The 72,089-nt window shown below is 43.9% G+C and overlaps 1 protein-coding gene and 1 pseudogene across 1 annotated transcript; one reads left to right on the top strand and one right to left on the bottom strand.

Annotated features, from left to right (window-relative positions):
- Positions 1 to 23,380: 23,380 nt before the first annotated feature.
- Positions 23,381 to 24,711, bottom strand: LOC141051264 (polymerase delta-interacting protein 3 pseudogene; annotated as a pseudogene).
- An 8,995-nt stretch (positions 24,712 to 33,706) lies between these two features.
- Positions 33,707 to 62,568, top strand: LOC141100801 (alcohol dehydrogenase 1-like). Its single transcript, XM_073589483.1, has 9 exons — positions 33,707 to 33,863; positions 42,232 to 42,333; positions 46,340 to 46,481; positions 48,019 to 48,106; positions 55,702 to 55,921; positions 56,205 to 56,465; positions 58,563 to 58,698; positions 58,824 to 58,962; positions 62,280 to 62,568. Exons 1-9 carry the CDS (start codon positions 33,846 to 33,848, stop codon positions 62,302 to 62,304), a joined length of 1,131 nt encoding a protein of 376 aa, XP_073445584.1. The 5' UTR covers positions 33,707 to 33,845; the 3' UTR covers positions 62,305 to 62,568.
- Positions 62,569 to 72,089: the final 9,521 nt, after the last annotated feature.

Below are 72,089 nucleotides of genomic sequence, written 5' to 3'. Positions count from 1 at the left end.
ATGCAAAATGCATCTCTTCATATAAAGTAGCTAGCAACTTTCTAAGTCATAGAAGATAAATGTACATAGTACTTTTGAAACTGCAAAGTTTGTATTTGAGATGTCGGCCACATATCTGAGAATATAAAATTCATAGCATACACTGAAATACTGGTTGAAATTGTATAACAATGAATAACAATTCTGTCTCTAAACTATTGAAATGCAAAAATGTCTATTCTCACAATAGTAGAGTTTAATCTTTGTTTACAATGCATTGACTCTGCCAGTGGAAGAAAAGCAAGATTCACAATGACTCTACTGAAATTACAAACCCATGATACAATATTTGTGTGCATAGGTGGGTGTAGCGCTAAAAGTGGACAATTAATCTACATGCATATATTTGTTTTATTCAGCAAGATTAAGAGTCAGACAAGCTGCCAATTGTTAAGCAGACGCTGCCAAAAGTTATACGTGATAAACATAGTCTAGTGGGAAAGTTAGATTAAGGTTTCTAAAGCTGTGCACAAAGTTTTTTGAGTAGGTCTGTTCCAAAAAACACCCTATGAATAGCTCAAAAAACACTTGAAAGACTTTACCTATTCATTTCTATTGTAAAACGCTTTACTGTTCATATCTTTTGTCTTTTGAGCATTCTTTTCCTGTTTAAGACCACGTTCACACGTTTAATATTTGGACAATTTTTTCATCAGTATTTGTAAGCCAAAACCGGAAGTGGAACAATCAGAGGAAAAGTATAATAGAAACCCGTCACCACTTCTGTGTTTTTCATCTACTTCTGATTTTAGCTTATTAATACTGATGTAAGAAAACCTCACCAAATGCTTAACGTGTGCACGTGGCTTTAGGCTTTGAAACGTGCTGGGAAGAAATAAGTGTTTTTCACTTCTTTTAGCTGCATCTGGACTGCTAATAGACTTTACATTTCAAGGCGGTCCCGCTCCTACTCTGCAGTGTCGTTGTAAAATGTCAGTGCATAGGAGCACAGCTGCAGTATATCACAAAAGTGAGTGCACCCCTCACATTTTTGTAAATATTTTATTATATCTTTTCATGGGGCAACACTTAAGATATTACAGTCAGTTTACAGATTGAATAACAGTGTAAATTTGGTGTGCCCTCTAAATAACCAAAAACACAGTCATTAATGTCTAAACCGCTGGCAATAAAAGTGAGTGCACTCCTAAATAAAAATGGCAAATTGTGCCCAACTAGCCATTTTCCCTCCCCAGTGTCATGTGACTCATTAGTTTTACAAGGTGTGAATGGGGAGCAGGAGTGTAAAATTTCATGTTATCGCTATCACACAGTCTACTACTGGTCACTGGAAGTTCAACATGGCTCCTCATGGCAAAGAATTCTCTGAGGATCTAAAAAAAAAATTGTAGTGCTACCTAAAGATGGCCTAGGCTATAAGAAGATTGAAAACACCCTGAAAATGAGCTTCTTCACAGTGGTCAAGACCATACAGCAGTTTAACAAGACAAATTCCACTCAGAACAGGCCTCGCTATTGTTGACTCAGCATCATATCCAGAAACTGTGTTTTCAAGTGCTACCAGCATTGCTGCAGTTTAAAGGGGTTGGGGGGTCAGCCTGACAGTGCTCAGACCATGCGCCACACACTGCATCAAATTGGTCTGCATGGCTTTTTTCGTAAACAGCTTGCTGAAGACAAGTAGACTAAGGACATGGATTACTGCAACCATTTTCTGTGGTTTGATGAGACTAAGTCCTCCTTTACCCATATCGATATCGCTAGCAATATCGCTGTAAAGTCACCGATTTTGTGACGTAGCAGCGATATTGCTAGCGATATCGTTACATGTGATGCTTACCTCCGACCGGCTCTCCCGCTGGTTATCGCTGGTCGCGCGAGAAGGTCCTGGATCATTTCTCGTCGGGCGCTTCCTGTGGCGCCGACGAGCGACGCGTGGACTCGGGCGGGAGGACGTCAGGATCGCCGCCTCTGACAGGTAAGTAGCGACCCCTGACCACTGCTATGTCGCTGGTGAGATCTGCCTGTGTGGCAGCACACTAGCGACCACTTAGCAATGTACCAGCGATCCATATCGTTGTCGGGATCGCTGGTGCATCGCTAAGTGTAACGGTACCCTAATGCAACAGCCTTGGTAAGGGGCCATTCCGTTCACTGTTATCCACCCCCACTCAGTGTCCACAGCCAATTGAATAACCAAAGACAACAGGTCTCGGGGATCTGGGATAACAGCTGCTTTACTTCAGCAGAACGGGGAGATATAACATGGAGTTATGGTAACAGTTCACATGGGGAATCCATCGCCAATACAGTTCAGGATTGGATTCTGACACAGAATTGAGGTTCTGCCTTTATTAGTTAGAAGCAGTACTTGCAGGTAATTATAAGAAAGTTCAAAGTCTCTTTGTAGCATAAAGGCACAAGAGGGAATATATGGCAATAGTTACATACCGGAAATCCCGTATTCATTTTCTCAGCTGGTCATGGTACGTGCAGAAATATACTTGAATTAAATAATGGATAATTTGCGTTGAGGCGGAGGACCCTTGATTTCCTCATCACGTGGAGCAATAGGTTCTTCTGTGCACATTTAGTGCGACCTAATGCTAGAGAAACATGCATTAAATCGGACAGCGGGGATCCAGGGTTAAAAAAAAGGTTACAAGTCTACAGCCATTTTGGCTGTAGAAGTCAGAGGAAGATCCAAGGCATTAGGCCTGGATGTAAGTCTTGAGATGAAGAGAAGGAGGAACCTCCAGGCTTGGAGCCTGGAGGGGGGTCAGGAGACCCCTCACATGAGATCTGCTCTGGGTCACATCTTGAACCAGACTCCTCAGGGAACCTTCCAGAACCCTGTCTTGTCTCCACAGAGACTAGAGGTAGCTCCTCCCATTGAACCTTGGTGACAGGGTCACCAACCAATAGGATAACACTCAATTCTTGTGTCAGACTTCACATTGTGAGAATAATATAAATCATGAACATATGAGATTAGTGAGTAATGGATTCATTTAAACCATATAACAGTAAAAGGGATAACTTAGGGGTGAGTTGAAGTGCACAAAAGCTACTCACGGTCCAGGGTTACTTAAAGGGACATATGTAGTTTGGACCGGGTCACTACACTAAGATAAACTCATTTGGTTCAGATGGTGTCAAGCTTGTGTGGCAACAATCAGGTGAGAAGTATAAAGACAAGTGTGTCTTGCTTACAGTCAAACATGGTGGTGGGAGTGTCATGGTCTGGGACTGACTGAGTGCTGCCACCTGTGGGGAACTACAGTTCATTGAGGGAACCATGATTGCCAACATGTATTGTGACATACTGAAGCAGTATGCCATGGGCCACTTGTAAGCCCTGGCCTGGAGTAAACAAACCGCCCCACTACCATTCTGTAGTCTGCTCCAAAAATAAAAGCCCATGCCAGGTTTTCTTAAATCTGCATTGGGCGAATAGCTTGCCAAAGACCAAACTTACGTTTATTTTGCCCTGCAATCACAGCTATGCCTGTGAATGCAATGCACTTCAGCAGCCTCTATATGCTTCTGTGCGCATCCTGGGGGACACATAGCAACCCTCGCAGATAACACCTGTCGCTGCCTCACATACTACTTAGTCATGCGGAGAGACTCGGGAGGAACAGAGCGCTATTTGCTTCCTGGAGATCGGATTTTCCTAGAACAATTTGCGGACTCCATATACAGAGCCCCTAATTGCTGGAAGAGCAGAATCAAGTCACCCCACTTTGTGGAATTTATCAACAAGTGTAGTGAAGATTTAGACTTCATATGTATTTCCGGAAACAAGCAGCAATGAATGTTGCCGAGTGAAAATTGCAAACTTCCGTGACCAGTATACTGTAGTGACCAGTGCGTTGCAGTCACCAGTACATTATGCCCAGACTGTGCTTCTGGAGACAAGCACCCGTAAGTTAGGAGAGCTCTCATCACTTCAGTAATTCCAAACGTGGACGAAATGTGTGGTTTAGGTACACTGTGGGGCTCAGAAGGGAGGGGGGTGTTTGGATTTGGAAGGGCAGAATTTGCTGAATTTTTTGGCAGGTGAGTAGCCATTTCACTTTTCCAGAGCCTTTGTGCTACCAATAATGTGGAAGCCCCCTATATTTCCATTAACAGATGACAGACCTGAGTGAGGGCTTGCTTTTTTTGTGGGTTAAGTTGAAGCATTTATTGGGAACATTTTGCATAACGTTTGGGATCACAGTTATCCAGCTCTCTACGCTGAGCACTTAATTTGTGGCTTCCATTTAAATTTCTGAGTGACGTGATTCAGATGAAACCCCAAGGGATCCATTCACTCCGCCTGGCCTCTGTTCAGCAGTGTTCTTTTCAGAAGTGCACAAAACTGTGACCGACAGCTTTTTTATGCAATCCTAAAAAGACGGACACTGCCAGATCACAGATTAGACAGCATTCACAGTGCCTCCATCTGCCTCATTATATATATAATATTCTGACAGAGGTTTCATCTGAATCACGTATTTCAATGATTTACATGGAAACCCTGGTGTAAGTGCTCAGCGCAGAGCGCAGGATAAATGTGCGCCGATCCTTACTGTGATCTTTGGGAGGAAGAATTATAAAAAATCAACAGCAGGTGAAGAATTGGCTTTATTTATTTTTTACGTTGTTCCTCATGCATTAAAAGACACATGCCTGTGTCTCCATTCAATGTCAGCAAGCAGTTAATCCTGAATGCTATCTCTGTGTTTTCAACTCTGCAAGCTTCTATATGGTAACCAGCTTTTCCAATCTCTGCTCTGAATCCACTCCTGTGTCTCCATTCAATGTCAGCAAGCAGTTAATCCTGAATGCTATCTCTGTGTTTTCAACTCTGCAAGCTTCTATATGGTATATAGTTTTTTTCAACTTACTCTGCTTGTCCCCTTATGTTGTGAGGTCAAGAAACTTTTCAAAGTGCTTTATGATCCATGTAGTGCTGGACATGTGTTTATTTGACCACAACATTTTATTGGGTCCTGGTGTCTCAATTTAGTGTGATTGATTAACGAGAAGAGAGAGCCCAAAAAAAAAAAAAAAAAAAAAATTCTAAGTCTTATCCTCCTATATATTCAGACATAGCTTGGGGATAGCATTTATGCAGGGGGCATTTATGCACACTTTATCCAAGTACAGTTTATCAAAGTACTGGCAGTTATAACATGGCAGTTAGACAGGCAAGACATTTATATACATCTACTCCCTGTACATTTGGAGTACAACAAATATATACCATATGCATTTGTGTAATTTTAATCCTGGCCGCTGCATTCACACACATCCACCGCCCTGGCATTAACTCTCTACACTCCATCCACATTGGCCCCTCGCTTCTTTCCTCTCCTATGTATAGCACTCATGCTCTTTTCACGTTGTTAAACTGCACAGATCCAGTCAGTCCCACCATTCAACATCAGAGACGCTCTCACAAATCACTTAACCATCTGCTCACTCTTTCTATCCTCCTTCTCCTAGTCGCAGGAGACATTGCTCCCAACCCTGGTCCCCCATGTTATAGAAAGTCAAACCTCCCGACTGCTACACTCAGAAACCCCTCTAATCTTATTAATATTCCCTGCATGCCATCTGTTTCTCTTAATTGTGCACTTTGGAATTCTCGCTCAGTGTGTAACAAACTCTCCTTCATTCATGACTTTTTCCTTTCTAATTCTCTTAACCTCCTGGCTCTTACTGAAACCTGGATCCAGCAGTCAGACACTACCGCTGCTGCTGCTCTTTCATACGGGGGGCTTCACTTCTCTCATACCCCAAGATCAGACAATAGAGCTGGTGGAGGCGTTGGTCTGCTCCTATCACCAAAATGTACCTTTCAGGTTATCCCTCAAATACCCTCACTTGTCTTCCCTTCTTTTGAGGTCCATGCCGTCAGACTCTACACCCCCTTCTCCATGCGAGTGGCGGTGGTGTATCGTCCTCCCGGCCCCTCCCATCAGTTCCTGGATCATTTTGCCACTTGGCTTCCACATTTTCTCTCCTGTGACATCCCTACCCTCATCATGGGTGATTTCAACATCCCCATTGCTCTTCCCCTCTCACCATCTGCTACTCACCTTTTATCTCTAACCTCCTCATTTGGCCTTTCGCAGCTTACTAATTCTCCAACGCATGAAGACGGAAACTCCCTCGACTTGGTCTTCTCTCGGCTTTGTGCAGTGGATGATTTTGCAAACTCCCCTCTCCGGCTCTCTGACCACAATCTTCTTTCATTCTCTATCAAGAACTGCCATGCTGCTCAGGTCACCCCCACTGTCCATACTTATAGAAACATACAGGCCATTAACACCCAGAAACTTATGAAGAACTTGCAGTCTTCATTGGCCCCTATCTCCTCCCTCTCCTGTCCTGATTCTGCATTGAAGCATTACAATGAAACACTTCAAAGTGCCCTGGATGAATTTGCACCCCCTATAAATAGAACACCACAACGCAGACGGCGACAACCCTGGCACACGGTGCAAACACGTTTCCTGCAGCGGTGCTCCAGGTGCGCCGAACGTCTGTGGAGAAAATCCAATCTACCCGAAGATTTCATCCATTTTAAGTTTATGCTTAGAACATACAACACTGCCCTTCACCTCTCCAAACAAACCTATTTCAACACCCTCATCACCTCACTGTCCAATAACCCGAAACGTCTCTTTGACACTTTTCATTCTCTACTCAATCCAAGAGTACAGGCCCCAACCACGGAGCTCCGAGCTGACGATCTGGCCAATTACTTCAAAGAAAAAATTGACCAGATCCGACAGGAAATTATCTCCCAATCACCTCATACCATGCACTGTCCTCCCTCCCCCACTGCATCGAACTCACTCTCTGATTTTGAACCAGTCACAGAAGAAGAAGTAAGCAGGCTCCTTGCATCTTCTCGCCCAACTACTTGCACCAGTGACCCATTTCCGTCACAGCTCCTTCAGTCCCTTTCCCCTGCTGTCACCCCTCACCTAACTAAAATATTTAACCTCTCTCTCTCTTCTGGTATTTTTCCCTTCTCATTTAAGCATGCCATCATACATCCACTACTTAAAAAACCATCCCTCGACCAAAACTGTGCCGCTAACTATAGACCTGTCTCTAATCTTCCCTTCATCTCTAAACTCCTGGAACGCCTGGTCCACTCCCGTCTTATCCGCTATCTCTCAGAAAACTCTCTTCTCGACCCTCTCCAATCCGGTTTCCGCTCTTTACACTCCACTGAAACTGCCCTCACTAAAGTCTCTAATGATCTGCTAACAGCTAAATCAAATGGTCACTACTCCATGCTAATTCTCTTGGATCTCTCTGCAGCATTCGACACTGTGGATCATCAGCTCCTCCTCACTATGCTCCGTTCCATGGGCCTCAAGGATACCATTCTCTCCTGGTTCTCCTCCTATCTCTCCGACCGCTCCTTTACTGTATCTTTTGCCAGTTCCTCCTCCTCTCATCTTCCCCTTACTGTTGGGGTCCCCCAAGGATCGGTTCTAGGTCCCCTCCTCTTCTCCTTGTACACTGCCCCTATTGGTCAAACAATCAGTAGATTTGATTTCCAGTACCATCTCTATGCTGATGACACCCAATTATACGCTTCTTCTCCTGACATCACGCCAGCCTTTCTAGAAAACACCGGCGATTGTCTAAACGCTGTGTCTAATATCATGTCCTCACTATATCTGAAACTGAGCCTGTCAAAGACTGAACTCCTGGTGTTTCCTCCCTCTACTAATGTACCTATACCCGACATTGCCATTTCTGTGTGTGGTTCCACTATTACTCCCCAGCAACAGGCCCGCTGTCTTGGGGTCATACTTGATTCCGAGCTTTCCTTTGCCCCCCACATTCGATCACTGGCTCGCTCTTGTCATCTGCACCTCAAAAACATTTCTAGAATTCGACCTTTTCTTACCTTTGACTCTGCAAAAACTCTTACTGTTTCTCTTATTCATTCTCGTCTCGACTATTGTAACTCTCTTCTAATCGGTCTCCCTCTTACCAAACTCTCCCCCGTCCAATCTGTCTTGAATGCTGCAGCCAGGATCATATTCCTCACCAATCGTTACACCGATGCCTCTACCTGGTGCCTGTCACTACACTGGCTACCCATCCACTCCAGAATTCAGTATAAACTTATTACCCTCACTCACAAAGCCCTCCATGGCTCAGCACCACCCTACATCTCCTCCCTTGTTTCAGTATACCACCCTACCCGCGCCCTCCGTTCTGCTGATGACCTGAGATTAGCATCCTCAATAGTCAGAACCTCCCACTCCCGTCTCCAAGACTTTACACGTGCCGCGCCAATTCTTTGGAATGCACTTCCCAGGTCAATACGATTAGTCCCCAATCCCCACAATTTTAAGCGTGTCCTGAAAACGCATTTATTCAGACTGGCCTGCCACCCCAACACATTAACCTAATCTATCCCTGTGTGGCAGAGCCAAAAGTTTTACCATAACCAGGTTCCCCGCATCATGTTCCCACATGCTTTATGCCTCCATTAGCCCTCTGTGTCTGTACTGTTACACACTTAACATTATGACTGGTCCATACAATCAGGGTAACTGTTACCACCCACCTTTCGTGTCTCCCTCTTTCCTCATAGACTGTAAGCTTGCGAGCAGGGCCCTCTTTCCTCTTGGTATTTGTTATAATCTACTGTATGTGATTATTGTTATGCTGTAATGTCTATTGTCTGTACAAATCCCCTCTGAAATGTAAAGTGCTGCGGAATATGTCGGCGCTATAAAAATAAAATTTATTATTATTATTATTATTATTAAAAGCGATTAGGCAACTTTTTTCTTCTGGTAGTGGCGATTACAGTGATACCAGATTTATATCTGGTTTTTATGTTTGGCTGATGTCACATACTAAATGACACTTTTTATTGTAAAAAATTGTTTTTTCATATCCACATTGAGAGCTATAATTTTTCCATATTTTGGCCCACAGAATCATGTGAGGCATTGTTTCTTGCGGGATGAGTTTATGTTTTTATTAGTACCATTTTCGGGCACATGACATTTTTAGATCGATTTCTATTCCGATTTTTGGCAGAAAGAATGAACACATGGTAAAATTGATAAGCCAGTTTTAGGCTGTGTGCCCACGATGCGATTTTTAAGCGTTTTTGCCGCGATTTTCGGCGCAAAAACGTTTAAAAATCTTGTACAGAACGCACCACATGCATTCCTATGGCATTCCGCACATGCTGTGCTAATGCTGCTCTTTTTTCCGCAGCGGAATCGCATCGCAGAAAAAAATCGCAGCATGCTCATTCTTTTTTGCGGAATCGCAAAGAATTGCCATGATTCCGCACCCATAGGAATGCATGGGAACCGCTTACTTCCCGCATGTGGCTATGCCCACCATGCGCGAAGTTAAGCGTCTCATGTGCAGATGGTACCCAAGGTGTGGAAGAGAGGAGACTGTCCTCCAGGCCCTGGGTACCATACCCCTGTAAAAAAAGAATAAAAAATTGGGGTATATTTACCTTCTGGCGTCACGCGCTGCCTTCCCGGGCCTCAGCGTTCCCAGTAATGCCTTGCGGCAAGGTCCTGTGATGACGTAGTCTCGCGTTACTCTAGCGGTCTCGTGAGATCGCTATAGCAACGCGAGACCAACGTCATCACAGGTCCTGCAAGGCATCGCTGGGAACGGGAGCGTCACTGAGACTGCGCGGGACGTCGGAAGGTAAATATACCCCGATTTTTTATTTTTTTATTATTTTTTACATTCTATCTTTTACTATTGATGCCGCATAGGCGGCCTCAATAGTAAAAAGCTGGTCACACTTGTCAAACACTATGTTTGAGGAGTGTGACCAACCTGTCAATCACTTTCCAAGCGATGCTTCAAATCGCTTGGAAAGTGCTTGAATATCGCATGCGAAAATCGCGGCAAAAATCGCGAACATAATCATGGTAAAATCGCGCGAAAAAAACTGTGCGATTTCTGGGAAGAAGTCCGGTTTTCAGTGTCCGGATTAAAACGCTACGTGGGCACATTAGCCTTATTCTATGGGTCAGTATGATTACAGCGATACCTCATTTATGTAGTTTTTTTTATGTTTTGGCGCTTTTACACAATAAAAACTGTTTAATAGAAAAACATAATTATTTTTTCATTGCTTTATTCTGAGAGCTATAACTTTATTTTTCCACTGGTGGAGCTGTATGGCAGCTTGTTTTTTGCGGGACAAGATGACAATTTCAGCGGCACCGTGTTAATTTATAGCCGTCTTTTTAGTTGCGTTTTATTCCACTTTTTTTTTGGCCAGCTCCTGGAATGCTGATTGCTTTCGATCGCAGAAATTAGAGGGTTAAAGTGTAGGGAGCGGTGTGTGCTTAAAGGGAATCTGTCAGTAAGATCAAACCCCTAAAACTGTATATAAGGGCATGTGGGTCTTTGAAATGAAAATCCATAGATACCTTTATATATTGTATCTGTTGCTGCATTCCCAAGAAATTAGTATTTTATCTTGCATGCAAATGAGATGTTAAGTGCATTGGGTGTGACAGAATACTTAATGAAAGGCTACCTCCTGAGGTTATCTCCATGCCCACCTCCAACCTCTTTTGCAGTAAGCAGTCAATCAAACTAAAGAGGCAGGTAACTCAAGAGGTAAAGCTTTCTAAGTGCTCTGTCACATCCAGCCCACTTAAAATCCTCATGCATAGGCATTAAAATGCTAATTACTTGTTGATGCAGCAACAGAAAGAAGATATAAAGGTGTAGGACGATATTTGATTTGGAAGGGGTGAGGTGACCTTGCTAACATATTCCCTTTAATATCTGGGCATGCATCTCTACAGACTCTAAACTATCCATCATAAATACCTTCTTAAGATTATGACATTGTTCATTATATTTTTACATTCTCTTCCTTTATGTAATGTGCGGTAATATTCCTTGTACTTATGCTAAACACTGAGTTTTTGCAATAGCAACTTATTACACAATGACATAGAAGGGTACAGCTTCAGGGATAAGTTTCACTATCTAAACCGCAATAAGAATATCTTTAATAATAAACAAAACATGCATTACATGTAAGTTGTTATAATATGTTTAAAAAAGACAAAATTTAAGGCTGTTACATAAGCTGCAATTCAGTTTAATTCAGTAAAATAAGCACTTCTTTAACCCATTCCCGACGTGCGCCGTACATATACTCCTTTGCGGGAGTTGAGTGCTGCAGCGATCAGGTGCAGGTGTCAGCTCTGTGTGACAGCTGACACCTTGCAACAACGCCCACGATCGGTGCTAGCACTGATCTCGGGCATTTAGGGTGAGTGCACACAGTGCGGATTCAGCTGCGGATTTTTCCGTGCAGATTTGCAGGTAAAACCGCAGGTAAAGTGACCTGCGGTTTACCTACAGATTTGCCTGCGGTTTTCCCCTCCAGTTTGACACCTGGACAATGGAACAGGTGTCAAACCGCTGCGGAATCCGCAGAAAGAATTAACATGCTGCAGATTTAAAACCGCAGCAAATCCGCGCAGAAAAATCCACAGCATGTGCACTGCGGTTTTGAAATCCCATTGCTTTGCATTGTACTGTACAATGTCTGCGGAACTGCTGCAGATCCGCAGCAGAATCCGTAACGTGTGCACATACCCTTAACCTCTCTGATGCCACTGTCAGTAGTGACATCGATATCGAGGAGATTGCACACAGGGAGGGGGCTCCCTGAGTGCTCCCATCAGAACAGAATGATGCGATTGCGTTGTTCTGATGGACTCCATGGAGCGCCCCTGGTTCCAAGATGGCTGGCATTGTAGAGTATCAGATCAGCAATCTGTCAAAGTACAGTGATGTCCCATCCTGGGACATTGTAAAAAGTGAACACAAATTATTAAAAAGTGTAAAAAAAAGTGTTTTTTAAATCCCCAAAGAACAAAAAAAGGAAACAAAGATTTTTCCAATAAATACATTTATGTAAAAAAACAGAAAAAGTACACATATTTAGTATTGACGCGTCCATAAGACCCGCTCTATTACACTGTCCCACTAGTTATCCCCTCTAGTGAACACCAAAAAAAGCTAAAAAAACACAAAAAACAATGCTTTATCGTCATACTACTGAAAAAGTGCAATAAAACGTGATAAAAAAGATGAATGTAAATGAAAGTGCTACCGCTGAAAACGTCATCTTGTCCGGGAAAAACCAAGATGCAATACAGCTCTATTAGCAGAAAAAAAAGTTGCAGCTCTCAGAATAAAGCGATGCAAATATAATTCCTTTTTCTATTAAATAGTTTGTATTGTACAAAAGCAGCAAAACATTAAAAAATTATATAAATGAGGTATCGCTGTAATCATACTGACCTGAAGAATAAAGCTTCCTTATCAATTTTACAACACGCGGAACATTTAAAAAAAAAACTATTTCTGAATTGCTGGTTTTTGTTCATTCTGTATCCTAAAAATAAGAATAAAAAGTGATCAAAAAATGATATTCCTGAAAATGGTACCAATAACAACGTCAACTTGTCCCACAAAAACCAAGCCATGACATGATTCTGCTGGCTGAAATATGGAAAAATTATAGCTCTCAAAATCTGGGTTTGCAAAAACTAGTTTAGTGTGTGATAGCAGCTAAGCATAAATACTCAATATAAATCTGGTATTGCTGTAATGGCACCGACCCGAAGAATAAAGTCGCCTAATCACTTATACCGCACAAGGAATGGCGTAAAAAATAAATAAAACCAATTCTTCACCTGCTGTTGATTTGTTCATTCTGTTTCCAAAGATCGCAGTAAGGCTCGACTCACATTTATCCTGTGCTCTGCGCTGAGCACTTACATCTGGGATTTCTACGTAAATCTCTGAAATATGTGATTCAGATAAAACCCATGGGGGAAGATTCCCTATAATAAGGCAGATGGAGGCACTGTGGACACCATAGGACCTGTGATCTGGTGATGTCTGTCTTGGTAGGATTTTCATAAAAGTGCCGTGGGCCAGTTTTGTGCACTTCTGAAAAGAAGAACTCTGCTGAATAGAGGCCAGATGTAGTCCAGAGTAAGACTACGCTCACACTATCAGTATTTGTTCAGTATTTTTTCTCAGCATTTGTAAGCCAAAACCAGGTGACCAGAGGACAAGGTAAAATAGAAACAAGTGCACCAATTCTGCATGTTTGACCCACTCCGTGTTTTGGTTTACAAATACTGACTGGTGTCCAGTGGTTGGGACCAGGTCCTTTTGTCTGCCTTTATTCACTGACTGAGCACTCCGCACTTCACCAAGCTGTGATTTTAATTACATCCAAGCACATTTGGTTCCTATCTCCCTATAAATATAGGCTTTACCAAGTTATTAGCCAGAGGTAAGTGTTCACACTAAGCAGAGAGATTAGGGACCCATTCGATCATGAGATTACCTTGACGTAGGTGAATGGGCTCACATTTTTGACCAAATTTTGTGCTAAGTATCTCATGTGTTTTTTCTAAATTTCAAAAGCCATTATGCTGTTCACACTTCATATATTTCATATTGACATGTCTTAATACAATTGAGTGCAACCATTTTTCTTATTTTGATATGTAAGCTGTTTTTTGGTATGCACCTATTCAGACTAGTTCTTGATGTGCCGTCAGTTTTACTGTTATTTATAGCCTACTTATTGACACAATTTTGCTGGCCAAATAAAAATACAGGGCAGATATTTGAAAGTGGGATAGCTCCATCAGATGCCTCATCTATCTGTGGCCTACAAATTGTGGCATTTCAGGCCTCCACTCAACTGAATTTTGCTGTGTCTTCCCCTTTTTCTATCAAATATTTTGCGGTAAAAACAAAAAATAATACAGGCCACATATTGAACAGTGTGGTATCTCTGTCAGATGCCACTTCTATCTGTGGGCTACAAATTGTGGCATTTCAGGCCTATATTTACCTTTTTTTCCTGTATCTTACCCTAGTTCTACAGACTATTTTGCAGTAAAAACAAAAAAATACAGACCACATATTGAACAGTGTTGTATCTCCTTCAGATGCCTCTTCTATCTGTGGGCTACAAATTGTGGCAATTGAGGGCTCCATTCAACAGTTTTTGCTATGTCTTACCCTATTTCTATACAATATTTTGTGGTAAAAAAGCAAAAATATAGGCCAGGTATTGAACAGTGTCGTATCTCAGTCACACGCCTCATCTATCTGTGGCCTACAAATTGTGGCATTGAAGGCCTCCAGTTAAATATTTTTTCTGTGTCTTACCTTTTTTCTATACACTATTTTTCTGTAAAAAAAAAATAAAAATACAGGCCACATATTGAACAGTGTGGTTTCTCCGTCAGACACCTCATCTATTTGTGGCCTACAAATTGTGGCCTTTCAGGGCTACATTCACCTTTTTTTGCTGTGTCTTACCCTAGTTCTATAGACTATTTTGTGGTTAAAAACAAAAAAACAAAGCAGGCCACATATTTAACAGCATCTCTGTCAGATGCCTCTTCTCTCTGTGGACTAAAAATTGTGGTAATTGAGAGCTCCATTCAACTGTTTCTGCTATCTTACCCTATTTCTATATACTATTTTTCTTGAAAAAAACAAATATACAGGCCACATATTGAACAGTGTGGTATCTCGGTTACACGCCTCATCTATCTGTGGCCTACAAATTTTTTAATTTCCGGCCTCCAGTTAACTGTTTTTCCTGTGTCTTACCCTTTTTCTATACAATATTTTGCGTTAAAAAAAACAAAATACAGGCCACATATATAAGAGTGTGCTATCTCGGTAAAATACTTCTGTTTCAAATTATTATGGCTGCTTCATGAATGGGTCTCAAATACACCAACCACTACCACCAACATCATCTTCTGCCTTTACTGCACAGAAAGTCTGAGAAGCAGAGGGTGAAGGCTTGGGCGGCGCTGTACTCTGTCAGCGGATTCCGATGGTGAAAGCTCCTAGAGTAAATCATTACTGGAAGAGCAAGAGCACGAGGAAGAGCACGGGGCCAGGACTCGCAACTATCCAAACCTGGTGTTCCTGGGCCGGATTCTGACCATCCATCACCTACTAATACTAAACTTGTTGGACGAGGACGTCAAAAGGGAGCCCTTGCAGTTTCCCAAACAGAAGCTAGAAAATTTTCATATTTCGGCTGGATTTAAAGATGTGTCAAATGGAGAGCGTGGTGGTCATAGATGTGACTTCCATGACATGGGTGTTTCCACTAGGCAATCCATACAACATGTCACTGAATCAAAATGTGTTTTTTCTCGCAACTCTATTCAGCTGTGCACAAACTGTCAAATTGATAATGGGTCTTGTCACAGTACAATGTTGACTACAGTCCACAGATGTAATCTAGATCCCTAATATCACCTCTACTTTACCAGCATGATGAATTAAAAGGAAAAGCACAAGATTTTGATGGAGCTGCTTTTTCTTGCCAAAGAAACTAAATAAGATCAATGAGCTGGTTAGCCGCACACGCAATGGAGAAATAGTAAAGATTACAAATTCTTTCACAAATGACTTACCACCAACTTCATCAACTTGCTTTCACTTTTACAACATTATATTCCTAAGGCTGAAGAAGATGATGAATATGAAGCTAAAAGGTATGAATTATCACACAAATGATGTTACAGAAGTCAGAACACACAACCTATCTGTGTGGCAATGATTTACCACCGAAATTTTGAAGTATGAGACTAATATCATCTTGTGGATTGATGTGAGCCCCAAAGTCCTTCAAAGTGAAACTGTTCTGGATGTAATCTACAATTTACACTCGAAAATTGGATCACATGCCTTCTATGATGCTTGCATTAAAGAACTGATTGGACAGATTTGTAAGCAGGTAGACCGGGCTGCAGGTACCTGTGCTGCGCCAGGTCCGGAACAGTCGAGGCTGCGTCCCCTGTTTCCTGGGGGAAGGAATAAGGGACCAGAAAGGCCCCATGACCAAGGAAGAGGTAGCGTATTTAGACAGGGAACCTGGCCAGAAGCTGAGGGGAAAAAGCGCAGGATGCAGGAGTGAGTTCCCCGCTGTCAGCGTGCAAGCAGCAAGGGGGGCAGTACACTACGCACCCAAAGTGCTGGCGCTGCAACGGACTGCAGTAGACAGACCCTGTGACCTAGAGGTGGGGGGAGGCTAAGAGAAAGTGCATACAACAGCAGCTTTTGCAGGAACAAGCAGTGCATAGGAGGCTGAGCAGCGTGCTCGGTCCTTAGAGAAGTGTTGCCATGAATGACTGTTCCAGTTGGCTCCCAACACTAACAGCGGTACTGCCAGAGAGCAAGGAGCCATGTGCCCAGTGACCGCCTTAGAGCATGGCGCCGTGTGCTCCATGACCGTGAGTACAGCGCATGTGCACAGTAGGGAGAGCCCGTTCATGCCACGTGTCCAGCTTGGATAACAAATAATTATAAGGCAGAGAGGAATCATGGAGGACGTTGGTACGGTCAGCAGGGTATTCCATCAGCATCTTCCAAAACTTTGCACTCTTTGTGAGAGTACCTCACCCCTCAGGGCGTTGGGAAGGTCTGAAAAAACTCTCCCAGAACTCTGCTAGTGCTCCACTGCCTCTGCTGGATTGGAGTTGTCTCTCTCACATGCATTCCTTGGTTGTCCAATGAACTGTGACCTCTGCCGCTAGCGTTTTCAGATGGGAATTTTTGCAAGAAGGGCCCTCTGGCACTCCATCATTTTAGTACACCTGTCTGCTTCTGGAATAAGAGATATAATGTTCTCCTTGTAGCGTGGGTCTAGAAGTGTCACCAATCAATATTGCCTGTCACCCAAAATTTGGAGATCGCGAGGATCATGGGAAAGGCAGCATAACATAAACTCAGCCATGCGTGCCAGACTGCTAACAGGCAAGACTTCTATGTCCTCACCAAGAGGATGACTGACCATGCTCTCCTCCTCCTCCTCCTTCTCCTTCTCCTCCCTGTCCTCAGTCCATCCACACTGAACACACGGTATGACAGTTGTGCTTGCAGTACCGTCTATAGCGCATGAAACTAGCTCCTGTTCTTCCTCATTGTCACCCAAACCACGTTGGGATGAGATGAGGCTGTGCTTTGTGTAATCACCCTATATGGTTCCTTGTCCGTCTCATCATGCTCAGCCAGCAATGCATCCTCTGCTCCTGAGCAGAGAGCTTTTAATGCTCTATTAATTGGCCTCCCCTCCCTCGACTTTCCCCTCTCCAGTCCATCCGTAATGCAGCAGCCAGGATTGTCCATCTGGCTAATTGGTACTCGGATGCGTCCGCTCTTCACCAGTCATTACGCTGGCTGCCCATTCATTATAGATCCAATTCAATGTACTTGTTCTCACCCACAAAGCTTTCCACTGTGCAGCACCCCCTCACATCTCGTACCTCATTTCTGTCTATCGGCTTAGCCAATCGCTTCACTTTGCAAACGACTTTTGACTAACCTCTGCACTAATCCATACCTCACGCTCCCGACTCAAAGACTTCTCCCGCAATGCAACAATCCTATGGAATTCTCTATCCCAAAAAATTAGGACTAGCCACAACTTGCACAGTTTTAGGCACTTCCTCAAAACACATTTGTTCAGAGCAGCCTAGCATGTTCCCTAATCAAAGTCATTTTATGTGTGTGTGTGTAGCCCATTCACGATCTCTATCTACCCCCTACTCTCTCAAGAGCTGGACCATCATTGTAAATACATCATTGTAAATACCCACCTGTACTTTGTATATCCCCCACCTCATTGTAGATTGTAAGCTCTCACGAGCAGGGTCGTTTTATTTTGCTTTAATTATTGTATTATTGTAAACGTGGTTACTTATGACTTTATTGTTTGAAACCGTTAAACTGCGAAGCGCTTTGGAATATGTTGGCACTACATAAATGATGATTATTATTATTATTATTAGAACACAGAGAAGCGGGATGGTAATGCTAGTTATGGCATCATCGCGGTTCACCATATTGGTGGAGTCCTCAAAGTTTTGGAGGATGGTACATATGTCTGACATCCATGTCCACTCCTGAGGTCTTATGTGTAGAGTCTGAACTGCCATCTCCTGCTCACAAATCATTTCCAACATATGCAGTATAGAGTTCCAACGCGTGGGGACATCACACGCTAGTCGGTGAGCCCGAAACTGCAAACACTGCTGAAGCATGGCAAAGGTGGCTGAGCTGTAGCTGATTTTCTAAAATGGGCACACAGGTGGCATACTTTCACAAGGAGATACGGCAGCTCCAGGTAGCTTTTGAGAAACCATTGAACAACGAGATTAAGCACATGGCAAAGGAATGGTACATGTGTGAGCTTGCCTCGCCTCAGAGCCGACAACAGGTTCTGGCCATTGTCACACATGACTATACCTGGCTGTAGGTTCAGCGGTGTCAGGCACAGATCTGCCTGCTTTTTCAGAGCTGTCCACAACTCTTCAGTATTGTGTGGTTTGTAACCTAAGCATATTAGCTTCAGCACAGCCTGTTGCCGCTTGGCTGAGGCAGTGCTGCAGTGCTTCCAGCTTGTGACTGATGTTGTCATTTTGGAGATGAAGGCTAAAGAGGAGGATGAGGAGGTGCAGGATGTTAGGGACGGCGGAACGCACTAAATATTAAATAATAGAAAGTGTGTTCGCCGCCCGCGGTCCACCGTGCAGTAGGTGTTAAAACCGCTGCTAGACAATGGCAGACGCGCTATATGGCGGTATAGTGCGCACGGGTTCAACGTCACCCGATGTGTGCAGAGCGGACTCTGTTAACTCACAGAGGCGCTGTAACATAAACACCGAGCCTGTTAGACTCACAGGTCTCAGCGAAATTGCATGCACGGTATCTGGTCACAGGACACGGGCACAAGACAGGGGACGGTGTCCGTCTAGACCTACCGTGCGTGCGGCGTCGCTACTGCAGGCGCCGGCAAGTGCTGCTGGATGCAGCGCGGTGGCAGACACAGCCGCTCTGCGATAGTGCCGTGAGAGACGTGACACCACCGGACGCTAGTGTAGAGGTGCGGTGTGCACAGTGGCCTAAGGTTTGCCACTGACTGGCGTTGACTCTTTCTATAGTTCCCTATCCACATGCATAATATCAGAGGGAGGGGAATCTTAATAAGTCAGTAACCAGAATCATACATCCATCACCATTCACACATCTAGCAAGAAGAGTCTGTACTAGCGCATGGCCGAGCGGCCATGCGGGCCTTTTATAGCCGTGCACTGTCGGGACCTTCCAGATCTCTGAGATGGACCAATCAGATCAGGAGAAGGACCTGAGCACGTGACTTCCGATCTCCAATGGGAGATCATCTCGTGAGCATGCCCAGTAGTGGGATGAGAAGACAGCCTCTGCAGTGGCTTGCTGCAGGACAGCCTGCGCTGCTATTGCTGACCCAGAGGTGACAGCAACAACCAGTCCTACAGAACTGGTCTGAGCAGAGCGTCTGGGATGCCGAGATTGCTGTGCAGGCTCCTGAGTGGTCGGAGGAGAATGGGAGACCACCAGATGCAAGGCTCTGGATTCCAGCTGTGCAGCTGCAGGAACCCAACGCCTAACACAGGAGCTGTAGACTGTGGGGACAACCCAGATTGATGTGGGCCCCACAATCCTTGGTGTCGTAAGGACATGTTCCATCCAAAGTACTGTTATTCCACAGCCTCTTCTCTCTGCCAGGCCCTTCACTGGCTTCTTATTGCCCAGAGGCTACAGTTCAAAACCCTAACTATGACATACAAAGCAATCCACAACCTGTCTCCTCCATACATCTGTAACATGGTCTGACTGGGTCCTGGCTTCAACTATGTAAACCCAGTGTGCCGCCAGCGAGATGTGCCATCCCTGCCCACAAGCACTTGTCCACGTGTCAGTGGTTAGGTAGACTTTCCCAGTAACAGTGTGCTTGAGGGCCCAGGTAATGTTGTAGGACATATGCTTATGTAATGCCGGGACTGCACAGCGGGAGGAATAGTGGTAGCTGGGAACCAAGTACTTTGGGATGGCTGCTGCAATAATGTTGTGGAAAACTTCCATCTCCAAGAGCCTAAAAGGCAACATTTAGAGCACAAGCAGTCGAGAAATGTGGAAATTTAGTAGTGGGGCATTGGCTGCGTAATTTTGCTTGCATTCTAAGAACTGGGGTAGATACAGATGAACGCTGCGCTGGGACAAGGACATGGACGTGCTTCTTGATGATGTTAGTTGAGTGTGTGCAACGACAGATGCAGGGCAGGAGGTATCTTTGCATGCACTATGGACAGGGGATTGGCTGCACTCACAACAGCTGAAGAAGCAGTGGTATCACCCGCAGACACTGTTCCTGGACCCTGGGGTTCGGCCAAAAAAGTCAGGTGCTTTGCTGCTATGTGCCTGATCATGCTGGTGGTGGTCAGGCTGGTATTTTTGCTAGCCGTGATGATGTGGGTATGGCAGGTGGTGAAAATGGACTGTTCGGGGTTATCGGCAGAGTCTTTAAAAAACAATCAGACTCGGGTACACATAACAGTTGTATTGCCAACTTCTGCTGTGTTGGTGTTATGGGGACTTTCAGTGTCTCCCTCTCCCACACCACCTCCTCACCTCACCCCCTGTCTGTCAGTGATCCCCAAGGCTCAGTTTTAGAACCCCTACTCTTCTCCATCTACACCTTTGGCCTAGGACAGCTCATAGAATCCCACGGTTTGCAATATCAGCTCTATGCCGATGACACGCAGATCTACCAATCTGGATCTGACATCACTTCCTTACTGACAAAAATACCATAATGTATGTCCGCTCTTTCATCCTTCTTATCTGCTCGCTTTCTAAAACTGAACATGGACAAAACAGAATTCATCATCTCACACCCATCTCACTTTACCCTTCCACCAGACCTATCCATCAATGTAAATGGTTGCTCACATTCACCAGTCCCGCCTGTTCGTTGCCTCGGATTGATCCTCGACTCTGCCCTCTCTTTCAAGAAACATATCCAAGCCTTTGCCTCCTCCTGCTGAATACAACTCAAATACATTTCATGGATCTGTACATTTCTTGACCAAGAAAATGCAAAAATGCTTATGCACGTCCTCATCATCTCCCGCCTCGACTATTGTAACCTTCTACTCTATGGCCTCCCCTCTAGCACTCTTGCACCATTCCAATCTATCCTAAACTCTGCTGCCTGACTAATTCACCTGTCTAATCGTTATTCCCCAGCCTCTCCTCTCTAAACCCTAACATTTTGACATACAAATCCATCCACAACCTGTCTCCTCCATACATCTCTTGGTACTTACCTACACGCAAACTTCGTTCCTCTCAAGATCTCCTTCTCTACTCCCTTCTTATCTCTTCTTCCCACAACCGAATACAAGACTTCTCCCATGCTTCATCCATACTCTGTAACTCTGTAACTCTCTACCCCAACACATCAGACTTTGGCCTATCATGGAAACATTCAAAACAAACCTGTAGAACCACCTCATCCGACAAGCCTACAGCCTGCAGTAATCCTCAGTCAACTGAACCGCCGCAGCTCTACCCTCCACTAGTCTTTCCTCACCCATCCCCTGTAGACTGTGAGCACTCACAGGAAGGGTCCTCTCTCCTTCTGTACTTGTGTGTGCCTTGTATTGCTCATGTTTAGTGTACTTGTCTATGCATGCACATTTTTCACATGTAAAGCACCATGGAATAAATGGTGCTATAAAAATGACTAATAATAATATCATCCACCAACTCGTCTTCCACTTATGCACCCTGGTCCTCCTCCTGACTTTCTGGAAATTGTGCCTCATCATCGTCCACCACTTGTGACACGTTCCCACCGTCGCCTTAGTGTGATGGTGGCTGTCAAATATTTGGGCATCGATACAAGTGTGGGATCAATTGTCTCCAGGCACTCGGCGTGGTGGGGGGAATGAGGCTCAGGGTGAGGAATATACGATCCAGACTCACGGATACTCAGACATGACCATGTGGAAGATAGAGTGCTGGTGGTTATGGCAAAGTGACTGGAAGTATTATCCACTATCCAACCAACAACCTTTTGACACTGCTCTGGCTTCAATAGTGGTGTGTTGCTGAGATCCCTGAAAAATTGGGACAGGAAGGTCAAGCGAGAAGATGTGGGTGTTTGTTGCGGCCCAATTTCAGCTTGCCCATGGCCTCGGCCTCTGCATGCACCATCGCCATCACCTCCACTGTCCACTTCCACGTCCTTTGCCACATGCCTTGGCCATTTTAAATGGGCTACAATATTTTCCACGTTCACTACAAATGGCTTAATTTTAAGCCAACTGATATATGGTCAGTGTGCGTGTAAACCCCAGTTGAAAATATCTGTCCGGTCGATAAAAAAAATTTTTTTCAGCAAACTGGTGTTAATAACTCGGGTAAGAGACAGGAAAAACAGTTCAATGGAGTACTCAAATGCCACAATTTGTAGCCCACAGATAGATGAGGTGTCTGACGGAGCTAGCCCATTTTCAAATATCTTGCCTGTATTTTTTTTATTTTTGGGGCCAAAAAAATGTGTGAATAAGTAGGCTAAGACACAACCAAAACAATTCTATGGAGGCCTGAAACCTTCAGCATATTAAAACAGAGCTTGGTCACCTGATGAAGCCTGGGAGGAGAAGATTAACCCTTTTTTGTGTTGCTTGTCAGCGGGTCTCAAAGTTTTTAAAATGCCGAGTCCACATAAAAATGCACAGCATTTATATGAAAACACACAATATATCCGGTATCCCATAGAAATAGCCACTTTGTGGGATACCATACATCCTCCACGTCTCTTCAGACACCACCACTAGAACACCAGAGTGAACGTGTTCCATGATGCAACAGCCACATTATTGTTTACAAAGGGGTGTTTTTGGTCTCAGCAGAGTTCACCTATCGTTTCTTGTGTCTCCCCCCTCCAATGAGGAGTCCAAATAAATATCAATTTAAAAAAATTATAGGGATGGCAGGAAGACCAAATAGATAATCATGATATAGCACTGCACCCTGTCAACACTAGAGTAATTTTTTTTTAATTACCTGCATTACATAAAAATTTTTAAATGCAGATGAAGTTGATAGAAAATCACAATCTGTGTCCTCCCAGCATTCCTCTGTACACATCTCAGTATTTAAATCACTATTACCATGATCTAATTCCCTTAGCATTTCTCTGTCTTCAGATCACAGATATCACAATATGCTTCAGCCGAAGGTCAATAAGTATTGCCTACAATTGGACAGGTCTGGATTACATTTGTACAGTTGAACCATAATCGTGCTGTATCACAATAGTAGAGCAAGGGGAAAATGGAAATTCATGATGCTATAACGCAAATGCCCCACAACGAATGTGAACTGTGCTACAATGCTGGCAACAGGATAAATTGTCCAATGTCTGATGCCAGACTCCTTCAAACATCAACTACCTGCTGCTGAACATCAGCGTTAAACAAAAAGAAAAATGAATGTTTTATTTTAAAGTAGTCTCTGGATCCATATGTGAATTGTGATTCTCTCTTATTATAGTCTCCAAGTTGTGTTGGTGTCATCAGAGCTTAATCTTAAATGCAGGTGGTTGGACGACTGATGATGACCCTGAGGATGTAAAGAGTGCTTTTAAGATAGTATCAGGATAAACTCAGCTGGTGGATTTTAAGCAACACTGAAGGAGCAGGAAGTTGTGTTTCTTCTAGATTCACCTTCCTTCTTTGATGGGGTGTCACTTAATCGTAGAAGTATGGGCTGTTCTGATATTATCACAATACCATTGAAATGAAGATTGCATTTCATTGGTTGTCCATCTAGGTATCTGTTGTTGTATTCTTTGTAGGCACCAACTGTATTGTACTTTCTTACAAACACAACCTCGGCAACTCCGGAACTCAACAAGCAGGTGCGCTTCAAGGCACCGCCTACACAGAAAAGCTCCACAATATCCTGCTCTGTGACTCTTGGATGCAAATTACTAATGGTCATTTTTTGGCCTTCTAAAGGGCTAAAGACAGACTCTTTTGGAGTGGGCCCTACTGATGAACTGGCCTCCTTTGTGACAAGTGTCCTTGACACGTTGGTTAGAACCTTTGTGTACAATAAAGGTGTCAAAGTATCATGCTGAGTAGACATGGGAGCTGTGTATACATCATTCTGTACCACTTTAGTAAGAGCAAAATTTTACCCAAGAGAAAAAGAATTTCCAGACATTCACGGCCTTTTTTGCTCATTATTGGCAGCTGTGATCTTTATCTTCTTGGTGGTGATGTTGGAAAGTTCCAAGTCGTCATCAATACCATCATAGTCCATATCTTGTTAAGAGGAAAACTGTTGTTTCCCAGGGTCTTGGTTAACTACTTTTATTGGCATTCCTTTAACAGTGTTCGTTACACCAGAAAAAATAGTTTTCGGCTTTGACATTTGTATATTCTTGGTAATATGTATGGGTGAAGATGAAGAACCTTGTGCCACAGGTGTCTTGATAGTTACAGCCGGTGCACTCCTCTTTAAACTTAGTTTTTCACAAGAATCCAACATTTTGTTTGGTTTTCCTTCAGCACTGATCTGCTGCTTTCTAGAATAAAGCATCTCACCAGCATCTTGCACTTTACCTTTTATATGGATATGTGCATCTTTGCCAACCTATTTTTCACGGGCATCTTTTATGCCAAGCATCAGACGCGCATCTGTGACACTGATCTTCTGACGGGCATCAAACACATTCTCGTAATTGGGGGTGAGTAAACGACTAATCATTGTAGGCTGGATCCTGGATCTCATCCCTCACATAGCCCCAGCTATTATTAATCCTGTATGTTACCATTCCTGCCGTCACCATGCTCCTTTTCCTGATCACTTCATCGAACGACTCGTCCACCATATTTCTGCTAAAAATCTGCACCTTCCCAGCAGCAACTGTGTAGGAAACCACATTATTGTTTTCAAGGGTGTTTATGATGCCCATAAAAATAAGTTTACACACTATGCTGATGTGTACCCCCCAGGGGAAAGGTTTGCCTGCCCATAATAAAGTGTTTGGGTGTTACAAGTATAGGAGTCATGCACCTTTTTAATGGGGATTTTTTTATGAGGCCCTCCTTCACGTTTCTTCCAAGAGGGATTGGGGTGTCTGCAAATTTGGGGCAGGCCTTGCATTCACTTCATTGGCAAACTTTATGGGAGCACAAAATTCATAATAATGGAAACTTTGGTTTCATGTAGCCATCCAGTACGTTGGTTCAAAGGGTTATTGGGGTGCATGTAACTTTGTGGCAGGGCAGGCCTTGCATGCAATGCATAGGCTAACAGTGTGGCAGCACCAAATGAAAAAAATGGGAACTTTGTTTTCATGTGGTCATCCAGTACATGGGTTCAAAGGCTTATTGGGGTGTGTGTAACTTTGGTGCAGTGCAGTCCTTACATTCAATGCATAGGCAAACAGTATGGGAGAGCCACTTATAATGGGAACATTTTTTCATGAGGCCTTCCTGTATGTCTCCTCAAATGGGCATCAGTGAGCGTCCTAATTTTTGGCAACCCAGCCACTCACTGCATATGCAATAACAGTATAGGAGACCCACTGTTTAATAATGGCGCTCTAAGAATATTGATGCTGCCTCATGGCCCTATAAAAATTGGCTTTGTGACTTTCAGAGTCCCTCCTTCAGAAATGAAATAAGATGTTTCTGATGATGTCACACACCACATGGCCAGCTATGGTTGTTAAATGTTAAAATGGTATGTCCCAGTGAATGCATTTGTATTGGTTGAAAGCAATGCTACAGTTGAAAAATGCATCAAAAATGCTACGTGTGAACAAAGCCCAAGTGTTGGAGGTAAAAAAAAATTTGCGGGGGGTTATTTCTTTTGCTTTACATAAAATTTTTTACCTTGGAAAGGATGTTCCTTAACATGTTTCCCAGGAAAATCCATTTTGGTTTAGTTTTTGTATGTTTCAGTGTGCGCCTGTAAAAGTGGCATAGACTGTGGAAGAGACTGTCAGAGGGAGCGCCAGCTGCACGTTTCTAGGTGAGGGGTAGAAGACCAATGCTACTACAGCCGGGTGCATCGGATGAGGAAGGATTAAGGTAGGAAACTGGGTATACCCGGTCCACAGGAGCGCAAAGAACAGGTATCTGCTTTAAACAAATCTTCATTTATTGTAATATTATAGTCCACAACGCGTTTCGACAGATTAGTCTGTCTTCATCAGGTGGCAATAAAGTAAAAGTGGCGTAACACTCTGACAACATTGTTCACAGCAGTGACCTAGGAGTCAGAAATGCCACCAGGGGCCTTCCCCATGATGTTCTCGTGTCATTTGAGCACTGTTCCCATCGTTTTAAGATGTTTTTAGACCCTAAAAGGACCCCCGGGGTGATCGCGGCAAAAATGCTCCGTTTTCCCATAGATTTACTGTTCTGTTCAGCCATATAATTGCTGTCTAGAAAGTTTAGTCTTTTTTTATGTCTCCATTATTACAAACATTGTATTTTTGTGTGAATTAATCCTTCCTGTATTTTATATTGTAAGGTAACAGCACCATATGCTGGCGGTTTAATGTATAGATTCTAGTTTAATTTGCAATGCATTATGGGAAGTTCCTAGGGCATTATGGGATTGTTCCTGTTGCATTGTGGTCTTATTATGACACTGTGAAGGGAACAACAGCCTTTGTTCTTCCATGCATCTGAGGAGAAATCACACCATTCGTTTTCTTCATGCTCCTTAAACAGACTGCTCTAAGCATAATTGGTAAGCGCTATCTATATATTACAGTCCTGTGTTTATCAATATATTTGCTTTACTAAGTAGGTACTCAGCAGTTTGTATTACCTCATGTTACCTGTATATTATCTCATATCACTGTGTATTGCAGACTATCTGTATTTTATGCACTGTGCAGTTATATATTCAGAAATTCTCCTGTTATGGCATCCTATAGTCTCACCCTTTCCTGTCACATCTGCAATCAATAAAAGAGGGTTACAACTTACAGCCTCTTTTTCTTAAAGACAGGGGGCTTAGCTACATGTCTCACTACACACTGTGCATGAGGACAGTATACTTACATTGGGCTTGCTGCGCGGGTCGAGCACCCGAGCATTCTAATTTGCTCGACCAGAGCAACAAGCACCTGAGCATTTTAGTGCTCACTCATCAATATATAACACAGACAAGCTACGTACATAGCAAAGCCTGCACCAATCAAAATCCCCAAATGACACAGTGTAACTGTCACTATATAATTTTTTATATTTATATATCGTGGTAGATCAGCTCACTCAGTTGTACACAGAGGTATGCACAGGAAAGCTGTCTCTTTAAATCCTACACTGGTTTATTATGTACATGCAGCATAAACCACAGTGAAGTAAAAATTAACTCAGCACTTTGGGTAAAAAAAACAAAACTAAATGGTATATCATAGTCCATGCATCTGCAGAGATCTGCTCGCTCAGGAGAAATCAGCACACAAAGGTTCAGCTTTCCTTAGCAGGACACATAGTCCTGGAGCTCTACTATCCAGGCCTACCAAACACTAACTGCCTCTGGAGGCCTACTATTTAAACCTCAGACCATACCTTGGAGTGGAGATAAGGTGGACAACCTCTCACCCGCTCTATGGTTGTCCACCAAAAACCAGACCTTAAAATGGCTGATTAAATTAGGTTACTTTCATTTTTTATCGTGCTTTTGAAGCTGCACTTTTTATTTCTTGTGTCATGTTTTAAATAAAAGTGTTTTATTCGGACTCCCATGACAGCACCACGAGAGAGGGGATCCGCCCCATAGGAACAGGAAACCTACAGATACAAAAGGGCGGTACCTCTCCCACGCATCAGTTGGTTTCCTGTTCCTGAGGGGACGGGATCCTACAGAAGAATGGGATCCCAGGCCGGCCAGCCGACACCGGTAGCGAGGGGGTCTCCTACCTCGGCTTGGTTCGGATTTTCTGGAAGACGCCACGGTGGCCCAGGATGGGTATCACGGCGGTGGCGTGGACAGCAGGGAGCGGCGTCCGGAGGATGGCCGTCTCCGGAATTAAGCCGCCGCCGGTAAGTATTTCCCCCCCCGGGATTCCCGGCTCCGGCGGCGCAGATAGGTTGCCAGCGCTGTGCAGAGGGCTGCGACCGGGCGCTGCTCCGGAGCTTCCGGCGTTTCCGGGGTAGCGGTGACGTCAGGGGGCAGGCGGAGGAGGCGCTTCCGGGTCAGCGCGCTACTGCGCATGCGCGGCGATCCCAAGATGGCGGCGCCCATCGGAAACACCGGTGGCGCGCGGTGGGGCGCCAGCTGGGGTAGGGAGATCCATTAAGGGGGGGAGGGGCGCGGCCTGGAAACTGCTGACCGGAGGAGGGGTATTTAGGCGGGACCCGGGCAGGGTACCTTGCCTTGGCCACATTACTACATGCAGCAGTGTGCAGCAGCAGCAGCAGCAGCAGCGGTGGTGATGGAAAGCGATCGAGAGCAGCAGCGACAGAAGCAAGGGCAGCAGCGGCAGACATCACTGCCGCCCCTGGATGACCTTCGGCAGGTCAAACAGAAAAAGAAAGGGTCCCGTGACAGTAATGCGGGACGAAGTGACCAGTCCACTCGTAAAAGCTCCTCCAGGCAGACAGGAGCATCGGCTGAAAGAAATCCCCCTCGTTCTCCGGTACTTGATTGTGGCACTGGTAAGTGATCTTCGTGAAAGTTCACTCAGTGACGGGACCCCCCTTCTGTGTTTTTCTTTTTCTAGGGAAAAAAAGCTACAAATAAAAATAAACATAGGGAATGCGCACTCTGTGCATGCCCATTACCAGACGCGTGCCTCAAAAGATTGTGCCCCCCTGTATTCAGCAGACGGTGGCAGAAGAGTCGCCTGCAGTAGCGGCGAGTTTGAGAGACATTGTCAGGGTAGAAATGAGGGAAACCCTAAAGTCCTTGTCTCAGCCGCAAAGTCTAAGGGGCGAGGTCCCGGCGGAGTCTGATTCCTCAGCAGAGTGGAGAAAAAGCAGAGACTCCCAGGCTTCATCTCCCTCGTCCTCTTCAGGAGAAGAGGACTCGGGGCGATTTTGTCTGCCTCTTGACCGGGTAGACAAGCTGGTCAAAGCAGTCAGAGGGACAATGGAGGTAGAGGAGCCTAAGCCCCATTTATCCATGCAGGATGTCATGTTCGGTGGGCTGGAACAGAGGAAGCGGAGAGTCTTTCCGTTAAACCAAAAGATACAGGATCTGATCCACAGAGAGTGGAAAAGACCGGACAAAAGAGGGTCGCTACCACCAGCCCTCAAAAGGAGATACCCCTTCGACGATCCGGCAGTAAGTTCTTGGGACAGAGCCCCCAAATTAGACGCTGCCATTGCGAAGGCATCAAAAAAATCCTCGCTCCCCTTTGAGGACATGGGATCCCTTAAAGATCCCTTAGACAGGAAAGCTGATACCTTCCTGAAAAACACCTGGGAGATGGCGGCCGGGTCCTTAAGACCAGCAGTGGCTTCAACGTGCACGGCCAGGTCCATGATGGTCTGGTTGGACCAGTTGGAGTCACAACTAAAGCAGGGTACATCAAGACAAACAATTCTTGGGGCCCTACCGACCATCCAAGAGGGAGCAGCTTTCCTAGCAGATGCCTCAGCGGATGCAATGAGAATGGCCGCCAGAGCAGCAGGTCTCTCTAACGCAGCTCGCAGAGCCCTGTGGCTAAAGTGCTGGCAGGGAGACATCCAGTCCAGAGCAAAGCTCTGTGCGATTCCATGTGAGGGCGAATACTTATTTGGAACTGTCCTAGACGAGCTGCTTGAAAAGGCGGGGGACGACAAGAAAAAGTTCCCAAACCTTTCATCAGCGTCCTACCGTCGCCCATTTGGTAGAAGGAGATTTGGCCAGGGGAGAAGGCGCAACTCTTCACCTGTTAGAGATCGACCCAGATGGGAAGACAGAAGGAGACGAGGTACGGGCTATATGTTTACACGCTCGTCAAGAGATCAAAAGAAATCAAATCAATGACTAGCGGTTCCCGTAGGGGGTAGACTGTCATCCTTCTTCCCGGCATGGTCGCAGATTACGAATAGTGACTGGGCGCGCAAGGTAATATCCACCGGGCTTAGGTTGGAATTTACCCAGATCCCGCGGGACACCTTTAAACTGACCCCCTTAAGATCTTCTCATCTTGAACAAGCGGCTTTAGAAGCGGAAGTCTTGAGCCTATGTCAGAAAAATGTTCTGGTAGAGGTCCCAGAGGCTGAAAGAGGAAGAGGGTTTTACTCTCCCCTGTTTCTAATCCAGAAACCTGATAACACATTCAGAACGATTATAAACCTTCGTTCCCTTAACGAATTTTTGATTAATCATAAATTCAAAATGGAGTCCATTAATACAACAATAAAAATATTGTTTAAAGGTTGTTTTATGGCAGTCATAGATTTGAAAGACGCGTACTATCACGTACCTATCCATACAGACTTCCAGCAGTTCCTGAGGGTGGCAGTTTCAGTAGAGGGCACAGTACGTCATTTTCAGTATAGAGCCCTTCCCTTTGGTCTCTCAGCAGCACCGAGGGTTTTTACACAATTAGTGGCCGAAGTTATGGCTCACTTACGAGAGGTTGACGTCTTAATCATTCCATATTTAGACGATTTCTTGATTGTAGGAATATCGATGGGTCATTGTAAATCCCAGATAGAAAAGGCTAGATCCAGGTTAGAAAACCTAGGATGGATTTTAAACTACGAGAAATCCCGACTCCAGCCCTTAAAAATACAGAAATTTTTAGGATTGATACTAAATTCAGACACTCAGCGGTGCCTGCTACCACTAGATAAATTACAAAAGATACAGGAGCAGGTTCTTCGGGCAATGGATAACCCATCTATGACCCTCAGACAGGCCATGTCCCTGTTAGGTTCTCTAACTTCATGCATCCCAGCAGTAAGGTGGGCACAGTTCCATACCAGAACCCTTCAAAACGACGTCTTGATTAATAGCAGGGCCCTTGGAGGCTCCTTACAAGGTCGGATGTGTCTAAGCCCCTCAACTGTTACATCACTAAGATGGTGGCTTCAGAGCGAGAACCTAGCATCAGGGGTGCCCTGGATAGCACAGATAACCCGTATTATAACCACAGACGCTAGTTCCTTTGGTTGGGGAGCCCATATGGGGGACATAGTGGTACAGGGCCAGTGGGATTCTAATTCTGAAATCTCATCCAACCAGAGAGAACTATTGGCGATAGAGCGAGCAGTCAAGAAACTCATTATCTACCTGCAGGGCCATCATGTGAGGATACACTCGGACAACCAGGTAGCGGTAGCATATGTCAACCACCAAGGTGGAACCCGCTCCAGCGCTCTGATGCAGATAACAGAACGGCTCCTCCAGATAGCAGAGAGAAATTGTCTATCTTTGACCGCGCTCCACATCAGCGGAAAGGACAATGTAAGAGCAGACTTTTTAAGCCGCAAGGCTCTAAGAGAAGGAGAATGGGCTTTGAACAAAGACATTTACCGCCAGATTGTCCGCAGATGGGGCCAGCCAGAGGTAGACCTCTTTGCCACCAGAGAAAACACAAAAGAAAGATTGTTCTGCTCTCTGAACCCCAGGGAAAATCCCCTGGCGGTGGATGCCCTACTGATAAGATGGGACTTTTCTCTGGCATACGCCTTCCCACCATTGAATCTTCTTCCCCTGGTAGTCAGGAAGATCAGAGAGGATCAGGCAAGAGTCATACTGATTGCCCCCTTTTGGCCCAGGAGGACCTGGTTCGCGTGGTTGAGGACCATGTCGGTAGGCGATCCCTGGGTACTACCGAACCTTCCGGATCTCCTCTACCAGGGGCCAGTCAGCCACCCACAAGTAGCGAGACTTCATTTGACGGCGTGGTGTTTGAAAGGTCACTATTAAAAAATAGAGGGTTCTCCAAGAACTTAATTGACACCCTCCTAAGAAGCAGAAAATTAACCACCACTAATATTTATGCTAGGACCTGGAAACGCTTCCTATCCACCTTTCACTTTGACATCAGACATGGAATTCCCACGAAACATATTCTGGAATTTCTCCAGAAAGGTTTCGAATTGGGTCTCTCCACAAGTACGCTAAAAGTACAGGTTTCAGCCTTAGGGGCCCTGTTTGCAGCTGATATTGCAAAAGATTATTGGGTAGCAAGGTTCATCAGAGCAGCGGCCAGATCGAGACCTATACACAAAGACAGATGCGTACCGTGGGACTTAAACTTAGTCCTTACAGCCATGACAGAAAGTCCGTTTGAACCTTTAGATTCCGCCTCACTAAAGATTATATCCCTTAAAACAGCATTCCTGGTAGCAATAACATCCGCACGTAGGGTGAGCGACATACAGGCACTCTCCAGATTGCCTCCTTACACAGAGTTCTTACAGGATAGAGTGATCCTAAGGCCAGATCCAGCATACCTTCCCAAGGTAGCAACACAATTCCACAGGACACAGGAGATAGTTCTGCCTTCCTTCCTCCCTAATCCAACCAACCCTAAAGAGCAGAAACTTCAGGCATTAGATATTAGGCGGTGCTTACTGACATATTTAGCAGCCACGGATCCTTGGAAGAAGGAGAACGCATTATTCCTATCCTTCCAAGGTTCCAGAAAAGGATACAGAGTATCAAAACGCACATTAGCAAGGTGGATTAGGGAGGCTATCTCTCTTGCCTACACAGCAGGTGGCGGTCCGGCTCCACAGAACCTGAGGGCACATTCCACTCGGGCCATGGCATCATCCTGGGCAGAGAGATCTGGAGTATCAATTGATCAAATATGTAAGGCGGCCACCTGGTCATCTCCTTCCACCTTTTTTAACCACTATCGGTTAGACATGGGTGCCTCCTCAGACCTCACCTTCGGGCTAAGGGTGCTGCAGGCTGTAGTCCCTCCCTAAATTAGTTTACATCTCTGTAATTCTCTCGTGGTGCTGTCATGGGAGTCCGAATAAAGTATTAAGTTACGTACCGGTAACGGTATTTTTCGGAAGCCCATGACAGCACCCTTAGTTCCCTCCCTTGTTCACATATAGGGGTGCACTCCTTAGAAGTTTGTTCATAGAATCACCTTATGTGGGAGATGGTATGAAATAATTCTGTTAAATAGGGTAGATAGGTTGTATATATCATATGTTGTGTACTAACCATGGTAGCCTCTCAAGCTCTGTAATCCAACTGATGCGTGGGAGAGGTACCGCCCTTTTGTATCTGTAGGTTTCCTGTTCCTATGGGGCGGATCCCCTCTCTCGTGGTGCTGTCATGGGCTTCCGAAAAATACCGTTACCGGTACGTAACTTAATACTTTATTTCTCATACTGCTTGGTATTTGGCTTTGACCAAACTCTATTGATATACCGTGGTCATGACAGAATTACATGTATTATTAGTGCATTTCTGCAGTGGAACTACACTAAAAACAATCATATGCATTGTTTTAATTTGTATTTTTTGCATCTCATGCTATTCTATGTGCGCTTAAAATTCAGAGTACCCAAAAGAGAAATTGGCACCTTGCAGATTTGAAACTGAGACTTTTACAAATCCCATCCACCTTGCTGGAACAGTAAGATGCTGTCATCATGGGAATTTAACCTTACACTTCAAGCAGATTGACTTTGCTAAAAATGCAGCAGGACTAAAAATAATAAGTAGTGAAGAAATATTTGTGTGGACCTGTATGTCTGTCACACCTGGTGGAAGCTGTCTTCTTGCTTGATGTTGGTTTGTATAAATGCTGCCAAGAGAAGGCTCTTTAATGGGTGTATTCAAATTTAGGCTCAGTCCTCTATAAAAACTGTGCCTGGTTCAGTCTCATAGCAGAAAAGTTTTGTCAGGCAGAATAAACCTGATTGATAATCTGTTCTTCCGTCATCTCAGGAACTTCTATCTGAGCAGAGATGTCAACTGCAGGAAAGGTAAGTGTGCACCCATCAGGGATCATATATAACAGAGATCAAAACTATATATAAAGTTTAGTGGAACGAGTAGCTTACGTGCAATATGGTAAAATCTGTAAAAGCTATGCCAAGTTTATATAATTGTGAATATCTGTATAGATCTCATGTTTTAGTCTAAATGTATACCCAGTTTTTCTAAGCAGATCACTTTCTGGCATCTATCTGTGCTTTGTGCAAACAGCTCTACGGGCACCATTTGCGCCCACACACATAATACACCCACATACAACGTCGGGAACACACAGTTTAGGATAGTTGTATTATCTAGATTACTACATTTACATTATCAAGCAGACAAAAAACAGACTGAAATCACGAAGTTATAACAGATGTTCCTATTCATGACCCTGTCACATTGATGCTTAGCATCGAAAACTTCAGCCTAAGACCACTTCATTTAGAGGACCACCACTGATCTAGATCAGACGTTAAGGTGGCAGGACGTCAGTTTCCTTCCATCAAGTATTAACCCTTCTCAGACCACATATCTGGGAGACCATTTTTAACTCATTTTGGATGGCCATCTCAAAGAGAATTCTGGACTTGTCCAATTCCTGTATTTTCAGACACTTTTTGTACATACAGTACGTGTTTTAATAATAGAATTATATGGAACTATAATGAGCACAGAAGCAAACAGTAAGAAGATAAACAGGAATCCATTTACATTTCTATAGGGATTAGAATAATCTACTGATTAAATACAACGGCACATAGAGAAGAACATGGATTAGCTTTATTTTTTTTTAATTATAGACTTGTATCTCTGATTACATAATCCGGTACTATCCAGAAGCCATTCATATTGTATTTTATCACATGCATAATATATTCGTTTTACATGACACTACATGTGTTCGTTGATTTATTATTTTAAATGCTGGAATCCACCTTCTGAGTAAGTGCTCTCTGTCATACCTGATAACCATATTTACGGCTGACACTCAGACAGCAGGAATGTGGGAATTTTGCGTGTTTTTGATGATGAAAAGGGAATCTGTGCCTGCATTCAGCAAATGTGGATTGTGAGAATTAAGGAAGGGTTTGCTGATCCGTCTTTGCTCAGACTGTCAGCTTAGTGTGATCCGATCATCTTGGATGAGGAGAAGATGGAGAACAAAATTCCTCCATCTTCTCCATTGTGGGAGTCTGCAAAAATCAGACTGCACTCAGATGTCATCCGTGATATCCGATGTTTTCCATGTACTTATAGACTTCGATGAATGAGTGGCATCCAATTTAAAAGTGAAAAAAAATTGGTCATTACCAACACTGCCCCATTGAATAACATTGGGACGTGCTATCCGATAAAAATCAGATAGCACTAGACCAGTTTATATGTTTGTGTGACCCTCGTGATACACCGCCACACCCTACAGAATGCCTGAATCAGGGCTCATTTACATATGAATTCAATTCATGCACTTATAGACCTATAGGCTATGTGCGCTCAATGAGCTATTGGCCAGGTTTTAGGCTATGTGCCCACGCTAGCGTTTTTAAACGCTCAGGAAAAGGATCCCCTTCCCAGAAATCGCGCGTCTTTTTCTGCGCGTTTTTGCTCGATTTTTGACGCGATTTTGACGCGTTTTTGACGCGTTTTTTGACACGCGATTTCTGGGATCATTGGGGATGGCTAAAAACGCTCAGCAATGCGGAAATTAATGAGCATGCTGCGTTTTTAGCCGCTAAGCGATTCCTGAGCGGTTAAAAACGCATGCATTGGCACAAAAAGCCAAAAACGCATGCTAATTAATTTGATGCATCTTTTAAGCGTTTCTGCAGCGTCTGAGCCGACTCAAACGCTGCGGAAACGCTTAAAAAAACGCATTGTGTGCACACAGCCTTAAGGTTGCAGATTTTCTGCACCATTTCTGCATTTATTTTAGAACAAGATTTTACTTGGGTTTTTTTTATTGAGTTTTTGAGTGTGTTTTATCTCGTTTTTGATACTGTGTTTTGTCTCTTGTCGATATGTCATGTTTTAAACAAAACTGCTTTGTTTTTTATACTTCCTGGTATTTGGCTTTGACAAAACTTTGCTGATACAGACAGGTGAGGATTACATGTGTTTTTTCATCAGACCACTACACGGTCTGTGGAAAAAAACGGACATGTGCACGACCCCATAGAATGCCATGGGTATGAGTGAAATCCATTAAAGCCACGTATTACACTCTTCCGATATAGTCGGTTGTATGCACGAGCCTTTCCCAAAAACACTAGACTATGCACAAACTCTGTGAAAAAACGTAATGTGTGTGGTCTCTTAAATAGTAGTTTCAATAATAATACCTTACAGCACACTACTACTTTTAGGCTGGGATCACACTTGCGATTTAAACGGCCGAGTCTCGCATGGTAATACACGGCGCTGCCGCCGGGACTCAGGAGCGGGGCGTGCGGCCGCATAGCAATACATGGAGCTGCACGCCCCGCTCCTGAGTCCCGGCGGCAGCGCCGTGTATTACCATGCGAGACTCGGCCGTTTAAATCGCAAGTGTGATCCCGGCCTTAGAAGATTTTCTGGTAATCAAAGTGTATAGGTCAGCAGCTATTTTTAATGTTTTAGCCACTTAGACATGAAAGATGGGGAGAAATGTCAACACTTGAAGCAGAAATCTTCTACGCATTAGTTGGAAATATATAAATATATACCACACACAAGAACCATTCTGTAGTGTGAATGCCGGCTTCCTATTACATCCGGGCATCGACATAAGAACGGGAGAAGAAGGAGGGGCAGGAAAGCTTTTACTTTGTTATGAATATCTTTGGCAGGCACAGTGTTGCCACTTAAGGTTGTTCAAGGATAAAGTTAGTACACTGGTCATATCTAGTAGTGACTGACTTGCATGAAAAAAAAAAAAATAGATATGTGCATAAGGCAGCCAGCGCAGGATTCAGTCGTTTAGTTTTGTTCTACTTTGCAAAAAGCCACTCAATCTCCGCCTTACATATAGATGATTGTAATAGTGCATAACCATGCTAGGTATATAAAATGCTGTCAAGAGTGTGATATCTTTAGGGAATCTGTCAGTAAGTTTAACCTTAACAAACCACATATATGAGCATGCAGATCTTTGAAATGAAACTCTATTGACACCTTTATATATTCTATCTGTTGCTGCATTCCTAATAAATTTGCAATTTCAACATATACATATTAAACATTAAGTGATCTAAGTTGTGACAGAGCACTTAAGATGCACTACCTCCTGAGGTTTTTTTCCCTACCCAGCACTAGAGAAGGGCGGACCCCTGAATGTTTGGGTCCACCGGGTTCGGGCGAACAGTTAGGCTGCGTGCACATGCTGCGGATTCACCTGCGGATTTTCCCGTGCGGATCCGTGCGGTTTTCCTGCAGATTGGCCAGCAGTTTTCCCCTGCGGTTTGACACCTGGACAATGGAATAGGTGTTAAACCGCAGTGGAATCCGCAGAAAGAATTGACATGCTGCGGATTACAAGCCGCAGTTTTTCCGCACGGAAAAATCCGCAGCATGTGCACTGCAGATTTGAAAACCCATAGGATAACATTATACTGTACACTGCCTGCGGAACTGATGCAGATCCGCAGGGCCAAATTCGCTGCGGATCCACAGAAGAATCTGCAGCGTGTGCACATACCCTTAAAAAAAAAGTTTGGGTACCAGAACAGTACCCGGACCCCACTCACTAGAATAAGGGACCCAAACACCCAGTGTTTGCCACGCTGTCATGTGCATGTGTTTCATTACCAATGCTTTCCAAAGTCGTCAATTTCTTCCTCAGGAAACAACCACAATCTGTTGTTCTCTGTATGGGCTGCAGTTGTCAATCAGACTGGCTTAGATTTACGCTTAGGTGGCATTTTATGAAAATGTTTTTGCCATAAAACTGGAGTAAAACACTTAGAAAAGTTCCAAAATTCTTCAGTAACTCAGATTGTTGCAAATATGTTTTGACTTATGGCAAAAATAGCTGGAGTGCATCAAATTCATTGAAAGTGATACAACACATTACGCCAGAAGTGTTACTTCAGTCCGTGGAAAGGTGCAAGGAGGCACACACCATGAATAAAACGAGCCAATTCGTTACATGAAACCTGTCAGCAGATTTTTGGTATTTAATCTGAGACTAGCATACTATAGTGCACTAGGAACAAGATTCCAGGGATGTGTCGCTTATTAGGCTGTGTGCTGTAGTTTTGATACAATGAGTGATTTAACAGCAGGATATTATCACTAGCTGACTGGGTCTCATATGCAGAGCAGGCAGGCTAATCTGTGTAACCCTTCCCCAACAACTGATTGCTCACAATGGTTTTTCATTCTCAGTGCACCAGTCTTATCAGGTGTAAACTATTTACTAGTATATGCAGTTTATATTGTGAAATCTGGTGACAAAAAGTCAGTACAGAGTTATTAAATGACATTTTTGACTGTAATAAGTGTTTGAAATACTACATATCATTTAGCATAGTTACACAGTTAGACCTCATTCCCAGTCACAAACCATCCACTCCTATCTGTGGGATGGAAAACGCTAATAGTTTTTTATGGGATTGTTCTCTTTCATTCAATGCATCAATTCTTGCAACATGTTGATTTTACATCTGTGATCAGATAATGCAGCATGCGTGTTTTTTAATGTGGTTATGGATGCTACACATTGCACATTGTGCTAAACTTTGCATCAGGTATATCTATCTCAGGCTTAAAAGAAACCTGACCGTCTACTCTCTCTCTCTTTTCCTCTCTTATAATCTGATTTCTTCTTTACACTTTAGTGTTATTTTTAATGCAACTGTAAGTACAAATTTCGGTTATGCCTACTGTTTAATGCTATATGCATTGTGATATGTTTAATGGATTCACTCTTGACACGACTGAAATTGTGATGGAAATGACACTTGTATTTGTGTTATGAAAATGTAATAAAAGTTTTAAAATTAAAAAAAAAAAAACCCTGACCGGATGAAAGATATATAGAAATCCTGCCTTGGGCCCCATCAAGATTTCCATTTTTCGCGTAGTAGTTCTGACTGTTGAATTTAAAAAAAGAACAGGCTTCCAATATAGTCTATGAAGCTATTTACATGTCCATAGGGATTTTTTCAAACACTGAGCTTAACAAAAATTCATGGGGGCATGTACATTTGTGATAGGAATCATAGGTAATTATTACCCTTATAAATCTATGGGTCTGAGAAAATCTTGGACAGCACAAAGATGAAATCAGTGTGCACTCTGTGTTGTCCATGATTAAAGAAGCACTCCTCCTCCCATCAGAGTGTCACTACACAGCTGTCGAGTGACCCGGGAACAGGGGCTCCTTCCCTGTCCCTAACACTAGGGGGCACCCTAGCTCACCCTTCTCCCTGGGATACTTCAGATGGTGAAGAGGCTGGGGCCTCCGCCAGGGGCGTAAACACTGCAGTCGCAGCTGCGACTGGGCCCGCAGTGCTTAGGGGCCCGATCACGAGTTAGAGGAGTAGCAGGCTCTGGGAGCTACAGCCGCTCATTGGCTGTGCAGCTCCGTGCTTTGCGATGGCTGCTCTGTGCGCACAGGACCTGTGATGAAGTCACAGGAGGGGAGGAGTCAGGGGTCACATGATCAGAAACATTGGTGATGCAGGACTCTGCTGTGCTGGTTGCCATGGTGCTGGATGAGGGTAAGTTTATGTGTGAGGTCGGGGGGGGGGGTTACAGGGTGGATGTAGTAGAGCTGTGTGTGTACGAGGTGTACGGAGCAGAGCGCGTGTGTACGAGGTGTACGGAACGGAGCCGCGTGTGTACGAGGTGTACAGAGTGGAGTCGCGTGTGTACGAGGTGTACTGAGCGGAGCTTCGTGTGTACAAGGTGTACGGAGCGGAGCCGCGTCTGTACGGGGTGTTCGGAGCAGAGCCGTGCGTGTATGGAGCAGAGCCGTGTGTGTACGGGGTGTACGGAGCAGAGCCGTGTGTGTACGAGGTGTACGGAGCAGAGCCATGTGTGTACGAGGTGTACGGAGCAGAGCTGTGCGTGTACGAGGTGTACGGAGCAGAGCCATGTTTGTACGAAGCGGAGCCATGTGTGTACGAAGTGTACGGAGCGCAGCCGTGTGTGTACGAGGTGTACGGAGTGCAGCCGTGTGTGTACGAGGTGTACGGAGCAGAGCCATGTGTGTACAAAGCGGAGCCATGTGTGTACGAAGTGTACGGAGCGGAGCCGTGTGTGAACGAGGTGTACGGAGTGCAGCCGTGTGTGTACGAGCTGTATGGAGCAGAGCCACGTGTGTACGAGGTGTACGGAGTGGAGCCGTATGTGTACGAGGTGTATGGAGTGGAGATGTGCATGTATTTTGGCATGGGGGGGCCCATTTGAAAGTTCGCACCAGGGCCCATAACTTTGTAGTTACGCCACTGGCCCCCGCCCTTGCCTTGTCTCCTAAGTTAGCCCTCTGTCTGTTCTCTTCCCCCACCCAGGGAAGAGGGGGTGCTACTGTGCACTGTAGTATACCAACCTGACAAACAAGGCAACACAAACAAGGGCTAACAGAAAACTCCAGTCATAGAAAATATTCATTCACATATAACAGAGGAATGCACCAGGGTGTGAAGGTAGGGGAATAAACCAAAATAGAGAAGGATAAGGAATAACCACACACTCAGGCTGAGTTCACACGTGGCGTTTTTTTCGCGTTTCCGCGGCGGTTTTAACCGCGCGATTTTGCCGCGAAAACGCGAAAAATAAGCATCCCATGCATTCCTATGGGATTCCGCAATGCTGTGCTAATGCTGCGGTTTTTACCGTGGCGGAATCGCTTCGCGGTAAAAACCGCAGCATGCTCATTAATTTGCGGAATCGCGGCCATCCCGCACCCATAGGAATGCATTGTTCCGCTTACTTTCCGCATGTGGCTGTGCACACCATGCGGAAAGTAAGCAGAACAATTGCGGATGGTACCCACGGTCCGGAGGAGAGGAGACTGTCCTCCGGGCTTTGGGTACCATATCCCTGCAAAAAATAGAATTTAAAAATAAAAAATATTGTTATTCTCACCTTCCGACGTCCCGCGCAGTCTTCCTGCTTCTCTTCACGCTCTCGTTCCCAGTAGTCCTTTGCGAAAATGCCCGCGATGGCGTCCATTCTCGCGGGATCGCGAAGTCTCGCGGTCATTCGTGAGACGTCGCGATCCCGCGAGAACTGACGTCATCGCGGGCATTTTCGCAAAGGATTACTGGGAACGGATGCGTGGGACGTCGGAGGGTAAGAATAACACTTTTTTTTTTTTTTTTTACATTCTATCTTTTACTATTGATGCCGCATAGGCAGCCTCAGTAGTAAAAAGTTGGTCACACTTGTCAAACACTATGTTTGACGAGTGTGACCAACCTGTCAATCAGTTCTCCAAGCGATGCTACAGATCGCTTGGAGAACGCTAGCATTTTGCAAGCTAAATACGCTTGCAAAATGCTAGTTTTTCCGCGGGAAAATCGCGGGAATTTAAAATGCGATTTTCCCGCGGACTGGAATTCCGGAATTCTCGAGGTAATTTCCGCGAGAGTTCCGGTACGTGTGCACTTAGCCTTAAACCAAGCAACAGTCATTAATAACTCCTATAACTCTCCTTCTCATACCAACTTCTCTCCCTCCGTTAGCCATGCAGCAATAAAGCTATATCTGACAAGGATTTGTAACACAGCCCAGATTATTATAAGGGGAAAGAAATGGTTAACCAAGCACAGCTGTGAACACAGGCATTTCCAACATGGCTGATTAACCCCTATTCTGCCAGAAGAAATAAACACATTTAAAATGAAGGAGAATTGCTTCTTCTCGGCAACATCATAGAAGCAACAATCTTGACAGGACCTTTCAAAGGCGATGATGTCTTTATTCCTCACATTCCTATGATTTCAATTGATATGCCCTTTCAATTTAAGAGATTGCAATTCTCAATTCGATTGGTGTTTGCAATCACCATCAACAAAGCTCAGGACCAATCTTTAGAGTTGTGCGGTTTAGATCTAGACACGGATTGCTTCTCACATGGACAATTATACATTGCGTGTTCTAGAGTCGGCAAACCAGACAATCTCTGTATCTTTACAGACAAAAAATATTGTATACCTCAAGCATTGTAAAATTAAACATGTTAGAAATATGCGTTTTCTCTTTTCTTTTTTTTCCATTTATTCAGACTGAGCCACAATAACCTGTGACTGGGTACAGCTAGTAAATCATAAATGTCTATTGAAACATTCATGCACAGGAGTAATAGGTTCTCTGGGTAATATAATTTGAGTAATTACAGCTAAAAAATATATTACCTGTCAATACAATTCTTTGCTTTTATTCTAGATCATAAAATGCAGGGCTGCAGTTGCATATGAATTCAAACAGCCATTGGTTGTTCAAGAAATTGAAGTTGCTCCACCCAAGGCTCATGAAATTCGGGTTAAGGTAATTGGAGTTTACTCCAATCTTACAGCTAAAATTTTGTTGCTTTTAATTAAGATTTAACACTTTAAATGTACCTTTAGTTTAAATGGCTGTCAGTCTTTTATTTTCCTCCATCTTGTTTAACCCCTTAATCACTGCCAATACACCTTTTAAGGGCGGCAGTTAAGGGTACTTAAACCAGAGCCACTTTTTAATGGTGCTGAGAAATTTGGGTATAGCACCCCCCAGAGTTGGAATTTCTCCGGGGTTTTGGCTATCAGGGGTAGCTGAGACCCCAGAGAACATGATTCGGGTAAGTTTTTACCGACCCCCAGTGTTGCGAATGCCGTTATTAACGGTATAACAGTGACCACAAGAAAAGTCTGATTTTCCATTTAATTTCTCTCTCCTCTGATGTGATCGCACATCAGAGGAGAGAAAAATAGGGTCCCTCAATCCCCCTTGGTACCTCCGTTGTCCCTACAACCCCCCGTGAAGTCCCCTGGGCTGCCAGAATCTTCTTCCAGGAGAAAATGGCAGGTGCAGTGCGCCCATCGAGATCTGTTGGCCGGCACCCAGCAACAATTGGAACATTTTGCCTATGGGTTCTTTTTGATCACTGTGATAGACCCTATCACAGTGATAGAAATAAAAAAAATAGTAAATTAATCCCCTTTATCACACCTTTAGTTAGGGAAAAAATAATAAAATTAAAAAAATGTATTTATTTCCATTTTCCCATTAGGGTTAGAGTTGGGATAAAGTGAGTTGGGCTAAAGTTAGGGTTAGAGCTAAAGCTAAAGTTAGGGTTGGGGCTAGGGTTAGGGTTGGGGCTAGGGTTAGGGTTGGGGCTAGGGTTAGGGTTGGGGCTAGGGTTAGGGTTGGGGCTAGGGTTGTGGTAAGGGTTATGGTTAGGATTAGGGCTGGGGGTGTGTTGGGGTTAGGGTTGGAGTTAGAATTGGGGGGTTTCCACTGTTTAGGTACATCAAGGGGTCTCCAAACGCGGCATGGCGCCACCATTGATTCCAGCCAATTTTGCGTTCATAAAGTCAAACGTTCCTCCCTCCCTTCTGAGCTCTGCCATGCACCCAAGCAGTGGCTTTTCCCCACATATGGGGTATTGGCGTACTCAGAAGAAATTGCACAACACATTTTGCTGTCCATTTTCTCCTGATACCCTTATGAAAATAAAAAAAATGGTGCCAAAGTAAATTTTTTGTGAAAAAAAGTAAAATGTAAATTTTTTCCTTCCACATTGCTTAGTTCTTGTGAAGCACCTGAAGGGTTAATAAACTTCTTGAAAGCGGTTTTGCACACCTTGAGGGGTGAAGTTGTTAGAATGGTGTCACTTTTGGGTATTTTCTGTTATATTGACCCCCAAACTCACTTCAACTGTGAGGTGGTCCCTAAAAAAAATGGTTTTGTAAATTTTTTTGGAAAAGTAAGAAATCGCTGGTCAACTGTTAATCCTTATAACGTCCTAATAAAAAAATTATGTTTCCAAAATTGTGTTGATGTAAAGTAGACATGTGGGAAATGTTATTTATTAACTATTTTGTGTGCCACCACTCACTGATTTAAGGGCACAAAAATTAAAAGTTTGAAAATTGCGAAATTTTTGCCAAATTTCCATTTTTTCATAAATAAATGCAAGTTATATTGAAGAAATTTTACCACTGACATGAAGTACAATATGTCACTAAAAAAACATTCTTAGAATCAGTGGGATACGTTGAAGCGTTCCAAAGCTATAACCTTGTAAAATGACAGTGGTCAGAATTGTAAAAATTGGCTTGGTCATTAAGTACCAAATTGGCTCTGTCACTAAGGAGTTAATGAAGTTATTCTCTGTTCACATCTGCATTTGGCATCCTTCTTAGGGGTTCCATTGCGATTTCGACAACTTTCGACTACAAGTTGTATGGATCATATTGCAGATATGAATGAAGCCGCAGACCTTTCCTATAGTGCCCACTGTAACAAATGGTATATTTGAATTTCCTTTTTTTTCAGATGCATCAGTAGAAGCCCTGCATAGGCAACAGATCTATTGTTCTTCTTTTAGTTATAATAGGTAGAATAATTACATGCATTGCTGAGATACTCTATTCATTCTTAAAGTGCACTTAATTATGGTTGATCTGTCATGGATTTCAGTTGTCATTGGCTTGTAAGGCAATCACATTTTGGAATTGATTAAGTAAATTATTAATTATGATATATTGAATAAACTGTTGAGCCTAAAACCATTTAATTCAGTGTTCTCCAAAATAATTTGGGGTCTGAACCACCTCCTAACAGCGCGCTGCTGTGTCAGTAACCGTGTAGACGGCGTGGAGGGGCATGGGGTGTGCTCCCTGCACAAATTCATCAGACTCATAACTATTACTCTGATGCATTCTGTGATCGCGCATATTAGTCAAACGGCACAATATTTTGATTATTTTGGCCAATAGTAAATTGAACCTGCCCCCACCCTATTTTACCTTTACATAGTGCATCACAATCCAATGACAAAACTTCTACAGCTTTAGTTAGCTTATGGTAAACACGATAGAACATTGACTATTGTTAAATGCTATTATTGTTAAAATGAATCAAATTTGTCCTTGAATTTTAAACATATTCTGAAATCATTATAGCACTGAGCTGGAATAAGGTCTTTCTATGAATCCAGTAGCATTTTACATTCAAGCTACATGAATGTGACAATTATGATCTATAAAAGTTTGGCATGGAATAATAAAAGCACAGCTCATTTTGAAATGTGCAGTATGTTCATCGTTTGTCCACATTGCCCACTGAAAAGCCATAAAATGTCAATATTAAAGAGCTCTGGCACTGCGCTTTGTGCTACACTCAGTGGTCCCGTTGGGACTAATGTAGGTCACAAAACAGGATTCAGGCGTATCCGTCCATGGGGCCATTGACTATAATGGTGTCAACAGAGTCAACATGCGCTGTCATGTAAATTTTAGGGCATATAAGCCTATTGGAAGAGGGCACTCGGATGCAGTTAACTACAGTGCAAAAGCCCTAAAATGAGGTGGATCAGCGTCACTATTTGTGGCAGAAATCAGAGTTCAGCTGTAGATTTGTCTTGTGAATTTTGTTTAAAACTATAGAAGAGTGAATCAATTCACAGGACCCTTCAGCCATGTCTCCATGTCTCCAGTACATGACTAACAGACAGAAGCCCTGCAAACCTCATTCTACCTGCCAGCATCTCTGACATATCTTCCGATTAGTGGGTCCGGAGCGATGTCATGTGTGCATTACCATGTGTGCATTATGTGCACTGATAACCTCATGCCTCATAACGTGCCTAGTTCCAAGATAGCAGAACCTGGCATATAGGTTGTAGAGGTGGTTCATGCTTGAATGATGAATAGGTATAAAGCATCTACTTATCTCCAAATTAACTTATACCACAGTAATATACTAGAGAGTAATAGAAGGAAATTGGAAACTATTGTGTACACCATACACTTTATTTGTATGTTTGTCCTTGTATATTGCACTTTGGGTTTCATGTGGTCTATATTTTAAACAGGTTTATTAAAAGTCAATATTCGACCCTAACTGCTACATCAATTGATATACTCTCTGGGTTACCACTCATTAGCTACGTATATAACATCATGCCAGGCCTACAAATCAGAGGACTCAGGAATTCCGGCAGGTAGGAAGCTAATTGCTAAGTGTAGGGTTCCCAACCTGGCCACTGGAACAGGGCCCTGTAAATCTATTCACTCATCTCTATTTACAACCCATGGAGATTTGAACAGTGCAAACCCTGATCATGTGAATATACCCTTGTACCATCCTGCTCTCAGTGAAGTTGTATTGCTTTTAGTGACACCTCCAATCATTGAGTGGCCAGCTGGGTACTGATTTATAGCTTTAGTTTGACATTCCAGGTAACAAATATAACAAGTGAACCAGAGGACGATACACAGTGTATCTTCTACTGGTAGACTGAGAAAAATAACTATCTCCATTATGCAAACTAATGTTTCTTTTACAGGTTTGTGCAAGTGGAATTTGCCACACTGATGACCATGCCCTGAGTGGTGGAATGGCTAGTTTAAATTTTCCTGTAATTTTGGGGCATGAAGGTGCTGGAATTGTTGAGAGTGTTGGGGAAGGTGTAGTCAAAGTTCAGCCAGGTAACTAATTAAACTGTTATATTAAAATCAATGCAATAAATATCTCTAATACTTCCTAAACATCCAAGTTCTCACAATTTCAATTTTCTCTGTGGGCTGTTCATTTTGATGTCAAGATGCACTTTAATGACTTGGCGACTAATTTCAACTTGAACTTACCTAATACAGAAACACATCAATAAATTCCTAAATGGCCCCTGTATTCTTGTATTGACCCCAAAGTAGTTAGTCACATTCATCTATTTATATAATTGCCTTGTAATGTTTTCATTTCCTGTTCTGTCCAGATGTCACCGTATCCCAGAATTCCAATCGGAGGAAGTTCACCGATCGCCATATTGGGACACCCAAGTGATGGGTGTCCCAATATGGAAACTGCTGCTAGTACCAACCTATTGTGCGGTACCCCCAGCGGAACACCGTCGCAACACACACACACACACTCTATACGCCGTACACACCACACACACACACTCACACTGAAACTCACTCATACACTCACACACTCAACCTCTTATGCTCACACTGCTGCGGCACACCGTCGCACAACACACACACACATTCACACACACACACTGATATTCACACTCACACAGTTACACTCTCACACTCACACACTCAGACTCACACTCTCACACTTACGCAGCCTCTTGTGGTACCAGCAGTGGAACACCGTCGCACTGCGCCTGCGCAAATTCCGTGCAGGCGCAGTGAATCATTTGGCTGATCCTGGTAGCAGATGTGAGACGTGTCTACAGGCACGAGGAAACCGGTCACATTAAAGGGGTTTTCCCATGAACGAAAGTTAATTTTAAAATTTGTCTGTGTCTGACCGTGTATGGAGCATACCACATCTCCTGGGCAGGGGAAGAAGCAAAAGACAATACTGACATTACAGCAGGGGATCAGAGAGGATTCATTTTGTGAGGTAAAATATTTCACTGACTGTTTTTAAACAATATTTTACCTCACAAAATGTATCCTCTGTGATCCCCTGCTGTAATGTCAGTATTGTCTTTTGCTTCTTCCCCTGCCCAGGAGCTGTGGTATGTTCTGTACACGGTCAGACACAGGGGTGAAAGAGACAGAGCACAGGGGGGAGACAGCTCAAATGGGACAACACATGAGGGGAGAACACAGCACAGGAAGGAGAGACACAGCAGACAAGGGGGATAGCACAGGGGATAGACAGGTCAAAGAAGAGAGCAAAGACGGGAGAAGTCAGCACATGGGGAAAGAGAGAGTGGATAGGTGGGTGAGCACATGGGGGATGATTCTCAATGCTGCAAAGCCTGCCCCCATCGTGACATTACCGCCCTCCCGATGCAATAGCATCGGGTCTCCATCTAGTAGTGAAATAAGCATAAACCTAATACCCTGACATTGTTATCAGGAATCTCTGTAGCATTTCAAGAAATTGTGGCACATTATATTTACTTTCGTGGAAAAAGAGAGTTTTTCAACTATGTAGAACTCACAAGAGTCATTATTGTTACCATATTAATAATTATCTTTATTATATCTATCTTTATTTTAGGAGATCATGTTATTCTGTTGTGCAGTCCAATGTGCATGAAGTGTAAAGCCTGCCTGCATGAAGACAGCAACTTCTGTGAAAAGAATGAGTATGTTATTTTCCCTTTAATATTTTATTTCCCAATATGTTATTTACTGTATGGTGGTTAGATCCATGAGAAACTGGTCAATCACATTGGCGAATAACACATTTAAAAACCATTTGCATACGTGGCATCTATGTGTGTAGCGCCAAAAATGTCAGCATGTGCCGGTGCCTCACTGCGCTGACCAGAGATATTCTGCACTGCATCTGGCAGCACGCTGCTACCAGGGCTGGCCGACTGCCGGGAAGGATTCCTTCCAGCAGCGTGATGCGAGGCCGCCGGCCCAGTGCCTGCGTTGCTTACCAGAGGGTATCCGGAGGGGCTCCTATTTCGGCACCGGACCCAGGGGGTGACATCGGGGCTTAAGCACGCTGGAAGCCTAGACCTCCGCGGACGTTGCCCGTCCAAAGGAGCCTGGGAAGCTCTGGCCACCACCCCCTGTAGCAGGCTGTTGATTGAGGCCTGCAGCCATTCTGCGTTCTGTGTCCCCACTGGGTCAGCAAATGCTGCAGCAGAGCTTCAACCTCCATCCCAGAAGTACCTCACAGCTTCTTGTTACAAAGGTGGGTGCGCAAAATGGTTGCTCGAACAAGATGTTTGCCCCCTCTTATAGTGTTCCCCGTAACCCCTCCTCCACCCCCTCCTTCTTTGACCAAACCAATACCCCTCCCAGCATGTAACATTAACCCCGTTAAGGAAAAAACCCATAGCCCTGTCAGCTCACTATCTTCCCACGTCACCCTGTCATGCCGGCCTCCCCTCATGGCCGGGGGCCCAGTACGGCCTTTCTGGTGTGGGCAATCACACCTGAAATCAGATAAAAAGAGAGAAGTTGACTCAATCTTTGCATTGTTTGTGTGTGCCATACTGCGCATTGAAAAGCTTACAAGGTTACAAGTCCATCTCCAGAGATAATGATGTTCCTTTGTCCATGATGCACAACATTATCCATAAGTTTACAACCCATGACACTGTAGCTAATCTCCAAGGATGTGGACAGCAGAGAAACTTTGATGAAAGGTTGCAATGCAGGACAGTCTGGATGATAGATAAGCAACCCAAATCAAGTTGCAAAGAGATTGTCCTGCAAGCTCAGTGTCCAGCAGTGTCAGTGTGAACTATCCGTCGACATTTGAATTAAATTAAACAATATGGCAGGAGACCCTGGAGGACCTCACATCTGACACTGAGACATAAAAAAGCTAGACTGCAGTTTGCCAAAGTGTATGGTGGAGGTTCAAAAATGTTTTGGGGTTGTTTTTATGCCTTTGGTACTGGATGCCTTGACTGTGTGCGAGGAATCATAAATCTGAATATTACCAACAGATTTTGGGTTGCAGTGTACTGCCCAGTGACACACAGCTGGGATTTGTGGAGCGCCCGCCAGGGCAGTGGGGTACTCAGTACCAGTCCTGTTATGATTGAGTCACCGTAGGAGGCAAAAACAGAAATGCTAGCTAAGTCCAGAAAACCAGAGAAGTTGGCAGCTATCGGATTGCAGACCCCTGAACTTATCAACACAACTAGCAGTAGCCGTGGGGGGTTCCTACGATGCCCTAGACCCCTCGATCACAGCCGGAGAAATAAATAGGCCTAAAGAAAGAAAGGGGAAATCTAAACTGCCCCAGAGCAGAACCCAAAGCAATAGGCAGCCCCCCACAAATAATGACGGTGAAGCAAGATGAAAACACTAACACAGACAGAAAGATAGGCTGAGCAAAGACGGGGCCCAAACTAACTACATAGGAAAGGACAGGAAGGCTGCTGTCTGCAATCCGTGAAAAACCCTATGAAAATAAGAGCCAACAGACTGACAGTGAAAAAGGCCCTGAAGACGTTAGGCTTCAAAAAGCTATGTCAGCACTCAGGCATATACTGAAGACAGAGCTATAGGCACAAGGGGAATCAGCTCACCCCAGCAGGGAATGGCAGAATCCAGAAAAGCAAGGAAAACAAAAACAAAACACAAATGCAACAGGCAAAGCAAAAAACTTAGCTTTAGGAGAGCAGGAATCAGACTGGTGTCCTAGAAGTCCACAGAGAAATCACCCGCAGGGCAGAAGGGCGTCATCCGCCTTATATCCAGTCAGAGACTCCACTCAGCCAGTCATCATCATTAGTCTCAGATGCCTGATAATCAGGCTCACTACCCTTCCTTACCAGAAGAGGGAGTTCCTCGGGCCTCAGTGTTGAAGGGAAAAATGAACTCACAACAGTACCTCCCCCTTGAGGAGGGGTCACCGAACCCTCAACCACGCCACCAGGGCGATCAGGGTGAGCCCGATGAAAGGCACGCACCAATCTTTTGGCATGAATATCAGAGGCAGGGACCCAGGAATTATCCTCCTGACCATAACCCTTCCACTTAACCAAATACTGGAGTCTCCGTCTAGCCAGACGGGAATCCAGTACTTTCTCTACCTCATATTCCATGTTACCTTCAACCAATACAGGATCTGGAGGTGCCACCCCTGGAACAACAGGTTCAACAAACCTCTTCAACAAAGACTTATGGAACACATTATGGATTTTAAATGTGACAGGAAGAGCCAAACGAAAAGAGACCGGATTAATAATCTCCAAAATCTTGTAAGGTCCAATAAATCTAGGCTTAAACTTAGGAGAAGCCACCTTCATAGCAATATTTTTTGATGATAACCACACCATATCACCAACCTTAAACTGGGGACCAATGGTCCTATGTCGGTTGGAAAACCGCTGGGCCTTTTCCTGGGAGAGAGATAACTTATCCACCACTTGGTCCCAGATCTGGTGCATTCTCTCCACCACAGTGTCAACACCTGGGCAGGCAGAGGGCTCCACCTGCCCTGAAGAAAATCGAGGATGAAACCCAAAGTTACAAAAAAAAGGTGACATCAAAGTGGCAGAACTAGCTCTATTATTTAAAGCAAATTCGGCCAAGGGCAACAATGAAACCCAATCATCCTGATCAGCGGAAATAAAACATCTCAAATATGACTCCAAGGTCTGGTTTGTTCTCTCTGTCTGCCCATTGGTCTGAGGGTGAAACGCAGAGGAGAAGGACAACTGAATTCCCAGCTTGGAACAGAAAGTTCTCCAAAATCTAGACACAAACTGAACTCCTCTGTCAGCTATACTGTTGTGAGTTCATTTTTCCCTTCAACACTGAGGCCCGAGGAACTCCCTCTTCTGGTAAGGAAGGGTAGTGAGCCTGATTATCAGGCATCTGAGACTAATGATGATGACTGGCTGAGTGGAGTCTCTGACTGGATATAAGGCGGACGACGCCCTTCTGCCCGGCGGGTGATTCTGTTATGATTGAGTTACCGTAGGAGGCAAAAACAGAAATGCTAGCTAAGTCCAGAAAACCAGAGAAGTTGGCAGCTATCGGATTGCAGACCCCTGAACTTATCAACACAACTAGCAGTAGCCGTGGGGGGTTCCTACGATGCCCTAGACCCCTCGATCACAGCCGGAGAAATAAATAGGCCTAAAGATAGAAAGGGGAAATCTAAACTGCCCCAGAGCAGAACCCAAAGCAATAGGCAGCCCCCCACAAATAATGACGGTGAAGCAAGATGAAAACACTAACACAGACAGAAAGATAGGCTGAGCAAAGACGGGGCCCAAACTAACTACATAGGAAAGGACAGGAAGGCTGCTGTCTGCAATCCGTGAAAAACCCTATGAAAATAAGAGCCAACAGACTGACAGTGAAAAAGGCCCTGAAGACGCTAGGCTTCAAAAAGCTATGTCAGCACTCAGGCATATACTGAAGACAGAGCAATAGGCACAAGGGGAATCAGCTCACCCCAGCAGGGAATGGCAGAATCCAGAAAAGCAAGGAAAACAAAAACAAAACACAAATGCAACAGGCAAAGCAAAAAACTTAGCTTTAGGAGAGCAGGAATCAGACTGGTGTCCTAGAAGTCCACAGAGAAATCACCCGCAGGGCAGAAGGGCGTCGTCCGCCTTATATCCAGTCAGAGACTCCACTCAGCCAGTCATAATCATTAGTCTCAGATGCCTGATAATCAGGCTCACTACCCTTCCTTACCAGAAGAGGGAGTTCCTCGGGCCTCAGTGTTGAAGGGAAAAATGAACTCACAACACAGTCCGCTTCTTAAAGGAGTGGTGTCACGGCAGTGGCAGTGACCCGGTCCGTGGACCTGGGTGTCCAATAAAAGGGGATATTTACAAGGGAAAAAAATAAAGAGTTTGTAAAGTGTTCATGATGCCACCTGTGATTTCTGGTCAGAGGTGACCAGCGCTGCAGTGCAGATCCTCTGGGACTGATGGTGTGATGCAGCAGAGTTGGAATAGCTCTCCACAGGCAAAGCTGTTGTCCCAGGGCAGTTGTGATGGAATAAAGATGTTGTGTTTGATGATGATAGATGTAGCAGTGCTGAATAGGTGTTGCAGAAAGAATTCAGAGGACACAGCTGGGTGCAGTTCCAAAACTTTACTCCAAAACTTTACTCACAGTTCTGGTGCGCGCACAGATGCCCACTTGGTGCTGTGTCCTGCAGGTGAGGGGCTCAGTCAACTCCCAGGCAGATGGAAAACACCGTTCCAGCATTCCCTTCAGTGTGTGCCTTTCCTGGCCATCTCACTGTGTTTCTTTCTTGCCTCTTCCTGCCCAACACCTCACAGTCAGTGTCCCAGGCCAGCAGCCGCGGACCTTGTCGGGTAACGTCCTCACTGCGTTCCCTTGCTCACTTATGGCTGCTTTTCTGGTGAAGATAACTCTAGCTTGCATCTAAGGTACCTAATGGTGCCTCTACCTCCGGCTTGCTAGTTGAGTCGGATGATATCTCCACTAGGATAGGGGACCAGTACCCCTCTGCGACCTGATCTCTCCACCCGACGTCTGCTGGCATGGAACGAGCCCCATGGGCAGTATGGTCACTGAGCCGTGTGGGTCGCCCTCCCAGCGCTGTGGGGTACTCGGTACCGGGCCGGTATCTCAGAGGGGATTGTCACAGCAGCGGTGACCCGGTCCGTGGCCCTGGGCGCCCATGTAAAAGGGATTGAGTGATGGGAATAAAGTTTATGAGTGGATGATTTGTGACGCCACCTGTGGTGTTCGGCAAGGGAAGTATTAAGCCGATGCTGCAGACAGATCCTCTGGGACAGATGGTGTAGTGCAGCAATGATGTTGTAGCCCTCCACAGGCAGGGCTGTAGTCCCAGGGCAGTGAGGATAGGTGTTTAGGAAGAGGGTGCGGTGTTTGGCACAGAGATGTAACAGTGCTGAAAAGGTTGCAGGAAGGAGGCAAGGACACAACAGGGTGCAGTTTCTTTACCTTTACTTTGCTTGGCAAATGCAGTCCAGGGTCCCGATTACAGATGGCACAGGAGCTGATTAGCCTGGAAGCAACTCAGGAATCTCTCTATGCAGATGGGTTGTGTAGTCTCCTTCCTAGCGCTTACTTGAGGTACATGCAGTACTGCGTTACACTGGAGTTCCTCCTGTCAGATGTTCTTAGAACTCTACTTGTATGGCTGACAGCTGTAGCCTGCTTCGGGGACTCCTTGCTACTTAGTCCCGGCTCACTATCGTTGCTGTTGTGCCCCCAGGTCTGGTGTGGGAATAAAGTGGTGACAACTTCTATTCCTCCAGTGTCTGCTGCAGGACTATTAGTATCCATACAACCTCGGGGACCGGACCCCGGCCTTGCGCCTAGAACTTGGGAAGGGTTCTCCTCTAACCCTAATCCTTAGTTCTCTTCTTCTCCTCACGTTCCGTACTAATCCTTTTCCTTCTTATGGAGAGTCAGGCTTTCTATTCATGTTCCTTTCCTGTGCTAGCGGACCCAGGTCACTGAGGTCGGCTGCAGCACTTCCTTCCATCCATCCCACTCAGGGGATCTCCTTGCACAGACTGTCCTCTTCAGACTCCTGTGACCAACTAACTAAATCCTACACTCTTCCCGCTCTTTTGAGTGCAAACTAAACTCCACACGCCTCCCAGCACGCTTCGTGTTCCAAGCAGGGAGCCACCAAAGGGTGTTTTGCTACACTACTATGTTGTGTGGGATGCAGGTGTTGGAGTGTGGTCAGGTGTCTCCACCTTACCTGAATGGTGGGGTACCACACCTCAGGAGGAGGTGCAGTAGCTCTGTGGTGACTGAACCCTCAGGGGTGCCACACGTGCCTCTAGGATCCCTTTTCAGGAAGCTTCCCTCTGTCTCTTTCTTTCCAGCAGCTCCTCTGACCAGGAGTTACTCTACACTCACGTCTGTTCACCTCTTCCCCTACGGGAAGACAGTCCTAACTAAAATTCCTACTCTCCCACTCTGAACCTTCAAGCTCCACCCACTTCCCCACACTCTTTACTACCCAGGCAGGGTTGAGATCCTCCTCCCGTAAGGTCCATCCAGGGTGCCCTGCTGCTCTAGGGTGTGTGTTGGGTGCAAGTGTAAGAGTACTGTTAGGTGCCCCCACCTTACCTGGAAAGTGGGATACCACACTTCTGGGTGAGTTGCAGTACCTCTGTGGTGACAGAACCCTCAGGGGCTACACATTTGCATCCTAGGTGATGGGTCCTCCAGCAGGGCACTGACACCAAACAAACTTCAAGAAGCACCCAGAAATGAATGGTAAAAAAGCGATGGAGAGTTCTGAAGTGGCCAGCAACGATTCCGGATCTAAATCCCATTGAACAATTGTGGAGAGAAGGCACTTTTCAAATATCAGAGACCTGGAGCAGTTTGCAAAAGAAGAGTGGTCCAAAATTCCAATTGAGAGGTGTAAGAAGCTTGCTAATGGTTATAGAAAGCAATTGATTGCAATTATTTATTTCAAAGGGTGTGCAACCGAATATTAAGTTGAGGGTATCAACATTTTGTATGGCCCATTTTGGGTGTTTTGTGTAAAATTATTGCCTTTTTTCTCTTTTTGTGTTGTTCCAATACACACAGAGGAAATAAGCATGTATATATAGTAAAACTTGTCTTTCTGCAATAATTTTCTAGGAAAAAAAACCTAATTTTGTTGTACAATTTCAAAGGTGCCAACACGTTTTGATCTCGACTGTATATTGCAGACATAGGATGCATTAGTTCACAATTAGATGCCATAAAAGTTGTGTCTAAGCTTGTGCCCAGTGTTGTCTGATCACAATATATTAATAAGGATTCTTGGGATAGGTCACCGGTAACAAATCAGTGGACAGTCAGCACCCATCAACACCCCTGATCAGTAACTATTATCTCCGGTGGTATCCGGATGTAAACACTGAACACTGCACATTGAATTTGTCTCTTTTTGGTACTCCCAGGAGCTTACAACAGCTGTTCTATGGAGCCCCAAGTTCAGGTGCTGGCCCCAAAGTATAGGTTATCAATATCTTGTGATAGATATCCCCTTTAAGCTTGTACATTTTTGAATGGCTTTTAATTCTTCAAAATCGCACTGATGTGTTACTGGGCTAATTATGAAATTGTCCCTTATGTCTGTGTGTGGCATAAATCCTATTGTGAGAGACTGATGTGGGCCATGAAAATCTAAAGTGTCACAGAATATATTAGAGCTATGTAAGCAATGCAAAATGACTGCATTGAATAGTTTTGGGATATATGTTTTGCTTATTAACTAATTTGTATTTGTTCTTAGTGTTGGAAAAAATGTTGGACTCATGCTTGACAAAACCTCCCGATTTTCTATCAAGGGGAAAATGATCCACCACTTCATGTCCACAAGTACATTTACCGAATATACTGTTGTGGATGAATTTGCCATTTGTAAAATTGACAAAGCTGCTCCTCTGGACCAAGTGTGCCTGATCGGCTGTGGCTTTTCCACAGGTTATGGAACAGTTCTCAACACTGCAAAAGTAGGTGATCTGAGTGTAATTAACCCTTATGTTGCCAGAATGCAGCAGATCACCACACTAGGCTAAATATATCCATGCTTAAAATGCCTATTAAAATACTACTTAGCACTAAGGATTAAAAATATAAAAATTACCTGAATATCTGTATTTCTGAAAAGTAAAGTGTTGAGACCGTCAAATAGAATAAAAGATCTTCAGTTTTTTCTTGCGGTTGACCACTCTTGTTCGAGGATAACTGAAAAGTGAATTGGGCTGATCTGCTTCGTCTTTTATTTTTTGACAGGTGAAGCCAGGAAGCTCCTGCGTGGTGTTTGGTCTGGGCGGAATAGGCATGTCAGCTGTCATGGCCTGCAAAGTTGCTGGTGCCACAAAGATAATTGGAGTTGACATCAATCCAACTAAGTTTCCCAAAGCTAAAGAGCTGGGATGCACTGACTGTGTGAATCCAAAAGATTGTTCCAAACCAATCCATGAAGTCATTACAGAGATGACCGATGGAGGAGCTGATTATGCATTTGAATGCATTGGCAACGTTGATGTGATGGTAAGATTTCCTTCATATGACGATATTGAAGTTTTAGCAACCAATCAACAGTTTCCAATTTCACATTCAGGACATAGAGAATGTAGCAGTTTCTTTCCTAGATAGTATAAATACAGTGATTAGTATTGGTACAATAATGTTTTAGGGTGATAACTAGTCCTTAAATCAATTTACTATGCTTTTCTCAAAGTATCCTTCAAATGAGTCCCAAGCTTCCCCTTGCCAAGGCTCTTTCGCCCCAGTATATTTATGACAGCATGTGCCAATGATGGAGATGTGTCTCAGACTACCTCAGATTGCCTGTAGGCAGTATAGCTAAACTTCACTCACATGTTACAGGTCTGCCTCAATGGAGTTGACCTAAAAAGCAGCCAAACAGCACTTTTGAGGCAATGGCTGAAATTTTTTCTTCATCTTAATGCAATAAGCACTTTATATAAGTTCTACTAGGTTCTATAGACTTCAGAGAAAGGGATCCCTCACGCAGGACCCACTTTATATCCAAGCACAGAGTGAAAACATACTGTGACTCTCAATAACACAAAACTCTCCATTCAAAATGGCGATTTCCCAGCCTCCCCTGGTCCCTTCCCTTCAGAATGATCTTTGCACACGCTTATTAAATGCTTCAAAGCAATGGCACTAGGTCTGATTCAGTCTATTGCTGCTATTGTGAATGTGAATTTTTTTCTTTTTTTCAATGTGGATATTTTTAAAGAGTGGGAAGTATACATTTACAATAGCCCCAGTGGCCATTATGAAAATTGCATGAACTTTATTCAATGCAGATTAAGATATGGAAAAAAGCAAGAAACATTAACAACCATTAATAAAAACATTTAAGATAAAAACCTGAAATTAACAGTAGTTCAGAAGGTTCTAACAACGCACTGCCTATAAATACTGTAGATTCATATTATTTCAATAATTAAAAAAAATACTTGTTATAAAGCTGTAAACCTTTATAAACTAGACATTTGCGAAACATCCTTATTCATAAAAGTAGAGGACAGTTATTCTCCTAATCTTATTGAACAGCTATAATACTAATCAGTTAAGGCTCAATAAAACTACATTGTCATGCAAGACCTTGTAACTATCAACTAGATATCTGTGGGACACACAATTTAAAGGGAACCAGTCAGCAGGAAAAAATGCTATTAACCTGTAGATATGGAGTTAATCTGCAGGTTAATAGTGTTACTAACCTGCCCAGCGCCCGCACTTAGCTGAAGGCTGCTGGGAGAAAATTAACTTTATTCACCCCACAGTTTTCCGTTTTCAGTCACGGGGAACGCATCCATCAGGGCCCCCCACTCAGAGTAGTGACTGAACCAGCACCGGCGCAGCCCCAAGACTGAAACTGGAATGCTGCAGGGGGAATAAAGTTAATTTTCTCTCTGCAGCATTTGGATGGGACCCCATATATGCAGGTTAATAGCGTTTTTTCTGGTGACAGATTCCCTTTAACAGAAACTAGAATAAATAATGTCATATGGCGGTGGTGGTTATCTCCTTCCTTCTACCTTAGCGCAATACATAAAGATTTAATTGTGGATACACACAGCTCTTAAGCAATCAATTCATGATGGAGTGTCATTGACATCAAGAGAGCAAAAACTCAACTAATGCTAATCATTTATAGATTTACAAAATGTCAAAGTTTTACCAAAAGTGACATTGTTAGCACTCAAATTACCACAAAGTCCTGGCTCCCAGCAATTTCTCATCTGCCTAGCATGCTGTCCTCTGTCAGTTGACATGTGTAATCTGTCACTAGCAGAAGAGTCACTAGGATTGATTAAAGGAAATGGGGAACGTTTTTCTTTCTCTTCTTCTGCTCATATATCAGTCAAACTATATACAAGCACAATAGGGAGGCAAACTTTTACTTCAGGGCAGTTCCAGCACCTATTGTGCTGGTAGAATGCTGATAAAGATGAACTGACCATGTTAAAGAATGCAGAGCAAGCTACAGTGCATGAAAATGTTACTGTTTCTGGATACATTCGGGATACATTAGTCTATGCAGCATTTGAAGTTTATTCCTGTGTTAACATATGCAGCAATACATTTTATTGATTTTTTTATACTTAGGCATCCATGATTCAGTCCACTCATTATGCCTACGGATCTGCCAATATTATTGGTGTTCCCGTTTACACAGACAGACTATCCGCTGATCCGATGTGGTTCCTAACTGGACGCTCAGTTCAAGGAGCCTTCTTGGGAGGTAAGTTCTAGAAATATTAAATTTAAGTGACATCTAACAATACTGTGAATGTTGTTTTTCTGTCAATTATAACCATTTATATTTAATGGTTTAAAAAAATAAAACCTGTTTCATTTTATTTGCAGATTACAAGGCATCTCTAGATTTCCCTGGATTAGTCAATGATGTCTTGTCTGGTAAAATTGACCTTGCTGCCCTGGTGAGTTGCAGACTGCCTTTGGATAAGATCAATGAAGGCTTTGATCTAATGAGAAAAGGAAAAAGGTAAGTGGATCTGTAAGAGTGACATTAACAAAATGATAATCAATAGTGGGACTTTATAAAGACCAGCATTAATAAAAAGTCTGTTGGACTGATGTGAAAATGGCTAGCTACATTTCTGGTGTAAAACATGGTACATTTGTTACAACACATGTGACTTGCCCCCATAAAGCTTCACCCACTTTTAGAATGACTCTTTTAATATCCTTGCTATATAACTTTGGGTAAGAAGCCAAACCAGAAACTCCATTTGCAGAAATGTGTTTTACACTGTTTGCCCCTCATCAGTGCAAACGCATTGACTAAAGAGTAAAATGTATCTTTATGCAAGGAGATTTATAATCCTCTGGGAAATTAAATAAGCAAATAGCCTTTATAGAGAGGAAGAAGACTGGAACTCTTGTGCCATCTACTGGATGTAGCAATATTAAATGTCAATATTGACTCTTTAAAGGGCCTTGCCACATGCACATAGATAGTAATGCTGTTGCTTCAGACATGTATTCTACGCCACACTGTTCCTGGTTGTGTCAGCTCTTTCTTCTTCCTTGCCTCAGTATTAGGCCACATTCACACATTCAGTATTTTAAATCAGTATTTGTAAGCCAAAATCAGGAGATGAAAAAGATTGAGCTGCAAGATTGTTTGGTTGTCTCTGCATTTTATTGCCTCCCACTGTCTTAAGTTAACTAATTTATTGCTAAAGAGTTCAATTAAGGCCCCGTCACACTAAGCCAGATCGCTAGCGATATCGCTTAAGCGTCACCGATTTTGTGACGTAGCAGCGATATTGCTAGCGATATCGCTAAATGTGACACTTACCTCCGACCGGCTCCCCCGCTGATTACTGCTGATCGCGCGAGATCGTCCTGGGCCGTTTCTCGGCGGCGGCTTCCTGCTGTGGAGACGAGTGACGCGTGGACGCGGGCGGGAGGACGTCTTCATCGCCACGTCTGACAGGTAAGCAACGACTGCCGACCGCTGCTGTGTCGCTGGTGAGATCTGCCTGTGTGGCAGCTCACTAGCGACCACTTAGCGATGCACCAGCGATCCTGACCGCGTCATATCGTTGTCGGGATCACTGGTGCATCGCTAAGTGTGACGAGGCCCTTAGTGTTAGATCTAAGATCATACCTCCTATTAGTTTAGACACAGCTAAGGGGAAGCATTTATGTTGGGGGCATTTATACAGATTTTATTGAAGTACCAGGGCAGTTAAACATGGCAGTTGGACAGGGCAGAAGACAAGTCATGCAAGACATTAAAAGAAACTTGTTTCCAGGTCATTTGCATTACAAAATATGTTGGTGTAATTTACCCTTTTAGCTGCTGCAATCACTCTCATCTACCACCCTTTTACATACTCCATATCAGAGAGGATGATCCTTATCAGCACCTCTCTTCTCTCCTCTTCTATGTACATTTCTCACCCTCGTTTCACAATCTTAACCCATTAGCGACCAGGAGTATTTTTGGCTTTGCATTTTCATTTTTCCCTCCCCTTCTCAGAGCCACAACTTTTTTGCTTTGATGCGGGCTCACACCGCCAAAGCCCTCATCAATGAGGGGGAGACGTCCTATGACGGACTGTGTCCGTTATTGGACGTTAAGGGGTTAAACCACACTGATCTATTCACTATCACCATACAACAGACGCCTTCACAAATCACTCAACCATCTGTTCACTCTCTCCATTCTCCTTGTAAAAAAACGCATTTCTTTAGACTGGCCTATCCCCTCGCCACACTTATCTAACTATCCCTGGTTTGCCTGTACAAAACTTTCTTCAAAATCAAGACCTCATAGCATTTGTTCACACACACATTCCATTCACTTATTAGCCCTCTGTGTCTGTACTTATTCTGATACTGGTTGCTGACTGGTGCTTGCAGCATTATGTGAATCCCCTATGTATTTTATTGATGGCATTTTTTTACCCCTATTTTCTCATTGATTGTAAGCTTGCGAGCAGGACCCTCACTCCTTTTGGTATCTGAGTTATGTGTTGTTCTATAATGTCTTAATTGTCTGTACAAGTCCCCCTAATGTAATGTAAATGTAAAATGTAAAGTGCTGCGGAATATGTTGGCGCTATAGAAATAAAAATTATTACACCACTCAGAGGAAAAGTATAGGAGAAACACGTGCACCCCTTCTACATTTTTCACCCACTCCTGGTTTTATAGATACAGATGTGAAATGCTGACCAAATACTGACGTGTGAACGTGGCCTCAGACATACACTACGAGGAGTTTGTTGTGAACAGCAGATAACAATGTGTAGTAGAAGGGAAGCATCCAAGTTTTCCAGAAGAGAAGATCCCACTGGCTGCAGTATGTAAGGGTGTAGATAGGGAAAACAGCACATATGTGGGAGTATGCGTGGGGTGAGAAAGTAAAATCACACAGGTAGTGTATCCTATCCAATACATCCTCCAAACTGTGGAATGAGAAAGCCCAATGCAGACTCTACAGAGAAAGGAAGGCAGAAACCACAAATTCTTCAGCATTAATATCTGTCAACACGAAGGAGAAGAGAAGCCTCAGGGGCTGAGTAATGAGAAAGCAGTACACAAAAACTTTGTGCAGATACATGAGAAGTAGGGAAGGTAGCAACATCCTAGAGTTATAGAACAGCATGTATTGCTGACCCACATAAAAAGTCCAGATGGTATTACAAACAGGAACCTTATGAGAAATCATGCATCCGATGGTTAGGGAGCCCTTGACCAGCTGTCATAGACCAGAGGATAGACATCCAGGGAAAAATACAAACTTTTTTTAAGCATTATTAACGTCTGTAATGTAAATAAGTATTGCAAATATAATGGAGCAAACAACAGTGTCCCCGAAGATGCGGCAAACTAGTCATGTGACTTACCTGCTAATTAGACCTAGCAAAACTCTTGTTATATTATCAGGGCTAATTCTCCCCCATAATAGGCACTGCTTTGGCATCTTCAGCTATTAACCAAATAGTGTCTAAAATAGTATTATTGTCAGATTTCATTGCTTGGTGAATATGTTACACTAAACAGTGGGTGGAAAAAAACAAAACAATAATATTAAAAATTTTAAAAATATATTTAAAAAAAAAAAAATAACAGCACATCCCATGACAACCCGGATAAAAAAAAGAAAATGGAGGAAAAAAAAAAGTTATTGTTCCGCTCATAGAGAATAATACAAAAAACAACCCGTAAAAACAAAATTATGGCCAAAGCTCAGCTTTACAGTACATTAAAGCTTCTCCAAATAATATTGCTGATTATTTGCTATAAAATATAAATACTAATACAAATCTTTATTTTCTTTTACAGCATCCGTACAGTCATTACATTGTGAAAGCAATAAAGAAGTTTCAATCAACACATTGCCTGTGACTGAGAAACACAATATACCACACTTTCATTTCAGTTTTATGTTAACGAATCAAAATGTATTTTTCACTTTGGCTTAGTTGCTTCATATGTGGGGTTTGGTGACTTTGCTCTTATATTTTAGATGATATTTCTATATAAAGTGATCAGAAATATTTGGCGTTTAATAGTCATTTCTTTTACTAACTTTCTTAGCACAAAAAATAAAATATATGATCATGGTTTCAAAGTCTTATAGTTTTCCTTATTTTTTTTAATTGATTAAAGTTGTAAAATGGGCAAAGGATTAACCATAAATGTTTTCTAAATGTGGGTATCACATCTAGGTCCTATGTATCACATCATTTATGACACATAGCCTCCACAAAGTGTTTCTCTAAGGGCTCATACTCATACGCGAGAAACTTGGACAATCTTGCATGTCAATACCCAGCACTGCCGCCGCATAGACATGCAGCTGAACGCTTTGGTCTGAGTGCCGGCGGCAGTGCCGGGTATTGACTTGCGAGACTCATCCGAGTTTCTTGCATGTGAGTATGAGCCCTTACCAAGGTCCTCAGGGGCTATAATGCAGTTTAACCACTTCAAGACATATGATGTATATTGACATCATTTGTCATGTCCCTGACTTGGATGCGGGCTTACCAACTGAGCTAAACAGTCATCACATGCCTTTAACAGCCGCAGAAGGAGAAGTGCTCCACCCGAGGCTGTTAGCCTGTTAAATCCCACTCTCAGTTCCTAATAGCAGGATTTAACAAGCACTGAAAGGGGCCCTCGTCATTCCACATTCCTATCGACTCGCTTGTGACATGATCGCGTGACACCGATGAGTTGTCATGACAGTCGAGGGTCTGCTGATGACAACAGTGCCTTAACATGGTTACAGCTGATGCACACTATGTACTTTTATGGCAGGTTCCCTTTGAGAGATAAAATTTTGGCAGACAGCTGCCTCTGATGTAAGAGATTTGCAAATAAATTAGGTACAATAAAGACTCCAATAATAGACTGGTCATTTTCAATTAACTGACTTTATTTAATTCACCTGCCTGTATAAGTCCCTTAATTCCACAGCGCTTTAAAGACATCATCATCACTGTCCCCTTTGGGGCTCATAAGGGATATAGATTATCAGATTATATAGATTATCAGTAGGTCTTTGGAGTGTAAGAAGAAATACACTCAAACACCGAGAGAACATACAAGTTCTTGCAAATGTTGCCCGGCATGAGATTTGAACCCAGGACCCCAGCGCTGCAAAGCAACAGTGCTAACCACTGAGTCACCGTGCTGATGAAGATTTCCATTATACAAATCCTTGCTCCAGTCAGGAAAGAATTTCCTCTCATCATGACATGTGTCACTGTTCAAAGTCACCTGGCAGCTCCAAAATGGCAATCACAAACAGGCTTAGAACAAACTATTCCGTTTCCCAAAGCACAGGTGTTGCCCTGACTTTCACCTTTTAACCCCTGTACAGGCATTTGGACATACACAGGGGTCTCTGAGCAAGGATCACAGAGTCAGCTACTGTTCGGTGATGCAACATGGCAAGAAGGATAGTCAGGTAGCCGGGTCAGATCCAAGAGGTTACGCCAGGAACAGAAAAATCAGGACAAAACACAGGAGCACAGTGGTATAAAGGAGGATAGCTAAACTATTGACCGGCAATGGGAACTGGCTATCAAGGGTTTATATAATAACAGTCCCACCCAGTGCTTATAGCTGATAGAAACCCAAAAGAATTAACCCCACAGCTTCTGAACTGGCCAAAGCCATATCTCCCAGAAAAAATACAGGATTGATGCTGTTAATACCACATGCAACAAAAGTGCAATGTCGACCAGCAGCCCAAGCAGAAACCAACATAGATGTTAAGTGCGCAGTTCATGCTAGACAACCAAAAATTTACAGGAACTGGAGGTTTTTTGCCAAGAAAAGTGGGCAGATTTACCATCTGAGAAAATAAAGAACCTCATCCACAACTACCACAAAAGATTTCAAACTGTAATTGATGTTAGAGCGGACAATACAAATAGGGTATGTGAACTTTTGATAAGGGTCATTTGAATATTTTGGGTTGTCATTATGATTTAAAAAGAGAAAACACAGTAGTTTGACAATAAATGGCTTTACCCAACCACTAACCATGAATGAAGAAAAAGTTTTGGTGTGATCATTCACATTTTCTGAAAAAAGGCCAAAAAGCAAAAATTCTGCTGGGGTATGTAAACTTTTGAGCACAACTGTAGCTGTCATGCTTCTGGATTGGAAACCTTGATCATGTGGTAAGCCTCTCTTTCCACTGAGCCACAACAGATACACTTTTTGTTTGGGTGTTTTAGTTGTGTTACCTTTGTTTCTGTCGGTTTTGGATAACAGATGTTTTTCATTAACTCTGTTTTTCTGCCCTATCACCTTTTGAGTGCAGCTTTATATACCTTCCCCTACAGGTGTTTCCAGCTGATGATAGTCTTTGTTGGTTTCAATCATTTTGCTGTAGTTGATGTTGGTTGCAGCTGTTTGTGTGTGATTTCTTAATTTCTTAGTTTATTGCTACTCTAACAATCCTAAGAGCTGCTAAAGACATTCAGGGTGAGCCGTCGTCGAGTGAGGGCACCATTGCCTTATCTTAGGGTAGAAGCCTCTGCCTTCAGGCAGGGAAAGACCAGGGTAAGAGAAGGTCTGCTCCTAGTCTGAGCAGGGATCTGTCAGATTCCTGTATTTCTCTCCCTGATTTTTCTGCTTCCCGTGTGAATGTGCTTTAGCAGTCATAATAATAGCATTTCTTTTTTCTCCTTTTTGGGAAGGTGGAAATTGTGTTAATAAAAACAAAAGAGAAGTAAAAAACACAGTCATCTAACTCTGTGACTGCTTAACAAAATGTGAAAATCCCAAAGACTACTGATTTTTTGCACATCTTTTTCATTAATCTAATTTCATGTACAAACATGCTACACCCCCGTGTGACCTTTTGCCACTGTTATTTCACTATTAGAGATGAGTGAGCACTAAAATGCTCGGGTGCTCGTTGCTCGGGGTGAGCAAATTGGAATAATCGGGTACTCGGACAAAACAACGAGCCCAATGTAAGTCTATGGGAGACAGTTATGAATGGGTCACCGAGAAAAAAAAGGCAAAACAAGCTAAGTCACAGAAAACCAGAGAGGTTGGTAACTATGCAGATTGCAGACCCCTGATCCTAAACACACAACTAGCAGCAACTGTGGAGCGTTCCTACGATGATCCTAGATGCCTCATCACGGCCGGAGGACTAAATAAGCCTAAAGCCAGAAAAGGGGAGAACTAACTGCCCCAGAGCAGACCCCAAAGGAATAGACAGCCCCCACACATGTATTGATGGTGAAACAAGATGAAAACGCAAACACAGGCAGGAAAATAGGCTGAGCAAATGATGGGGCCCAAACTAACTAGAAAGGGCAGGAAAGGAAAGACACTGTCTGCAATCTGCAAAAAACCCTACAAAAATAATGTCCAACACTTCTGATAGCAAAATTAACTCTGAAGTCACTAGACTTCTCCCACTCTATCAGCACTCTGAAATATTCTGAGACAGAGCAAAAAGAGGCCAATCTAATAAGGGACAAAAAGCAAATTGGCAAATACAGATAAATAAGAGTGGAAATTCAGTGCAGCCCCAGCCGGGGCTGGCTGACCACACAAAAAACTGAATAGACCAACAAAATCAAGTGTGAACATTAGCAGAAAAACTTAGCTTTAGATGACTGGAACAGAGCTGAAATCCAAGACCTCAGAAGCCAGAAGGAATCACCAGCACCAGAACAGGGCGTCGGCTATCTTAAATCCAGTCTGAGATTCCTGAGGTCCAATCGTCATCCTGCTTATCAGGTGGCAGATCTCTACTGATTAAATCAGCCTCACCACCTCCTGTTACCACCAGAGGGAGCCTGGAAGGAGAACTCACAACTGGTGGACCAGAGAATGAACTCACAACAGTACTCCCCCTTGAGGAGGGGTCACCGAACCCTCATCCACGCCACCAGGCCGATCAGGATGGGCCCGGTGAAAACCTCGAACCAATCTATTGGCATGAAAATCAGAGGCAGAGACCCAAGAATTATCCTCCTGGCCATAACCCTTCCATTTGACCAAATACTGGAGTCTCCGTCTAACCAAATGAGAATCCAATATTTTCTCTACCTCATATTCCACATTGCCTTCAACCAACACAGGGTCAGGAGGTGCTGCCATAGGAACCACTGACTCAACAAACCTCTTCAACAGAGATTTGTGAAATACGTTATGGATCTTGAACGTAACTGGAAGAGCCAATCGAAACGAAGCAGGATTAAGAATCTCCAAAATCTTATAAGGTCCAATAAATCCTGGCTTAAATTTTGGAGATGCTACCTTCATAGGAATATTCTTAGACGACAACCAAACCATATCACCCACTTTAAACCGGGGACCAATGGTCCTATGCCGGTTGGAAAATCGCTGGGCCTTTTCCTGAGAGAGTGACAACTTATCCACCACTTGGTCCCATATTTGCTGCATTCTCTCCACCACAGTGTCCACACCTGGGCAGGATGAAGATTCCACTTGCCCTGAAGAGAATCGAGGATGAAACCCAAAATTACAGAAAAAGGGTGACATCAAAGTGGCAGAACTAGCTCTATTGTTCAGTGCGAATTCGGCCAAGGGCAAAAATGAGACCCAATCATCCTGATCAGCAGACATAAAACATCTCAAATAAGACTCCAAGGTCTGGTTTGTTCTCTCAGTCTGTCCATTGGTCTGGGGATAAAACGCGGAGAATGATAACTGAATTCCCAGATTGGAACAAAAGGCTTTCCAGAATCTGGAAAGAAACTGGACTCCTCTATCGGACACAATGTTCTCAGGAATCCCATGTAACCGAACCACTTGTTGTAAAAACAAGGGCACCAACTCAGCGGAAGATGGCTACTTTGGGAGTGGTACAAGATGGACCATCTTCGAAAATCTATCACAAATCACCCAGATAACAGTCATTCTCTGAGAGACAGGAAGATCAGAAATAAAATCCATTGAGATATGGGTCCATGGCCTCTTGGGCACCGGCAGGGGCATCAGCAATCCACTAGGACGAGAACAGGGTTTAGACCGAGAACAAGTCCCACAGGACTGTACAAAATTCCTGACGTCACGAGATAAGGCAGGCCACCAAAAAGATCGACTCACCAAATCTCTGGTACCAAAAATACCTGGATGACCAGCCAATGTGGAGCAATGAATTTCAGACATCACTCTCTTTCTTCACTGGTCAGGAGCATGCAATTTTCCCATAGGGCAATGCTCAGGTCTATACTCCTGAAATTCCTCCAGGGCGCATCTCAAATCGGGCGAAATGGCAGAAAGAACTACCCCTTCACCTAGGATGGTAGAAGGCTCGGTCACTTTAAGAGAATCGGCAAAGAAACTCCTAGAAAGGGCGTCTGCCTTAACGTTCTTAGTGCCCGGAAGAAAAGAGACCACAAAATTAAAACACGTGAAAAACAAGGCCCATCTAGCCTGTCTAGGATTCAAGCATTTGGCCGACTCCAGATAAATCAAATTCTTGTGATCGGTGAAGACCACAACTTGATGTCTAGCTCCCTCTAACCAATGTCTCGACTCCTCAAATGCCCCTGTCATGGCCAACAATTCCCGATTCCTCACGTCATAGTTGCGTTCAGATGGGGAGAACTTTCGAGAAAAGAAGGCACAGGGATTCATCTTAGAAGTCACAGGGTCTTTTGGGGACAAAACAGCTCCTGCACCAATCTCAGAAGCATCTACCGCCACCTGAAATGGAAGTGAGACATCAGGTTGCTGTAAAACTGGAGCTGAAGTAAATCTCTGCTTAAGCTCCTGAAATGCTGAGACAGCCTCAGAAGACCAATTCAGCACATCAGCGCCCTTCTTGGTCAGATCAGTCAGTGGTTTGACAATACCAGAAAAATTAGCTATAAATTTACGATAGAAATTAGCAAAACCCAAAAACTTCTGGAGGGCCTTCAAAGAAGTAGGCTGAACCCAATCATAAATGGCCTGTACCTTGGCCGGGTCCATTTCAATAGTCGATGGAGACAAGATAAATCCCAAAAATGAAATCCTCTGTACACCAAAGAGGCATTTCGATCCCTTAACAAACAGGGAATTCTCCCTCAAAATCCGGAACACAGTCCGGACGTGTTCCACATGAGAATCCCAATCACTAGAAAAGATCAAAATATTATCCAGATAGATGATCAAAAACTTATCCACAAAGTCACGGAAAATATCATTCATAAAGGACTGGAAGACAGAAGGGGCATTAGTGAGCCCAAAAGGCATCACCAGGTACTCAAAATGTCCCTCCGGAGTATTAAACATCGTTTTCCATTCATCCCCGTGCTTGATGCGAATAAGATTATACACCCCCTGAGGTCAAGCTTAGTAAACCAGCAGGCACACTTAAGGGTACCGTTATACCTAGCGATGCATCAGCGATCCCGACCAGCGATATGACGCGGTCAGGATCGCTGGTACATCGCTAGGTGGTCGCTAGTGAGCTGCCACACAGGCAGATCTCACCAGCAACATCGCTGGGGACGGGGATCGCTACTTACCTGTCAGACGCGGCGATCCTGCGTCCTCCCACCCGGCTCCACGCGTCGCTCGTCGGCGCCACAGGAAGCGCCGCAGGAAGTGACCGACGAGAAATGATCCAGGAGCTTCTCGCGCGATCAGCGATAATCAGCGGGGGAGCGGTCGGAGGTAAGTATCACATGCAGCAATATCGCTAGCAATATCGCTGCAACGTCACAAAATCGGTGACTTTACAGTGATATTGCTAGCGATATCGCAGTGTGTAACGGGGGCTTTACTCTGGAGAATAAATCAGACATCAGAGGTAACGGGTACTGATATTTAACCGTCATTTTGTTAAGGGAACGATAATCAATACACGGTCTTAATGAACCATCTTTCTTAGCCACAAAAAAAAAACCAGCACCTAAAGGTGACGAGGATGGTCTAATATGACCCTTCTCTAACGACTCCTTAATATAGGATCGCATAGCATCATGTTCGGGTACTGATAAGTTGAAAAGCCGACCCTTGGGAAATTTACACCCAGGCATCAACTCAATTGCACAGTCATAACTCCAATGAGGAGGCAAAGACATAGACTTGCTCTTACTAAATACATCAGAAAAATCGGCCAGATAATCAGGAATATCATGAGTCTGAGGAGAGGTGGAGAAAACAGGAGCGTCCCTAAGAACACACTGACAACCCCAACTCACCACAGACCCAGATTTCCAATCTAAAACTGGATTATGAGTTTGCAACCAAGGAAAACCCAGAACAATAGTATCATGCAAATTATGCAGCACCAAAAATTTACAATTTTCTTGGTGGTCTGGAGCAACTCGCATTGTCACCTGGGTCCAAAACTGAGGTTTATTCTCCGCCAAAGGAGTAGCATCAATACCCCTCAAAGTCCAAATCCATCAGATTCAACGCTACTCCTGAATCCACAAAAGCCTTAGTGGAAAACATGGATAAGGAGCAGATCAGAGTAATTGCCAAAAGGAACTTAGGTTCTACACTGCCCACAGCAAATGTGTGTGCAAAGCGTTTCTCTTGTTTAGGGCAGACAGAAATAGTATGAGAGGCGTCTCCACAGAAAAAACACAGCTTATTAAGCCTTCTAAACTCCCGAAGTTGCGCCCTAAACAAAACCCCATCACATTGCATAGGTTCAAAAGGTGGCAGCGCCTCCCGTGTAGTTTTACGTTCACGTAAACGCCGATCAACTTGAATGGCTAATGACATAGAATCATCCAGACCAGAGGGAACAGGAAATCCCACCATAACATCTTTTACGGTCTCTGATAAACCCTTCCGAAAGAGAGCTGACAAAGCACTATCATTCCATGTAGTAAGGACCGCCCACTTATGGAATTTTTGACAGTATAACTCTGCAGAATCCTGACCCTGGTTTAAGGCCAACAGGGTTCTCTCAGCTTGATCAACAGCATTAGGTTCATCATACCACAACCCCAAGGCTTGAAAAAGTACATCCACATTAGTTAGAATAGGATTTTCAGGTATCAGAGAAAAAGCCCAATCCTGGGGATCGCCGCGCAGCAAGGAGATGACAATTTTAACCTGCTGCACAGAGCTCCCCGATGAGTTAGGCTTCAAGGCCAGAAATTATTAACAATTATTCTTAAAATTCAGAAATTTAGAACCATCCCCCGAAAACACATCAGGAGTAGGGATCTTAGGTTCAGCAGCATGTGACTGAATGAGGTAGGTGGAAATTCCCTGCACTTCAGCAGCACGTTGCTCCACACGATCAGACAATTGCTTAATCTCCATTAGGAAAAAAAAAAATCCTCCTACGGCCCCAGAAAAAAAAAAGAGGAAAAATATAAAATTAAAAAAAAAAATTCTGACACTTTTTTTTTCTTTTTTTTTAGCAACTTTTTCCTGCTTTTTAGTACCCTAGAATCTGCGGTATGACTGGTGATTCTGTTATGAATGGGTCACCGAGGAGAAAAAGGCAAAACAAGCTAAGTCACAGAAAACCAGAGAGGTTGGTAACTATGCAGATTGCAGACCCCTGATCCTAACCACACAACTAGCAGCAGCCGTGGAGCGTTCCTACGATGATCCTAGACGCCTCGTCACGGCCGTAGGACTAAATAAGCCTAAAGCCAGAAAAGGGGAAAACGAACTGCCCCAGAGCAGACCCCAAAGGAATAGACAGCCCCCACACATGTATTGACGGTGAAACAAGATGAAAACGCAAACACAGGCAGGAAAATAGGCTGAGCAAACGATGGGGCCCAAACTAACTAGAAAGGGCAGGAAAGGAAAGACACTGTCTGCAATCTGCAAAAAACCCTGCAAAAATAATGTCCAACACTTCAGATAGCAAAATTAATCCTGAAGTCAATAGACTTCTCCCACTATATCAGCACTCTGAAATATTCTGAGACAGAGCAAAAAGAGGCCAATCTAATAAGGGACAAAAAGCAAATTGGCAAATACAGATAAATAAGAGTGGAAATTCAGTGCAGCCCCAGCCAGGGCTGGCTGACCACACAAAAAACTGAATAGACCAACAAAATCAAGTGTGAACATTAGCAGAAAAACTTAGCTTTAGATGACTGGAACAGAGCTGAAATGCAAGACCTGACAAGCCAGAAGGAATCACCAGCACCAGAATAGGGTGTCCGCTGTCCTAAATCCAGTCTGAGATTCCTGAGGTCCAATCGTCATCCTCCTTATCAGGTGGCAGATCTCTACTGATTAAATCAGCCTCACCACCTCCTGTTACCACCAGAGGGAGCCTGGAAGGAGAACTCACAACTGGTGGACCAGAGAATGAACTCACAACAGAAGACCCAAGCATTTTTACCGTTGGATTACTCTGGCTGCAGAGTTTAGGATAGATTTGAGTGGTGCAAGAGTGCTAGAGGGGAGGCCAGAGAGTAGAAGGTTGCAATAGTCGAGGAGGGAGATCATCATGGAGTGCACAAACCCTTTTGATGTTTCTTGGAATATACGGATCCAGGAAATGCTTTTGAGTTGTAGTGGGCAGGAGGAGGCAAGGGCTTGGATATGTAGCTTGAAAGAGAGGGCATAGTGGAGGATCACCCCAAGGCCACGAACATGCGGGACTATTTATCCCGATTTGCATTACACAGGCACGTGTCCCACAACATTACCCATGCCCTCCAAAATGCT

The sequence above is a fragment of the Dendrobates tinctorius genome, unplaced genomic scaffold, assembly GCF_039654945.1.
Source record: "Dendrobates tinctorius isolate UK_male_01 unplaced genomic scaffold, ASM3965494v1 ptg000011l, whole genome shotgun sequence".
NCBI lineage: Eukaryota > Metazoa > Chordata > Amphibia > Anura > Dendrobatidae > Dendrobates > Dendrobates tinctorius.
Note: the sequence above shows the minus strand (reverse complement) of the source record. Positions and strands in the feature narration are given on the sequence as shown.

Excerpts from the sequence above, each read along its gene's own strand:
- LOC141100801 (XM_073589483.1), top strand. Across the intron at positions 48,107-55,701 it reads AACTTCTGTGAAAAGAATGA|TGTTGGAAAAAATGTTGGAC; the intron begins GTATGTTATTTT and ends ATTTGTTCTTAG. Across the intron at positions 55,922-56,204 it reads CAGTTCTCAACACTGCAAAA|GTGAAGCCAGGAAGCTCCTG; the intron begins GTAGGTGATCTG and ends ATTTTTTGACAG.